This window comes from Grampus griseus (assembly GCF_964374135.1).
Source record: "Grampus griseus genome assembly, chromosome: 12".
Taxonomy (NCBI): Eukaryota; Metazoa; Chordata; class Mammalia; order Artiodactyla; family Delphinidae; genus Grampus; species Grampus griseus.
The window spans coordinates 6,503,012-6,565,485 of record NC_139006.1 but is presented as its reverse complement, the minus strand read 5'-3'; the positions used below and the strand labels follow the sequence as shown (position 1 = coordinate 6,565,485).

The 62,474-nt window shown below is 45.7% G+C and overlaps 3 protein-coding genes across 4 annotated transcripts in view; 1 reads left to right on the top strand and 2 right to left on the bottom strand.

Moving 5' to 3' along the window:
* The first annotated feature begins 2,055 nt into the window (after window positions 1-2,055).
* On the top strand, window positions 2,056-15,450 carry MTRFR (mitochondrial translation release factor in rescue). Of its 2 annotated transcripts, XM_082667766.1 has the most exons (4): window positions 2,056-2,142; window positions 4,660-4,858; window positions 11,093-11,400; window positions 12,966-15,450. In XM_082667766.1, exons 2-4 carry the CDS (start codon window positions 4,852-4,854, stop codon window positions 13,206-13,208), a joined length of 558 nt encoding a protein of 185 aa, XP_082523892.1. In that variant the 5' UTR covers window positions 2,056-2,142; window positions 4,660-4,851; the 3' UTR covers window positions 13,209-15,450. The 2 variants fall into 2 exon arrangements, with proteins under 2 accessions (XP_082523892.1, XP_082523893.1); XM_082667767.1 differs by lacking the exon at window positions 4,660-4,858 and having other exon boundaries at window positions 2,062-2,142.
* A 29-nt stretch (window positions 15,451-15,479) lies between these two features.
* On the bottom strand, window positions 15,480-25,239 carry CDK2AP1 (cyclin dependent kinase 2 associated protein 1). The gene is made up of 4 exons (XM_082667768.1): window positions 24,888-25,239; window positions 20,276-20,373; window positions 18,630-18,756; window positions 15,480-16,284 (listed from the first exon to the last, which is right to left on the bottom strand). The coding sequence occupies exons 1-4, from the start codon at window positions 24,940-24,942 to the stop codon at window positions 16,217-16,219; spliced, it is 348 nt and encodes a 115-aa protein (XP_082523894.1). The 5' UTR covers window positions 24,943-25,239; the 3' UTR covers window positions 15,480-16,216.
* An 11,702-nt stretch (window positions 25,240-36,941) lies between these two features.
* The window catches only part of SBNO1 (strawberry notch homolog 1), a 58,186-nt gene continuing 32,653 nt past the window's right edge, over window positions 36,942-62,474 (bottom strand). Inside the window, exons 16-31 of the mRNA XM_082667917.1 lie at window positions 62,413-62,474; window positions 61,609-61,776; window positions 61,335-61,510; window positions 60,734-60,865; window positions 59,243-59,378; window positions 58,402-58,514; window positions 58,240-58,311; window positions 57,670-57,769; window positions 55,284-55,358; window positions 54,458-54,604; window positions 53,925-54,019; window positions 53,732-53,824; window positions 46,965-47,102; window positions 46,227-46,303; window positions 45,022-45,215; window positions 36,942-43,468 (exon numbers count right to left, since the gene is read on the bottom strand). The exon at window positions 62,413-62,474 is cut by the window's right edge and continues 136 nt beyond it. Of these exons, the coding sequence (XP_082524043.1) occupies window positions 43,326-43,468; window positions 45,022-45,215; window positions 46,227-46,303; window positions 46,965-47,102; window positions 53,732-53,824; window positions 53,925-54,019; window positions 54,458-54,604; window positions 55,284-55,358; window positions 57,670-57,769; window positions 58,240-58,311; window positions 58,402-58,514; window positions 59,243-59,378; window positions 60,734-60,865; window positions 61,335-61,510; window positions 61,609-61,776; window positions 62,413-62,474 (1,921 nt within the window). The 3' untranslated portion in view covers window positions 36,942-43,325. The remainder of the gene's footprint in view (window positions 43,469-45,021; window positions 45,216-46,226; window positions 46,304-46,964; window positions 47,103-53,731; window positions 53,825-53,924; window positions 54,020-54,457; window positions 54,605-55,283; window positions 55,359-57,669; window positions 57,770-58,239; window positions 58,312-58,401; window positions 58,515-59,242; window positions 59,379-60,733; window positions 60,866-61,334; window positions 61,511-61,608; window positions 61,777-62,412) is intronic.

The following is a 62,474-nucleotide window of genomic DNA, read 5'->3' as shown; positions in this document are numbered from 1 at the left end:
CAAGGTTCCAGACACAATTCTACTGTGTAACAACTGGAATACTTATTGATATGTGCCTTGTTCATTCCTTTAATAAATTCTACCAAGTATCCATGCTTGTTGATTTATACAGTGAATAGATGAATGGGAACTACTTGGTATCTATATTGAATCTGGTACTGAAAACAGCCAATTAAACTGTTAACAGTGGTTGTTTCCCCACTGGCTGCAAGGTGGGAGTGGAAAGAGTGCACTATATACTGTATACGTAGAGTACTTTTGTACTCTGTGCATGTTATCACTTCTTAAAAAATAAACTATTTGCCAGGTCCACTAAAATTTAACTGAAGCTAGATGTACAGAGGTAAACTGGCTATAACAAGTCAAACAGCATGCCTGCTTCTTAAGGAATTCATGTCCTTAAAAAAAAGCCAGGAGTAAGTGGGTGGGGGAGGGGGAAGAATAGAGAAAACATATGCTGCTTACAAGATGGAAATTTCAGAGGGTGCAATAGAGGAAAATTACCTATTATTCTGGTTCCTCTAGGTTCCCACTTTCTAGGGCCTGGTTTTACAAAGCACAACCTTGAGAGCATCAGCTCACAAAGGAACCATTTCCTTCAGGGACAGGTGTGAAGGCCAAGGGTAACCGGACCTAGCTAAACGGATTTCTCCCCAGTGACTCAGCCCATCACCAACGACAAATGGGGTATTGAAAAAGTCAGGGGCTGCACCTTCCATCTGGCAACGAAAATACCTGGATTCAAATCACCTTGCTCTTCCAGCAGGAAAACACAAGCTCTCCAGGGACGCGGATCGGCCTGCAACCCCATCTATAATTTCCCCCGTTGAGTTAATCCGGATGCAGTAGATCCAGATGGATCTTGAAATGCGATGATGCTTTCCCAGCAAAGCGTGAGGGTGAGGAGGAATGGGTGGGAGAGTGGGGGATGAATTAAAATTTTAAAAGAAGATATACAATGCAAAATTTTAAGAACCTGATGGAGAATGCGTATAAGAACAGAGACTTTTATATCTCCCATCAACAAAATATGACGCTTTTGATGGCCCCAGCTCCTAGCAGAAAAAGGGAGTTAGGGGGTAGAGGAACGACTGATGGGGGTCTGCTGAGAATATAAAAGTTAACCAGGCGTTTTGCTTTGGTGGGAGCCTGAGAGGGGGAAAGAAGGCATGATTTCAGGTTTTGAGGCCAGATCCTGACGTTCTCGCGCTCACAGCCAGACCGCAGCTGCTGGCGGCGGCTCTCGGGTTAAAGTATGAAGGCGAGGAGAACCCACGCAGTTGCCTAAATTGTAGGCAGCAGGGAGGCTGTAGTTAAAACCACCGGTCCAACAACTACAATCGTGATTCTCAAAGTAAGCTCAGGAAGCTGGTCAAAAAAAAATAGAGACAGAAATCCCTCAAGCCCCCCGCCCCTCGGGAAGAGGCGCTCAGCGATTGGGCCGCGCGGGTGTCATTCAAGGGCAGAGTCTAGAAAAGGTGCACTGCCGCGAGCAAAGCCCCCACACGGCCGCGCGCTCCGCTGAGGTTGCGTCGAGGGAGTGTTGTCTTTCCCCCGCCCTAACACATCAGCACACTCAGGGGGCCGCTAACTTGGTGTCTTCGAGTCGCGTCCCCTGTTTCCCGCGACCGGCAGCTCCCCGCAGGCCGGCAGCTCCCCGCAGGCTGGCGGCCGCTTACCTGGCCGCCGTTCACACTGCCGATGTCAGTGTCGGGCGAGCGCCTCTCGCGACCGTTAAACTCGAGGGAGCGTGCGCGCGCCCGGCGTCTTGGTTGCGATTGGATGATCGGAAGGGGGCAGAGACGGCCGAGCCGCGGCGCGCGCGTCCACTTCCCCCGTCCTGCCCCCAGCTCTCACCAAAGAGGGAGGTGCGACGCCCGCGGAAGCTGGGGGGAGGGGGGCGGGGCTGCAGTCAAGTCCTCTCGTCTGATTGGCTCTCTGGGAACCCACGGCAGCTACGCGGGAAAGAAGCCTCAGCTTCCCGCATGCGCAGTTAGTAAGACGGGGGCTCGGGTTTGTGAGGGGGGGCTGCGGCAGGAGTACGGCGCGTGCGCAGGCGCGGGAGTGCGTTTGCGTTCCCGCTCCTGCGGCCATTCCGGTTCACCCAGAACGTTGGGGGCGGGAGCCCAGTCCTGAGGTCAGGTAAGTGTCTGCGGAGAAGCCCGACACCCACACGGTTGCCCACGATTGTTAGAGTCTCCGGAGAGAGGACTGGGAGCTGGGACCCGTGAATTTCCCCGTTTGCGACCCTGAGTCGCGCAGCCCATTGACCTGAGGCCCCGCTGGCGGTGAGGTGAAGCCGGCCCGGACACCCGAGCTAAGTTTACCCTGGAATGGGTTTACCCTAGGCTGGTGGGGGTCGGCACTGGGGCTCTTCAAGGACTTGGAGGGGCGGGCGAGGAGAACCCACCCTTGTGGAGAAAACAGTTCCACCGAGGCCCGAGGACAAATGGAACGATGCTCGTTGACTTGTTCGGCGGAGCCTTGGGGAGCTGTTAGCACGCAGCTGGGCCTGTTATAGGCATCGTGGGTGTTTTCCTCTTGCCCAGCCTTTCGAAGGACCAGAGAAAACCCTTTCCGTGGGCCCCCAGGCCATCTCACACGCACTGGTCAGTTCGCCTTTCTCAGACGAAAGGTTCTTACCCTTTAAGGTACTTCGAGCTCTTAGATTTTCCTCCGAGTGTCCGGAGCCCACGATAAAGGGACTTCGCCAGCCTTGTCCTTAGGTGTGCCGGAGAAGCCAGGACGGAGCAGATGTTATTTGCCCTTGGAAACACAAATCTGCCAAGAGGCATTCCATCTCATCTGAGGCTCCTAAGAATACCTGACAATTTTGTCTCAATAGTAGAAATTCAGTCTCTCCAAAACCCCATCCGTCTATGGGAGAGTTCAAGCTTAAGTAAATCGAACCCTCCTCCCAATTGTGTTAATCCACCCATCAGTATTGTGCTTGTGTTAAAACCCAACCAAAATCAAATCATTTTTAAGCACACGGCTCTGTTTTCAGCAACCATGTTTCTTTCAAGTCCACCCAAAAACAAAAAGAAAACAAAAAGCAGTTTTACCACTAATTTCAGTTGGCTGCAAAATCTGTTACTTGAGATCCTCACACTAGGATGGGAAAGTGGATTCCTGAGATGGCTCCAGGCAAAGGGAGGTGTGTTTCCTTGCAAGAAAAATGTTAACCCCAAAACCGAGAACTGGAGATTAGTTCCCAACCATGCAAGAGGCAGGAGATCATTGCTTTTTGCTACAAAATCTGATGGACTTTGTTTAGTTTGAGTGTTTTGTTTTTGGCAGTGTCATCTTTAGGTAACTTTCAAAAAAAAAATCTATTAATGTTTTAATAAGCCAACATGTTCAGAAGCTAGTATTCTAATTAACTGAGTTATCTTGTTAACCAACTGATACAAAATATTCTGGTAAGGTTATTCACACCTTACTTCTTAACTTAGGTTAAGCTCTTTGGTAGCGTCTTAATTTTTACAAATTCAGAATGGAAACTGCTTTTGACTAACTGGTCTAGAGAGAAGCTTTATAAAAAGAGGAGGTTTTTAAAGTCCATAGAAATTATTTCTGAATATAGAAAACAGAAGTAGAAGGTGTCAGAAATTCAAGTATATATTAAGTGTAGGAACTATTCATCTTAATTTAACCCCCCCCTCCTCATACTGGAGATTTTGCATTACTTGTATACAAGCTAACACCACTATTTTATGCCCTTATAAGGGTGCACAGCAAAGGAAACCATAAATAAGACAAAAAGACAACCCTCAGAATGGGAGAAAATATTTGCAAATGAAACAACAGACAAATGATTAATCTCCAAAATATACAAACAGCTCATGGAGCTCGGTATCAAAAAAAACTGTATGATTTTATTATAACATCTTTGTATTGCTCAAGTATTCCTCTTTTGCCACAATGAGCTTTTGAGTGGAGATCTTTCATTCTGATTGGGATAAGATTAGGCTGTTCAGTAGTAGTGGCCGCTAATGGCTTGAGGCATTTAATGTTTGTTAACCAGGGTGTTACTCTGTGTCATTTATTTTTATATACAAAACAGCTTGTCATTGGCGGGGGTTGGAGGAGGGACGTCCTCCACAGCAAAAATGAGGAACTCTAAAACTTTATAGTTTAACCATTGAAGATGAAAAGGAATAATCAGGTGTACATTTAAACGTGACTTTTTTCATCTTTTCTGTCCTTCATGATTTTTTTTACTATATCAGATAATTACTAAAGATCTCTATGTTTAAACCAGGACTTGCTGTGATGAAGGTAGTTTTTACCTTTCAATTTGAACCTTCTGGGAAGTCACACTATATTCTTGGCATCATAATTCTCTCTTTGGCACCTGATTTCATAGACCACAATTATGACCTCACCAAACAGCATATCTTCGGTAATTTCATGGTTTCCAAGTATTTCTTAAATTGGACCATGCCAAGTAAAATTGTCTGCAGGTCATTTTCTAGATACCTTTTCACTGAGCTTCGAAAACAAAAGTCCATGAAATAATCCGTTTGCAGAGTGGGCTTGTGGAGTGTTAGCCAGAGGTTCCTGAGCTTTGTGATGTAGGGATCCTAAGCACCTTACGTTTGTGGTGACGTGTACGATTTTTCTCTCTCCCTCGGTGGTATTACCTCTGTTTTACAGATGTGGAAACGTGGCCAGAGTTGCACAGTGAGTAAATCGTGGAGGCAAGGCATTGACGCAGGTCATGCTGACTACAAAGCAGTATGGCCTTTCAGGGACAAAAAAGTGAGAGGGGGAGTCAAGAAGAGACCGCTGAGGAAAATGAGCTAACGCTTTCTAAGGAGCTGGGGGAAGAACAAATCTGGAGATGTTATGAAAGGTAAAGAAACAAGCAGCAGGAAGGACAAATTCAGTTTAAAAAAATGGACTACCTAATGTTCTTCCAAAATAAGTCTTCCTGAAATATTCCACATAGTATACATCCGTTCTTTTCTTTATTTGTATGAAATATTCACTACGATAACATATTTGAACGTGCTTTGAAAACCTAAGTCCTAAACAAATACAAAGCATCATTAATGGTAACAGGGTCTTTGAGACTTTTAGAGGAAAATGTGGAGTGTAGTTATTGCTGCTAGTTATCGCTGCTTTTTTAATGTGTTTGTCCTATTTTAATAGTGTAGTTGATAAATTACGAAGTTCCTGTTAGGTGCCATAAATAGAAGAAGATGACAGTGGTGCACCCAAATAGGACAGGTGTAATTGTGGATTTGAAGTTTTCTGTGAAAAAAAAAAAACTGAACGGGATGTTGGTATTGTATGAATTGAAAGTTTTTCTTTTTATCTACTTCTTTAGTGTCTCTTGAGCTGTGCAGCAGTAAGCCTATTAAATTTGGACCAAACTCAGAGTAGTTTCCTTTTCCTCTTGTCCTCCCAAATCAAGGATAGCAGCTCTGTTGTCCTTTCCTGCTCAGTCCATTGTGATTTTCTTATTTGGGAAATAATTCTCTGGAAACACTTACTGTGGCTGAAAGGTGCTCTATCTTGAGTATAGAGCCCCCAGCCTAGGAAATGACAGGGTCTATTTCAAGCCTGAGCCAAAGTTCCCAGGGGTTCTGTTTGGGGAGGTGTTCAGCCCTCATAAGGATTTCAGGCAACTAGAACAGGAGGATGAGCTAGATGAGAAAAGGAGAGAAAGGCTGCTTTATCTTTACTCCCATTCGGCAGGGAGCACCAAAACACACTTCTGAAACATAGATTATCATTAAGCATTTCACAGAAAACCATCCTCTCACTTAGCTTCTGGAGCCATCAGCTGGCCATTTTGTCTTTTTAAAGCTCACTGTGTTTGTCCTTCACCGTTGATTAGGTCATTGTTTTTGAGACCTATTTTATCTCCTTATTCGGGAGGGGGAAGCAAGACCATGACTAAGCAGGTAATCAGCACTCCTGAATTCTGGTCTCAACTTTTTAAACATTATAAACATAAGAAACAATAGCTCTTAAAAGTGTCTGTCCTAGCAGTTGGAGGAACTTACTAATTCCTGTGTCCTTTGCTTCTCAAACTTCAGTGTGCCTCTGAATCACTTGAGGATCTTATTAAAACACAGGTTCTCTGGGACTTCCCTGGCAGTCCAGTGGTTAGGCCTCTGTGCTTTCACTGCTGTGGGCCCGGGTTCGATCCCTTGTTGGGGAACTGAGATCCAGCAAGCTGTGTGGCACAGCCAAAAAAAAAAGAAAAAAAACACACAGGTTCTCATTTAGAAGGTCCTGAGATTCTTCATTCCTAACAAGCTCCCGGGGGTGCTGTGGCTGCTGCTCTGTGGACCACACTCTGATAGCAAGATTCTAGAGCTACCGTGTCCACTACAGCAGCCGCGAGCACATGTGGCTAGTCCAGACTGACACGTGCTGTAAGCGTGGCCACACTTCAGATTTTGCAGACCTCATATAAAAAATCTAAATAATTTTTTATATTGATTATATGTTGAAGTAATAATATTTGGGATATATTGGATTAAATAAAGTATACTGAAATTCATCAGTTGCTTTTTACTATTTTTAATGTGACTATAAGAAAATTTAGAATTTCACATGTGGCTTGCACTATATTTCTGTTGGACAGTGCTGTTCTAGAACATTAATGCAGGGGACTTCCCTAGCGGTCCAGTGATTGAGACTTCACCTTCCAATGCAGGGGATGCGGGTTCAATCCCAGGTCAGGGAGCTAAGATCCCACATGCCTCCTGCTAAAAAAATAAAACATAAAACAAGCAGTATTGTAACAAATTCAATAAAGACTTAGAAAAAGGCAGCTTTAAAAAAAATAATAATGCAATAGAAGCAACGTTTTTGATGTTCTTTTTTCAGATGACCCAGCTTCTCAATCCCCTTGTGACCATTTCACCTGTTCTTTTCGCTCAATTCGATATTCATTTGTCTTCTCTTCCTCTCCCGCCTGTTCTCTCCTTTACACCTTCTCCATCTCCAGCGTTGCCATCATGATCGTGGGGCCTTCATCCAGCAGTCAGACGATCTTAAGGGCCAGGACTGCAGGCAGCAACCACCTCACCTGGGGGCTGGTTAGAAATGTGGAGTCTCAGGCCCCACCCCAGCCCTGATGAGCCGTAGCCTGTTTAACAGGATCCCTAGGGAAATGGTGCATCAAGGTTGGAGCCGCAAGAGCTTTAACAGTCTTTTTTCCTAAAGCACTCCATTTCAGCGCATCGCCACATCTGTTCTTTCGGTTAGTTTAGATGACATTTCTGCAAGGTTGGTACACCATGAAAGTTGTGGCTAAGAGACACTAGTACTCTGCCTTTCTAAAAAATACTTAAACAGTGAATTTTAGGCAAATGGTATCCAGAGGTGGGTCCAGAGTTGAAATCCTATGTCTTCCAGATTCAGATATCCTCTGTCTCAGAGACAAAAAGGCAGTAGCATCCCCTTACCGCTCTCCAGAGCATTTCAGCTGTTGGTGAAACAAGCCTCAGCTCACTGCATCTTGTTTAAATATGTGATTGTTTGCTCTGGTCACTGGCCACAATGCAGAGCTGAGCATGCCACCCATGAGCTAGGTGTCTGTGGGCTGACTGTGGAAGCCAGAGGAGGAACTGTGTACCAGCTGGATCCAGTCAGGAAGAAAGGTGCCTAATAGGATGCAGCTTCCAAGTCCCAATAACCAGCCTTCTGGTGACTTGGGAGCATAGTGAAGCCTGAGAACCACTGCTCTGTGGCGTGTCATCCATTCCACGCTCTGGCATGTTATCTTACTTACAGATGTCTTAATTTCTCTTTTATGCTACAGGCTCATTGGACCCATCGAGGCCCACTCATGGCACATAGTAGATGTGGAAAATATTCATTGAACAAATTAACATTGCCTGTTTTAAAGGCGTCAGCCCTGTTATCTCTTAACTTGACCAAGTGAGAGAGCGCGTGGCTTTAACCTAAATTGCAGCCAGCTGTTTAGTGCAGACGCCACCCTCCAAGGAAGAGCAGAGCCGAGGGGAGTTGGGGTGGAGAGCCGGCCGGGCCGACGCTCGCACTCATGGGAGGGAACAAGGGCGCGCTGTCGTGACCGCTGGTTTCCCCTTACGCACACCGCTTGTGACCATTTTTCTCTTTAATGTCACGATGAGCTCTAATTTGAGCTGCTTTTATTGTTCCCCGAAGACTTTGGGTTGCTCTGTGGGTATCACAAAAACTGAAATCCAATCCGTATTCTTCTCTGGGCTTTGGGGAAGTGGAACCATGGGTGTGTTTGTCATTTTTAGCCACCATTGGAGTAGAGCCAGAGCTCCAGGAGATACTAAAAGTATTTGGAATCGTCCTATTGGCTGTTGGAATTAGCTGTTAAACAAAGCAGCCAGTAACTGAACACTGGGGACCTTCTCGAACTCCAGTTGGGTGGGAGACCTTCCTGTGTGTGTCAGCTCTGAACTAGGACAGAAAGGTAGATTTGAAACACAGTGGGCTGGTGACAAAGCAGCTGAGAAAAGCGCTGTCCTCTCCGCCCTTTGTCTGGGAGTTTCACCCTGTCTCAGACCTGCTTCCTTTCTTTGTCGCTGCACTGTATTCCACTACCATCCTGCCTGGTCAGATTTACTAACGGAAGAGAAGCCCCAAGAGAGGTACTGGCCTCCTGTTCCATGAACCTAATACAGGGACTAGACACTGTCTGATACACAAAGGAATTCTGTTCTGTGGACTGAAAGCAGAAATAAGGGGAGGGAAATTTTGGACATCAACTTAGTCTCATTCATTTAATCATTATAGGGGAGTGGATTCTTTGCTGTAGAGATTTCAGAGAATGTGCCTGGGTTTATCCTTATCTTTTCCTGAGGATACTTCTGACATATTTCACACACAGTAAACAGAAGCCGTTTTCAAAGCACCACTTTCACTGGCATACTCTGTTTCAAAATATCTCCCTTGGTAGCCACAGAGCACATTACGAACTGACACCACCTTAATTATCATCCACCGGGACTGATAGGACCTGCTCAGAACATGCTGAATATCGTGCTTTTCACAAAGAAGATGTGTCAGTCATAGGATTGAGAACTAGCATGGCCTAAAGCTTGAAGAGTATATTTCATTATATTTATTTTCCATAGAAATAGTAGAGAGAGAGATGAAGAATACTGTATTCATTCTAAAAATGACCAGTGTCATCTGTACTGATAACTGAGAAAGGCACTTGGATTTCAAATAGCAAAATGCACATATTTACAAGGAAGCAATGCCTGCTAGCCTGTTTCTGCATTAAGCTCATCTAGCGATCAGCGTTGGGCCCAGTGGGTGTTAGCTGTCAGAACTGCTGGTGGGTGAAAGGTAAATGGGCCGAGAGAAACCTAGTGAAATAATTTGGTGGATGGTACGTTACTTTTGGCTGAGGAAGTTGCCTTAGGTACACTCCAGTTCCTACCTGTGTTAGAGCTAGAATTTACAAGGTTTCAAGTGGTGAAAGAAGCTGTTTAGAGCCTCACAGGAAGCACTTGTTAAAAAGAGCAATATATCTGTTTTTAGTGCCTACATAATCCTTGATCAAGAAGTATTATGCGAGTGGCACATTTGTAGTTCCCCAAATCTGCCTGGGTGACAGGGTTTTTTGGGTTTTTTTTTAAGGTTTTTTTTTTTTTAAATTCATTTTTGGCTGTGTTGGGTCTTCGTTGCTGCGCACAGGCTTTCTCTAGTTGTGGTGAGCGGAGGCTACTCTTCATTGCAGTGCGTGGGCTTCTCATTGCGATGGCTTCTCTTGTGGAGCACGGGCTCTAGGCGCGCAGGCTTCAGTAGTTGTGGTACACAGGCTCAGTAGTTGTGGTTCATGGGCTCTAGAGCGCAGGCTCAGTAGTTGTGGCGCACAGGCTTAGTTGCTCCGCGGCATGTGGGATCTTCCTGGACCAGGGCTCGAACCCATGTCCCCTGCACTGGCAGGCGAATTCCCAACCACTGTGCCACCAGGAAAGTCCTGGTGACAGGGATCTTGCTATAAACCAGTCTCATGCCTTCAGAGGTATCAGCAAAGCCCTTTCCAGAACACTGTTTTCTCTGACTTTAAGCCTGTGTGGGTTGCATGGAGAGGGCTTATTCCTCCCATTTTCCAGATGAGAAAATGGGCGAAGGTTGTGACTCCCCCGCCCCGACCCCATTCACATGGGGAATATGTAGATCTCTGAAAAGAGGTGATACCTTTCAGATCCTCTGCCCTCCTCCCCTCGAAAAAAAGCAAAGGCCTGTGATTCACCATACCCTCATGGCTATTATTCTCTATACTATTCGTCAACTAAGACGTTTCAGCCTTAGGCTCCTCTCGAGTAGTTATTGAAATCTCTTGTTCAGCGCCTCTGGCTTTCTTCTTGAATATCTTCTCCGACTAGACTGTGAGCTCCAGGAAGATAGCGTCTTGCCCTCTTTGACCTCACGTCACTCCCTGTACCTCACCTCATACTTTGAACGTAACAGGCACCTTAATAAAAATCAGTTGGCTTGGTGGTTCTAAGGATGAGTACCGGTTGGATCATGTGATTGGCAGTGCTTCTGAGGGAACAGATGTTCCTATTCAAATCCATGAAACTGGAAACATGAAAAAACAACAATCATGACATTGATTGATAGTGATATTTACTGTGTCAGACTGTTTAAGCTTAAGCTATAAAATAGACTATCACGTTCTGTCGTCTTTCCATTTTGATTTCAAAGGTTCTCACACACTTAAATAATGTCCCTTGACTCAGATCCTAATTCTTGTGTGATGTACTATGTAATATTTCCTTATCAAATTACAGCCCTGTTCTTTTGAATTTTACACTCAAAGCTTCCCCTTCCTGAGAAAACACCACTTCTGGGTGCTTTGAAGACATTTTTTGGTCTGTTATAAGAAAATATTTATCAGTTGGCAAGGCATGTAGTGCTGAGAACACGGTAGACAATGCAGGGCCGGAGCGAGGTGTGTGTTGCTGAGTATCCTGTCTGCACTAATTTCCTAAATCCCCTGCCTGCCAGATGGGTGGTCATCGTCTGAACTGGTTCATAAAAGGTGATTTTAGAACCTGCGGTATAATCTTGAGCACAAACAAGGCTGAAGGGCTGTCTTTTCTGTCTTATTCAGGTCCTGAGCAGGCAGAGCCACGCGCTATGAGCACCTCGGGTCTGTTCCGTTTTCCTACCCCACTGACCAGAGTGTGCATGGTGCCCTGGGGACTCCGGCTCTGCGAGAAGCCGGAACTCTTATCCCCTGGAACAGCGGTCACTCCAGTCCAGGCGGCAGGCAAGAAGGACCACCCTGCTCTGCTCTCCCTGGATGAGAGTGAACTTGAAGAGCAGTTTGTAAAAGGACACGGGCCAGGGGGCCAGGCAACCAACAAAACAAGCAACTGCGTGGTGCTCAGGCACGTCCCCTCAGGCATTGTGGTCAAGGTAGAGGAAGGAGGCCGTGGGGGTCCCCTGGTTTCTCCTGAGTGAAAACTTGTTCTCACCATGACCCCGGCAGTAGAGGGACTGCAGGTCTCGTGCCCAGTCCCGAGCGTTTCTCCCAGGCAGAACCTCTGCACAGCGTCAGGAGCCTCCTTCCAGGATCCTTTGCAGTTGCGCTTTTACTGCTGCTGTCCTTGAACTTGGCAGGCCACGGTTCTGGTCGAGCCACTGGGCTGCAGGGTGGCTGCAGAAAGCTCTGCGGCACTGCCGTGGGCTCCAGCCCCCAAGCAGCACGCGGGCCCAGGTTGTCCGCCAGTGGGCTCAGCCCTTAGCCTCCTGGCTGATCGCTCAGATGGTCACATTTTCCATGTCCCTCCGTCCCCTCTTTAGTAAATGTCAGTGACACCTACCCTTCTGGAGAAGAACTGAGTGAGGTAACGTTGGCAACCCAATTTCAGCCCTCAGAGGAAAAATGCCAGGTACAGCTGCCTGTAGGAGGCTTTCTTCTGAATATAAAAAACCAACCTCTGATCAAAATATCACCAGCTGTCAATACATTTTGAACCTCTAGGAAATGGTGCAGCGCTTTTCTCCTGTCTCCTGGTTTGGTAGCGGCCCACCACCTCTGTGGAACTGCCAGTCCATTCCGTATCCCCAGGGCCCTGAAGGCGGCACAAGCCTTGAGGCACAGCAGAGAGAGCAGAGGCGGGCTTTCGCACATCAGCGGTACCTTTCGCAAGTACTTGAATATCACGTGAGCTTGCGGCCGGCCCTGTTCTGAGCCACTTCACATTCGAGTTAACTCTTAATCGTCACAAGCCTACACTCATGATGTGGAATCTGAGGCACAGGGAGGCTCCTGCGCCTGCAGGAGAGTCAGCCCAGACCGAACCCAGAGTCTGTTCCTGACAGCTGTTCTTCGCTGCCACGTTTTTGAGCCAAGAGCGTATTAGTGAAAATCTCAATCATTTTTCTTTTCCTCCTTGAAAAAAGTGACATTCGTGAGCAACAAATAAAATTCTGAAACCTATTTTATATAGCTTACTCCACATTTGCTTTTGGTACTATTCTTTCATACTAATTTCACAGGATTTCTTTTATCAACTTGCTTTGCAAGGCACTCACCAGTGATAACAGAGATATTATGTAATGAATATTATGGCTGACGAATAATAAAGAGGCTATTTTCCTCCTTCAGAGAGAAGTTTACATTTATAAATGGGGCACACAAAGGGCTCGCTTAGACATACTGGTTGATGTTTTCAAAATTATTTGGGAACTTTATTTGAAGGCTACTGTTACTTCTAAACAAAACAACACTCCTAATATTGGAACAGTCACAGTGAAAGCCACATAATACAGCTGGGGTGTGGGACTGGGTGGGGGCCAAGCAGAGGCAGGAAAGGGTATGGCCTTCGTCCTGTCACTGACCTACTGGGACTCCTGACAAGTGGCTTTCCTTCTGCGGGCCTGACCCCTCTATAAAGGGACTAGGTTGAATTTAATGATTCCTGAGGTCCTGCCCAGAACACACTGGCTTTCACATTATGAAATATTATCTCTTACAGTGCCACCAGACTAGATCCGTCGATCAAAACAGAAAGCTAGCTCGGAGGATCCTGCAAGAGAAAGTGGATGTTTTCTACAACGGTGAAAACAGTCCTGTTTACAAAGAAAAACGAGAGGCAGAGAAGAGAAAGCAAGAAAGGAAAAAAAGAGCAAAGGAGACCCTAGAGAAAAAGAAACTCCTGAAAGAACAATGGGAATCAAGTAAAAATGTGCCCAGAGAAAGGACTGCAGATTCTGACTGAAAGAACCTGCCGGATGGGACTTCGCTGGTGGCGCACTGGTTAAGAATCTGCCTGCCGATGCAGGGGACACGGGTTCGAGCCCTGGTCTGGGAGGATCCCACATGCCACGGAGCAGCTAAGCCCGTGCACCACAACTACTGAGCCTGCGCTCTAGAGCCCGCGAGCCACAACTACTGAGCCCGCGTGCCACAACTACTGAAGCCTGCACACCTAGAGCCCGTGCTCTGCAACGAGAAGCCACCGCAATGAGAAGCCCGCGCACCGCAACAACGAGTAGCCTCCGCTCGCCACAACTAGAGAAAGTCCACGCGCAGCAACGAAGACCCAACGCAGCCAAAAATAAATAATTAATTTTTAAAAAAAGAACCTGCCGGATGCCTCCAGGGACGGCGTGAGCTCCACCACCAGCGCAGCTGTGACGGGCTCCAGAGACAGCAGAGTTTCTAAACAGCAGACAAACTGTAGTGAATAGCAGTGCATACTTTGAGAATAAAACTGTAAAAAGAAACACGAGGAAGTCATTACTGTAGAAGGACAAGGGCACTTTTTGGGGGAGGAAAGGCTGTCATTGTGACGCAGGGCTTGGAGGGGCTTCTGGGCAGCTGACAAGAGTTCTGTTTCTTGACCTGGACGGTAGTTAGAAGTATGTCACCTTTTAAGCTATACATTTGTGTGACTGTATCTGTATCTGCACCACGAGGCTTGTGAGAACTTAGTTCCCCGACCAGGGATTGAACCTGGGCCCCGGCAGTGAGAGCGCAGAGTCCTAACCACTGGACCGCCAGGGAATTCCCCAATGAAAATATTTTCTGAAAAAAAGCATTAATGTAAGTAATGGACTTTTTATGGAAAACTATAGAATTGAGTCAAACAATAGCATTTAGTGCCTCCTTGTCACCTGCTGGAAGGTCATTGCTCAGTGATACATGGATGTCATTAAGAGAACAAAAGAAAACAAGATGGCGAAAGATTTACAAGTTAGTGAGTTACTTGCCCATTTACCCCATTAGCTTAATAGACTGTGTTGACAAGTAACCTCTCTGATGTGGAAATACACATGTCATTCTCTGTATGCTGATTTATAAGTAGTAGGTTTATAAAAGATGAGGTTTCAGAAACTTGGGTTTGTGAATTTGCTTGATACCATCCTTCAAGCTGGATCTGACCGTACAAACTGTTTGGGGGTTTTCAGGCATGGTTTGTTAGCACACATCCGGAAGTTTATGCATAAAACTAGTAGGGAGACAAACCGTGCGGTGAGAAGGCCACTGTCAGACCCAGGGTCGGCCTCATCCGTGAAGACCAGACTGCGTGCACCCAAATAAAGTTCCCTGTGAAGAAGCCCGGGAAGGTCTTCCCACCTCCGAGTAGCCCGGTTCGGAAGTTTAGCTCTACGCAAGGCTCTCGACCTCTGGTCGCAGTGTGCGGGGCCCTTCCCAGGTCCAGCCTCCTTTTAGAAGGGAGCCAAGTGAAGCATCTGGAATGGTACACAGAAGACCGTAATAGTGGAAGGGAATTTGGGGAGCTTCAGACAAGGGGGACAGAAGCTTTAACTTTTGTCTCCTCCCTTCTTGAACCTTTTTGAATTTCCTGTCACGTCCACGAAGGAGATGCAGACAAGCCGACTGCCTAGTACCCGTTCCTCCAGCCTTTAGAGCTGTCATGGCTGGGACCTGGCCTTATGCCTGTGAAACTGACCAGGTCCCTCCTTTTGTCTTAGTCTACCCCTCACCACGGTAAATCCTCATTACATCGGGATCGGGGCCTAAGGAATATAGTAAGGATGACCTCCAAGTCCCTTTGGAAGGTCCCCACTGTTGGGGACCACCCCACGAATTCTCAGCACATCCGAGGCAACCCAGTTTTCCCAGCACCAGAGCAGGTAGTTCTTCCAGTGAGAACAGGATGAAGTAGCTAGCTTGAGTTTAAATGCTCACGGGTTAAGTTCCTAAAAACAGAATGGCCTAACTTGGGGGAGCACAGAAAGGGCGAAGTCAGTAACATCGCCTCTACTCTTGTTTTCCTTCCTGGCACACACTTAACATCTGCTGCAGTTAAGATGCATGCATGACGCAGCTCACCTGATCCCTGCCTTCTGACTTAACCGACACATCCTGTCCCTGGCCTGTTGTGCTACTGATATTGTCACGCAAGATGTTTCTGGACCAGGTGGGAAAATGCCCTTTGACAGGTCTCTCCCCACTCTCGCTGAGGAGCCGTTCTTTAAAATACCACCAAGAATTTGCGGAACCCACATCTTAATACAAGCTGTTAATGAAAATAAGCTTTATTACATCGAGTAATAAATACAAAGATGCAAACAGTCCCATTTTCTTCCAGATGTTTGGATCAACTTACAGGAAAGGCAGAACTGAAATCTACATACAGTCTCAGGAAAAATTTCGGGGATCCTTGTTGGGTTTGGTTTGGGAGGTTGCTCTTTCTTCTGTATGTATATAACTTGTGCATTTTAAAAGTCGACTTCAGAGCACTAATAGTCATGCAAATGCTTAAGCAAAAAAGAATTTACGTTAAGCAGAATCTATAGTGTATGGGAAACGAGGGGACCAGCTACTAGTTAAGTGTGCTGTCAAGTCCGCACTACAAAAAAAACCCTTCAAGTTGTATCAGCTTATGAAAAGGATCAAAGAACAATCCGGGTAACATAAATGTATTCAAAAGAGGAGAGCGAGACAGTGGTATCTTGGAGGCAAACTAGTTTGCTGTAAGATAGGTAATTTTTACGTGCATCTTTTGAATCAATGCTTTAAAAAACAACAACAAACACCTGGGTAGTTCCTAACTATTTAAAATGTAACTCCCAATCAACTGCAAAATCTTTCCTCAATCTTACAGACTGTAGATTCGGAGCCTAGTGAACCATGGGAGGGGCAGGGGGAGGAGAAACCAAACTGTTACCATTTTGAAAACAAAAGTTTCATCTGAACAGGGGAGATGAACTGTAACTTCTCTCCGAAGATGGAAAACCGTCCAGGCTCACAGGGCAGCTAAGACCTGGCATTCCGTTCCGTTTCAGCCAAGCACTCCCGCACCAACCCTCGAGCGTGGATGATGCCTGGAAGAGAAGCAGAGGCGGACGTCAGCCAGCAGCACCCATTCCAGAAGAGGAGGAGGGTCCTTCCAAACCAACCGCGAAACCCTCAGACTGGAGGAAACTCAGGACCTGCATCCAACACCCCAAACCCCATCCCACCCCTCAAAGCAAAAACCCCTCTGCACGTCTCCCTAAAAGTTTCTTCCCATGCTCAAGGTGACAGCCAGCAAGCTCTCTTTTTATGACGTGACTCTATTTGAACCCTGTTACCGTCCAGATGACAGGAGGCAGTGTGTCCCCACCCAAGTTCTTTAAGCAGGGACCCGCTTTGGAGATTCCACGCCTTCAAACCATTATTTCTCCTAAATTCTAGAAAGGGCTTGACAATGTCAGGCAGCCTGGCTGGTTCGGGTGCGAGACGAGTGCTCACTCAGGCCACCTTGGTCCACTGCTTTGTCCTTCCCCCCAGGGGACGGGTGCCACCTTCTGCACTATTATTCTCCCCTCATCTTTTATCTCTATGGTTTGGGAGTTATCTATTGCTTGGGTTTTGTGGGGTTTTTTTCTTTTTTTGGCTTTACTGAACTTCATGAAATATTGATTTCATTTTAATAGACACCAAGAATCTACTCCTTCCAAGAGCTGACCCCCCAGAGGGCACTGGGAATGACACCCCAAGTCACTCAGGTGTCCCCACCTCACAAATCTTACCCCCCAGAGCTTCCGAAGACTTTCTGGAAAGGGCTGTGTAGCCACTGTCGCAGCTACTCCACTCTGCCATTGTACGGTGACAGCAGCCGCAGACATTAATAAGCAATGGGTGTGGCCATGTTCCAACAAGTCTTTACTTACAACACTGAAGTCTGAATTTCACATAATTTTCACATGTCACAAAATCTTATTTTTTTCACCATTAAAAAACGCAAAAAACATTCTTGGCGCTTGACTCCCTTGTGCCCTTCTTACTTTGCTATGATGTAAACTTGGCCACCTTACTGGTCAGGGTGACTGTGGGGCCAGCTGCTCACCCAGGATGTGCCCTGAAGCAGTCACCAGGTGTATCCATGTGTTGACCTGAACTGCCAGCTTTGTTGGGAGGCTGCAGGTCGCCTGTCAGAAAGACTGCGGGGTCCAGCATCCTCCCAGGCATTTGCAATCAGGTAACCGGCACTCCCGTTACCAGCACTGTGGGCAGAGCAATGCCCACCTGACCCCCAGGGCTGGATTGGGGGTTAAGCTCCTCCTCTCCCCCGAGCCCTCTTCCGTTCCAGCCTCTAACTGCCAGCCCCCCTCCCCACACCTGTGCCTGTTATTCCCCAATCCAGCTCTGCAATCGGTCAGTCTCTTCACAAAGGTGTCATGAACCGGCCCACTGCTCTGGGTGGGAGCCTGTCCTCAGCCGGCCTTGCCATCACTGCAGCCCGCCTGTCACGCCCCAGATTTATAGCCACAGAACATTTCCCTCTCGATTTTCTCCAAATTTGCTTCTCTAACCTTAAAAAAAAAAAAAACTCCTAAAATTAAATTCACACATAAGCCACCGTGCTCTGAACTGCCACCTTCTAAAATAGAAATCCTTTTCTCCTCTCCACGCCGCTTTCACTTCGTGAAGCAGCAAAAAACAACCTATTTCTCTGCCTTCTGAAGTCAGCTGGCCAGTCACCTCTTCACGTGAGTCACTTTCTTCCTGTGGCACCATCCTCCCGCCCTTCCTCCCTCTTCAATCAGGAAAGAACTTCAAAGCATTCTCACTCTCCCGCCCCAGACTGGGACGGACCACACGCCCCCCTGGGCCCCGCTCCAAGGAGGACAGCAGAGGGCAACGCAGGCCCCCTTGGCCTCGTGTCACTGGCCTCACCCAAGTTGGGAGCCTACCTTATTGGGCCGCCCAGGGCTCCTAGGACCAGTGTCGGCCAACGGGAGCAGAGCGGGCGTGAGGCAGAGCTGCAGGATCTGGGTACAAAGACTTTTTTTTTTTTTTTTGGCCGCACCATGAAGCTTGCAGGATCTTAGTTCCCTGACCAGGAATCGAACCCGAGGCCGCTGCAGTGGACGCGTGGAGTCCTAACCACCGGACCACCAGGGGAGTCCTGGGGATTCCCTTCTTAGACGCTGCATCTGACAACTGGCCGCCAAGCCCCTTCCATCAGATGTTCATCCCACAGACCCGCTCACCCAGCCTGACACCTCCACAGCCAACGGTAATTCTGTAACAAAGCGGGAGCCCCTGTGCCGCGGGGGACTCTTCCATCTGCCACCCTCCATTTTCCCCAGAAAATCTTTCAAGACAGTTACTAGGCCAGTGCCGTGGGGTCCGCCAGCAGCGAGGCGTCACCTGTCACGGGAGTCCCGGGCCCACGATTTACCTCGTTTTAGTCTCTCCATCGCGCTCTTGCTGCCCGCGTAGGTGGGTCTGATCTCTTTCCCCAGCTCTTCGATGATGGCCAACAGCTCAGCGTATTTGCTCTGGGGCACCTGGCTGTTCCCAGTTCCCTAGAATCAGAAAGAAAAGGGTTCAGGAGGATTGAACCCAACCTGACCCCAATGCCGTGGTCAGGACCCCACAGCATGCCAGCTCCACGAGGGCAGGGCTGGGGAGAGGCCCGAGCCGGGGGCAGGTGGTGGAGGGAGGGCGGCCTGGCCCAGACTCCAGCGCAGCTGCGGCCAGGCACGGCCCACCTGGGCGACAAGCACAGAGCAGGGAGCCGGCCCTCTACTGTCCCCGCACACTCAAGGCAACCACCCAGCAGTCTGCAGAAAGCCCTTTTATCATCTCAAATGAAAAAAAAAAAAAAAGACTGGCTTGTCGATAGGAAAGTGTTCACTGAGAATCTCCTTGAAGGAGCCGATGGGCAGGCAAGTGATGGGGGGGGAGGGGGCGTGCTGAGGGTCCAGAGTGGGCGGAAGAGATGGAGGCCACACGTGGGGTCAGCAGGACCACAAAAACTGCCAGGGACCACCCAGACAGAGCCCAGAATGTATTTAAATTCATCCATCCTCCCCCGCAGGCAGGGCCCACCACACAGAAACCCCTTCTCTCCAGAACCCCACAAACAGCCCGAGCAAACACCCGGAGCAGGAAGGCTGGGTCCCGTCGGCCTGTGGGCCTCAGCCAGGCCTCCCTGGCCCCCCTCCCCCGCCCCCCCCCACAGCTGCATCAGGGCGGCCACCTCCCCCCCAGGCCCTCGCCTGCTCCCCGCTCCTCTGCCGCCTCCGCCTCCTGGCCTCCTGGTCCTTCCTCCTCTCCTCATCCAGCTCGGCAGCAGCCTCCCGCCGCCACCTCTTCAGGGGGTCCTCGCCCGTGCCCGCCTCCCCTCCGGGGGCAGGACGGCCTGGCGGGGCACGGCTCCCAGCCGCCGCCTCATCCGTGGGGCCGGCCTCCGTGGCGACCTCGGAACGCGAGTGGCAGCCACGGGAATCTCCCGGCTAGTGGCCCGGGTCCCCTCCCTGGCGGCCAGCGGCCACCTCCCCTGAGGGCCCGCCAACCCGGTGGGGAAAGCAAGTCTCCGCGAGGTTGGGGCAGGGGCGGTCCACAGTCCCGAAACTGGTGGAAGCAGGTGTAAAACTGAGGGGCCAGCAGCTCTCGGTGCAACGCACCTGGACTCCACTAGGATATGGGCCCGTCCTCCCTGCAGGGCCCATGACCTCGTGGGGAGTGAGTGGGAGCAGGGCCCCCCTCCTCTGTCCAAGCTCAGATACAGAGTCAAGGCCAGACCTCACTTCCCCAGGGACCAGGCACGAGGAGGCCCACCAGGGACACACGTGGGGTGGTGGCCCCATGGGGAACTGTGGCTCTCGGGGCTTCCAGCCTTCTTTGGGCTCTCCCACCCCTTCCTGTCACTCGGTGTCCCCCGTGAAACCCCCTGCCACTTCTCCATTCTGATGCCTTGAGCCCTGGGTTGAGGAAGCTCAGATGACAGCTCCATCATTTCTACTCCTTTCACCGCTTCCCCTCTGGCCCAGGCCGCCCCTAGGGCCCCTCCCACCGCACATCCCACCCCCGCTGCCATACCTGGGTGTAGCCTAGAGATGGCGGCCCGTAGTCACTCAGCAGCTGGCGGTACTGTGATGACGTCGCCATACTGGTGGAGGGCGGGTGGACACTCCCAGCTACAGGGGAGGAGACAGGAGTCAGTAATCAAGTAGCCTTGGCTAACTGTATCCAAGGTAAGGACTCTGAGTCCCCCTGCCCAGAACTCATGCCATCAACAGTGGTCTTTTGTCTCTGAGGATAAAGAACCCTATTCCTGTCCTCTAGTTTGGCCACGGCTGATACTCGGCGTAGATGACTGATGGTAAAATGTAGCTAACAGACCACTGCTCTTCACGCCCATCACCACAGCAGACATTGCTAATCAATCACAGAAATCCTTCCCACACATGCAGTCAAAACTGGTAGCAAAGACGAAAGCTGCTGCTATTCTCAGCCTAACCCTTGCAAGTCCCCTTTTCCTGGGTCCTGCTCCCCAGAGGTTGATATCCTAGAGACACATGGCTGCCACAAGAGCCCATCTGCTACTAAGGCTGGTCCACACCTGGGCTGAGACTTCCTGTGTGCCCAAAACTCTGCTGGAGTATATGGTGAGGAAGACAGGGGAAGATCTGGAGGTTGTTGAGACCCAACCCTGGCTGGGGACTGGGGTACTGGACACAAAGTCAGGAATCTGAAGCACATCACAGCCTGTCTGTGTGTCCTTGGACAAGCCCCTCAACCTCTCTGAGCTCCTGTCGCCCCTCCCCAAAGAGGGAACAAGACTCTCGGCAGTCTGAATCTATGCCCAGCTGGCTCCACCCCCATGGGGGAGGCGTAAGACCCCACTTATGGACTGTAACACTGGGAGACACTGTCCCTCAGCAGAGGGACCACGGGGGGCCAGGGCCCGGCTCAGAACGGAGTCTCCTGCATGGGGGGTGGGGAGGCCCTCAGCAGGGAATTTTCCAGCTCCAGCTCAGTAGCTGGAAGCATGCAGACCCATAATGGCGTCCAAGTGGTCATTAGCAAGTAAAGGATGTCCTGCAGAATTACGAACAGCGGTAACCATGGAGAATCTACCTAGCCCTCCTCAGCAGCTGCCCGCATGCCTCCACGCCCGGCCGGGGAGCAGCTTCCCTTCTGCCTGCCTTCCCCGGAGCCAAACTGTCTCTCTCTCATGCACACGGCGGGCTCTACAGACTTGGCCCCCGGGGATGGACAGCTGGTGCCAGGCCGGCCAAACCGACCAGCTGCTCATCTGGTGTGGGCAAGGGGAGGGGGCAGGGGAGGAAGGAAGTTCAGGAGCTCAGGCTGCTGGAGCTGGAAGGGGCCCTGGAGCCCCTCACTGCAGAGACAGAAACACAGACCAGAGAGGGCGGGCACTGCCCCAGGCCACACAGCACAGAAGAGACTAACACACCGCACCTATCCCTCTGTCCAGGAGCCGCAGACAGCTTGGTACCCGACGTGTCTTCCTCGGTCTCAGGCCTGCCTGGGTTTCTCTACTGGGACCCAGATTTATGCTCAAATACAGGCTGCCCAGTCAGGAAACGTGAATCCTGCCACGTCTAAGCTGGGACTGGGCACAGCACTGCGCTCCTCCGAGCCTCACCACCACGCCTCTACAGTGGGGTAGCTGAAACACCTGTGCTGCAGAACCACACCTCCGTCTGAAGCAGCTGCGGGTGTGCAGTGGCCAGAGCACAGGAGTGTGGCAGGGCGGGTGACCCCCAGCTCCCCTCGCCACATCAGCCAAGCCCCAATTTCCTGACCTTCTGATGTGGGCGGTGGGTGCGGTCTGGGCAGCTCAGGCTTTGCTGCCCCAGGCCAGGGTTCAAGTCCCGCCCACCACAACTTATCACGCCTCTCCGAAAGGCCAGGATGCTAAACGCTAGACTGTGTGGGGGGAGGGGTGTCTACTGCACCGCTCGGCACTTCAAGCCATCTAGAAGATTCCAGCTCCCTGGCAGGAGGTGAGCTGGACACCTCTGGTTCATTCTCTGCACCACCTCCTGCCCTCCTCTCGCTGCAAATCTGTATTTCTTGCCTCCCCGACCCACCTTCTCTCCCACAGCCAAGGGCTTGGACTAGGAGCCAGTCCAGCTGCGCCATACGCGGCTGTGTGACCTAAGACAAGGCCCTTCCCTCTCTGGGCCTCAGTTTTTCCATCTGTTTGAGGTGATGGTTCCCACGAGAATGCCTCAAGGCCCTAGATGCTGCTCCTCCAGGGTGCCGGGGTTAGGTCCCGGGGAGCTGAGCGGAGGAGGAGGAATGGGTTGGGGGCTTGGGGGATGGGAGTCAGGCAACAGCTCGGAGCTTGACTTTCCCACGGCCTGGGTGATGTGGTAGGTGACCCCGACTGTGTGCCAGCGCCAGTCCCTTACTCGGTGTTCAGAGGGGGGTGTCTGTGGCCCTGGAGAGAGCTGGCGGAAGGGCCCCGAGTCCCACTCATTCCCACACCTTCCTGCAGACACAGCGGCCGGCTGCCGGAGGCCTAGGAGAAAACCAGACCGGGCGTGAGCACAGCCGTCACGGAGCATCGCAGACAATACGTGTAGTGTGCGGGGACCAGGGAGGGCCCGGAGCCCAGGGAGGGACTGGCAGAGGCCAGCAGCTCCTGGGGCCAGGCGCGGCTCCCCGCCCCCAAGCCAGACAAAGAGCGCCCGGGCCTGGGGAGCTGGCGGCCTTCCCGCCACTTGGGGCGCCTGGGGGGGCTCTCCGGCGGGGAGGCGGGGGCTTTGTCTAACTCCGCCACTGCCACCGCCGGCCAGGCCGAGGCTTGGCAACTCTCGAGCAGGAGGCAGGGCTGGAGGGTGTGAGGGATGATGACAAGGAAGCCGGAGGAGCGGCAGCGGAGAGTCCATCTTGGATGCAAATGGCACGGGGAGATCCGGCCTTTCTAAAGGGGTCCACGGGGAGGGGGGCGGCCCCACCAAAACACCAGAGACCTGGGGACCTCAGCAGTCCTCCCGGAGTTCACCGCAGGAGAAAGAAGAAAATCTGTGTACAGGTGCTAGCCAGCCCAGAGGGCTTCGGGGTCCCCAGCGGGTGCCTCTGTCACCCTGTGACCCCAATCCCCGAAGGGCCCCATTCAGGGCGCCGGCCTCAACTGCACCAGGGCCGGCCTGAGACTTCCCGCCAGTCCGGGCTGGCAGCAAGACCCTCCACCCATCCCACCCCGGAGTCAGATGAGGGAGGCAGTGAGAAATACTGTGGCCACAAAGCCCGTCTTGGTAAGGTGTGCAGACCCCAGAAGAGGTGAGAACATCTGAGGAGAAAACAGGGGCTCTTGGGGCTTAGCGCCCACATTTGACCAACTCAACTATCCCCCACCCCGTCCTTCCACCCCCTTAATCTTAACCCTTTCCAATCCCCAAATTTGTGTCCAAGAAGTTAAATACACACACACACACACACACACACACACACACACACACACACACACACACACACACACACACACACCTATACACACATATGCATATACATATATTGCTTTCCTGGGGGCCTCTTCAAATTTTTGGAATTCTGGAGTCAACATTCGGAGACAAGGCCCAAAACTTTCGGCCAACTGCCGGCGTGGCATTTCTGACCAGCAAGGCCAATCCCCTCCCTCCCAAGCCCCCTCCATGCACCTCGCTTATTTGGAAGTTTGTTTCCCATCAAGAGTCTAAAGGAGAAGAACCTTGGTGAAGGGACAAAGCCGGTCCCCTCTGAACCCACAATTTCACCTATCGCCCTCGGTCCCTGGGGCAAGACCCTAGGCACAGCCTAAAGCTGCCTGACAACTTCTGCAGGAGTTTCCTGGGACCGCCCAGCTCCAGCCCCAGGGAAAGGAGAGGACGGCCCCTCCGGCTTCTGAAGGAGGGGGCCTTCTAAACCCAGACTTGGGGGCTCCGAGATGCGGGAGCCCCGCTGAAACAACGCCCCCAGCCGCCGCTTCCAGGATCTCCGAGGCCCCCGATCTCCTCCAACTTCTCTCCGCGCACGCCTGAAGGGACCTCCCGTGCGACCCATTTTGAGCGCCCCGTCCCACGCGCCAGGCCGGGCGGGCGCCCACCGACGATCTCCACTGCACCGCCGGTGACCCCAGCGGCCCCGCTCCCTCGGGGTCGGCTGCACCTGGCACGCTCGCCGCCCCGCAGCGCCGCCCGCGCGTGGCCCGGGCTTGCTCACGTGCACCCCTGCCGCCCAGGCCCCCTGCCCGGACCTACCCCCAGCTCCCTAAGGGCGGCCCGCGCCGGAGTCCCGGCGCCCCGCTCCCGGCGCGGCCCGGCCGCTCCCGACTCCCGCCGGCAGGGGCCCTCGCCGAGCCGCCCAAAAGCCAAGGAAAAAGGAGCCGAGAAAGCCTCCCCCGCCCTCGCTCGCCGCGCTCCCCACGAGCCCTCGGCCGCCGGCGTGGGGGGGACCGCGGCGGCCGCCCGTGCCCCGGGCCCCGGCCCGGCCCCGAGGCCCGGCGCGGGGCGCACCCGCGAACTTTGGCAGGGCGGGCACCGGAATCATGGCGGCGGCCGCCGCGCTGCCCCGGGCCGGGACCCGGTGCCCGCCGACCCCGGCCGCCGCGGGGCCCCGGGAGCCGGGGCCGGGCGCGCGGACCCCCAACTTGGCGGCACTTGGGGCGCGGCGCGCGCGGCCCGCGGGGCGCACTCACCGGCGTTGAGGGAGGCGGCGGGCATGTGCGCGGTCAAGTTCGGTTTGTAAGACATCCCCCCGAGCGGCGGGGCGCGCCGGGGCGCAGCGGGGCCCGGCCCGCGAGGGCGGCGGCGAAGGCGGCGAGGCCGGCCGGCAGCGAGGCGGCCCTAGCGTCCGTGCGCCCGTCCGTGCGCCCGCCGAGCTCCCGCGCACTTTTTGTTGTTGACGGCTCGGGCCGCACCGGCAAATATGGCCGTCCCTCACCCTGACACCCGCTGCAGTATATCACCCATACATCGGGCGGGCGCGCGGGCGCAAGGGCGGCCGCAAACTTTGAGCGGAGCCAGCGGGGCCGGCCCGGGCCGGGAGGGGGCGGCCCGGCGCGCCGCGGCCCGGCGTCAGGGGGCGGCTCCGCCCGCGGCCGCGCCCCGCGCCTCCGGGCGCGCTCGGCGCCCGCAACTTGGCAAAGTTTCGGGGGCTGGGGTCCCGGCGGCGCCCGAGGCCCGCGTGGGTCCCTTTCTTCTTCTGCGCTGGCGGCGCCTGGAGATTTGTGCTTGTACCGATTTTTTTTTTTTTTTTGGTAAGCTAGGTAGGATTGCAGAATTACTTTTTTCCCCCTTGACTGTGGGGGCAGGGATGGAAAATTACCTGGAGAAAATGGTGGCGAGTGGTATTTTTAAGCACGTAGATCATTCCAGACGCCGAGGTCTGGCTACTCCCCAGAATAAGAACAACCAATTCTTGACATTGATTTCAAATAAATTTCATGTCCCTCTCGGTATTAAGTGGTTTTTAACCCCTTGGCGGCCTAGACTCCTTTGAGACTGGGCAAAACCCAGAGGCCTCCTCCCCTGGGAAATACACCCTCACATCTACATAATTTTGCATCTTAACTCATTCAAATATCTAAGAAGCGCCTACTACGTGCCGGGCACTGTTCCCGGCGCTAAGGGTACCAGAATAAACTTGACAAAGTTTTCTCTCTCCTGGATTTTACATTGCAATTTTTGATCCTCCTCCGACGGACCCCAGTCGACTTCTGAGATCTGACTGATACGCAATCATCAAATGCATTTTGCATTAGATGATGAAGCTTTTGAAGGTGTTATTTCTTGGAGTTCTGCTTTATTATTACTTTTTAAAATTTTATTGATTTATTTACTTTGGCTGCGTTGGGTCTTCGTTGCTGTGCGCGGGCTTTCTCTAGTTGCGGTGAGCGGGGTCTACTCTTTGTTGCGGTGCACAGGCTTCTCATTGCGGTGGCTTCTCTTGTTGCCGAGCACGGGCTCTAGGCGCGCGGGCTTCAGTAGTTGTGGCACGTGGGCTCAGTAGTTGTGGCTAACAGGCTGTAGAGCGCAGGCTCAGCAGTTGTGGCGCACAGGCTTAGTTGCTCCCCGGCATGTGGGATCTTCCCCAACCAGGTCTCAAACCCATGTGTACCCTGCATTGGCAGGCGGATTCTTAACGACTGCGCCACTGGGGAAGTCCAGAGTTCTGCTTAAATAGTAAATCTTGTCAAAATACACAAGATGCCCACCCTTTTCTGCCTTTTTTAATCGCCATGCTTTGCAGATTTCGTGATTAACCATAGACATTCAGATACATCTGAATCTAGTGAGGAAGGCCTCAACCTCTTTGCCTGAGGGAAGGGATACCACCAATTCCTTCCCTCTGTCCCTTTAGGATTGAAGGTACAGGCGACACCCCTTTCCCAGGACCCCTTGTGGTCAGCTTTAGGCTGATTCAGCCAAGGATGCTCAATGAAATTTTATTTCACAGATAAATTAATATCACCCTTTCCTACCCTGCTCCCAGGGGACCAATAGTCTAGAGTAGCACTGTCCAATAGAAAAGTATTGCAAGCCACATATAATTTAAAAGTTTTAGTAGTCACATTTTAGAAAGTAAAAAGAACTGGTGAAATGAATCTTTATATTTTATTTAACACAATATATCGAGAAACAGTATGATTTCGATATATAATGAATATAAAGCAATTATTAAGATACTTTCTTTTTATAAGACTAAGTCTTCAAAACCCAGCGTGTATTTTACCTTTACAGCTCATCCTAACTCCAACTGGCCACATTTCAAGTGCTCGGTAACCACAATACCTAGTGGTTTTCCTACTGGACCAGTTCAGGGCTAGAAGCTATAAGCAGAGGGCTCCCAGGCTGACAGACCTTGGTATGTATTCTGCCTCCATCACCTGTTCGCTGTTGGACTAAGCCTCCATTTCCTTGGGGCAAGAATCCAGATCTCAGTGGCCTGCTTCAGTCCCTTCTACAGATGTGTGCGCTATTCTCTTTCCATATTATATTTTTACCACGATGCCCCCTCAATGATCATCATTGGAAAATATTTTTCCTTTTGTTTTTAATTGAGACCTAGTTCACTTAGTATAAAATTCACCCTTTAAAAATATACAATTCAGCGGGACTTACTATAAGCACAGAGTTGTGCAATCATCACAACTATCTAATTCTAGAACATTTCTGTCATCCCCAAAGGAAACCGAACAGCAGTCACTCCCCATTCTCCACTACCCATAGCTTTAGGCAACTGCTAATCTACTTTCTATGTCTAGGGACAGACCTATTCTGGACATTTCATATGCATGGAATCAGTTACAATACGTGTATGGCCTCTTTCACTTAGCATAATACTTTCAAGGTCAATCCATGTTGCAACATGTATCAGGACTTTGTTCCTTTTATGGCTGAATAATATTCCATTGTATAAATAGACCACATTTTGTTTATCCATTCATTAGCTGATGGACATTGTTTCCACTTTTTGACTATTATGAATAAAGCTGCTACGAACATTTATGTACAAGTTTTGTGAACATGTTTTCAATATGGGGGGTATATACCCAGGACTGGAATTGCTGGGTTACATAGTAACTCTATGTTTAACTTTTTGAGGAATTGCCACACTTCTTTCCATAGTGACTATATCATTTTATATTCCCAACAGCAATGTATAAATTTTCCAATTTCTCCATATCCTCACCAACACCTTTACTATCTGGCTTTTTTTTTTTTTTTTAATTTATTTTATTTTTGGCTGCATTGGGTCTTTGTTGCTGCACGCAGGCTTTCTCTAGTTGTGGCGAGCGGGGGCTACTCTTGGTTGCGGTGCACGGGGCTCTCATTGCAGTGGCTTCTCTTGTTGTGGAGCACGGGCTCTAGGTGTGTGGGCTTCAGTAGTTGTGGCACATGGGCTCAGTAGTTGTGGCACGTGGGCTCTAGAGCGCAGACTCAGTAGTTGTGGCCCACAGGCTTAGCTGCTCCGCGGCATGTAGGATCTTCCCGGACCAGGGCTTGAACCCGTGTCCCCTGCATTGGGAGGTGGATTCTAAACCACTGCGCCAGGGAAGCCCATATCTGGCTTTTTTATTTGAGGCATCCTAGTGGGTGTGAACTGGAATCTCATGGTTTTGATTTGCATTTCTTTTTTTTTTTTTTTGCGATACGCTGGCCTCTCACTGTTGTGGCCCCCCCGTTACGGAGCAACAAGCTCCAGACGCGCAGGCTCAGCGGCCATGGCTCACGGGCGCAGCCGATCCGCGGCATATGGGATCCTCCTGGACCGGGGCACGAACCCGTGTCCCCTGCATCAGCAGGCGGACTCTCAACCACTGCGCCACCAGGGAAGCCCTGCATTTCTTTAATGAATGATGTTGAGCTTCTTTTCATGTGCATACTGGCCATTTGTGTATCTTCTTTGGAGAAACATCTATTCCAATCCTTTACCCATTTTTTAACTTGAGTTTTTATGTTAAGTTGAAAGACTTCTTTATTCTGGATACTTGTCCCTTCTCAGATTTATAGTTTGCAAATATTTTCTCCCATTCTGTGGGCTATCTTTTCATCTTCTTGATAGTGTCCTTTGATACACAAATGTTTTTAATTTTTTTTTTTTTTTTTTTTTGGCCGCACTGCGCAGCTTGTGGGATTTTAGTTCCCCGACCAGGGATCAAACCCGGGCCCTTGGCAATGAGAGCGTGGAGTCCTAACCACTGGACCGCCAGGGAATTCCACAAAAGTTTTAAATTTTGATAAAGTCCAACGTATCTATTTTTAAATTTTTATTTGCTTGTGTTTTGGTACCATATCTTGTCCAAGGTCATAAAGTTTCACCTAAGTTTTCTTCAAATAGTTTTTATAGTTTTTGTTCTTACATTTAGGTCTTTGATCCATTTTTAGTTAATTTTTGTGTATGAAGTGTGTCCAGATTCATTCTTTCATGTGGATATCCAGTTGTCTCCGTACCATTTGTTGAAAAGTTTATTCTTTCCCCGTTGCATGGTCTTGACACCTTTGTTGAAAATCCACTGACGATGAATATGAGTTTATTTCTGGACTCTCAATTCTATTCCATCGATCTGTGGAATCTATCCTTGTGTCGGTACTCCACTGATTTGATTACTGTAGCTTTGGAGTAAGCTTTGAATTCAGGAAGTGCTGAGTGCTCCAACTTTATATTTCTTTGTCAAAATTATTTTAGCTATTCTGGGTCCTTTGCATTTCCCTATGAATTTTAGGATCAGCTTGTCCTTTTTCACAAAAAAAAAAAAAAACACCAAAAAAACCCAAAAAACAAAAAATACAGTTGGGGGCTTCCCTGGTGGCACAGTGGTTAAGAATCCACCGGCCAATGCAGGGGACACAGGTTCAAGCCCTGGTCCAGGAGGATCCCACATGCCGCGGAACAATTAAGCCCATGTGCCACAACTACTGAGCCTGTGCTCTAGAGCCTGCGAGCCACAGCTACTAAGCCCACATGCCACAACTACTGAAGCCCGCGCGCCTAGAGCCTGTGCTCCACAACAAAAGAAGCCACCACGGTGAGAAGCCCACTCACCGCAACAAAGAGTAGCCCCCGCTTGCCGCAGCTAGAGAAAGCCTGTGCACAGCAACGAAGACCCAACACAGCCAAATAAATTAATAATTAATTAAATGTATAAAAAATTAGTTGGAATTTTGATCGGGCTTGTATTAAATCTGTGTATAAAGTTAGGGAGTACTGCAATCTTAATTTCAATGTTAAGTCTTCCAATCCATGAATGCAGGATGTCTTTCCATTCATTTAGGTCTTCTTTTTTTTTTTTTTTTTTGTGGTACGAGGGCCTCTCACTGTTGTGGCCTCTCCCGCTGCGGAGCACAGGGTCCGGACGCGCAGGCTCAGCGGCCATGGCACACAGGCTTAGTTGCTCCGCGGCATGTGGGATCTTCCCGGACCAGGGCACGAACCCGTGTCCCCTGCATTGGCAGGCAGACTCTCAACCACTGTGCCACCAGGGAAGCCCCCAGGTCTTCTTTCTTTAATTTCAACAATTTTTCAGTTTTCAGTGTACAAGTCCTGTACTTCTTTGGTTTACTGCATTCCTAAGTATTTCATTATTTTTGATGCTATTGTAAATGGAATTTACTTAATTTTTGGATTATTTATCTCTAGTGTGTAGAAATACAACTGATTTTTCTATACTGTCTTGTATCCTGCCACTTTCCTGAACTCACTTTTTAGCTGTAATAGCTGTTTTGTGTCGGCATGGAGATTCTTTAGGGTCCTCGATATATAAGATCATGTCATCTGCAAATTAGAGAGTTTTAGTTCTCCCTTTCCAAATGGGATGCCTTTTCTTTTTCTTGCCAAACAGCCCTGACTAGAGCCTCCAGGACAGCACTGGATAGAAGTGGTAAGAGCAGACATCCTTGTCTCGTTCCTGATCTTAGGGGCAAAGATTTTAGTTTTTCACCATTCAGTGTGATGTTCACTGTGGGCTTTTCATAGATGCCTTTTATCAAGTTGAGGGTGGACCCTTCTCTTCCTAGTTTGTTGAGTGTTTTTATCATGAAAGAGTTGGATTTTGTCAAATGCTTTTTCTGCACCTATTGAGATCGTGTGGGGGTTTTTCCCCTTTATTCAACAAATAGTTATCAAGAGTCTGAGTGTCAGGCACTACTCTAGGGGCAGCAGAGGAAGACCATCCCCATGTCTTGATGAAGCTTATCATTCCAGGCATGGCAGCCCCATTTAGCTGTCCTCTCTTACCTCACCACACTGGAGCCTTGCCTTTCACTAGTTATTCTTCTTCAGGCCAGACTGGATTATGACCCTGGTGCTTGTTCATTCCCACGTCCGGGCCTTCGTTACACCACCGTGCCCTTGTGTTCCACTTGGCCAACTCCTGCTCACCTGTCAAAGCCCAGCTCAACTATCCCCACCTCTGAAAAGACTTCCCTGCCTGGCTGCCCCTCTGCTAATGCCCGCTATTGTATTTAACCTGGTCAGTTTCCTTCATGAGTCTGAGCCACTTGAAGGAAAGAACTGCATCCTCGAATGTCTAGTCAAGGCATACAGAACATTCCATAAAGGGCCTCACTGTGCTCCTAGAAATGAGCCAAAGCAAGATCAATTCTCATTTGCATGCGGGACTCCTGTTCTCAACCTTCCTGCTCACAATTCACTTTCCATAACAGATGTGTTAGCTTCCTGGGGTTGCCATAACTAATTACTACTAACTGGTGACTTAAAACAACAGAGACTTATTTGCTCTCAGTTCTGGAGGCCAGAAGTCTGAAATCAAGGTATGGGATGGGCCACATTCCCTCTGAAGGCTCTAAGGGACGATACTTTGCCTCTTCCAGCTTCTGGTGGCTCCATGCATTCTGTGGCTTGTGGCTGCATCCCTCCAGCTCTGCCTTCAGGTGGCCTTCTTCTCTGTCTTCTCCCCGTCTCTTTTAAGAACACTTGTCATTGGACTGAGGACCCACCTTAATCCAGGATGATGTCATCTCAAGATCCTTAAATTAATTACATCTGCAAAGACCTTTTATCCCCAAAAGGTCACATTTACAGATTCCAGGTGGACATATCTTAATTTTTTGGGGGGCGGGGTAGGGGAGCACTATTCAACCCACTACAACAGGCTTCAAAAAAGGATCCAGAGGCTTCCCTGGTGGCGCAGTGGTTGAGAGTCCACCTGCCGATGCAGGGGACACGGGTTTGTGCCCCGGTCCTGGAAGATCCCACATGCCGCGGAGCGGCTGGGCCCGTGAGCCACGGTCGCTGAGCCTGCGTGTCCGGAGCCTGTGCTCCGCAACGGGAGAGGCCACAACGAGAGGCCCACGTACCGCAGAAAAAAAAAGAAAAGGATCCGGATTTTTTTCCCTTTCTCCTCTGAGAGTTAAAACCCCTAAAAAGGGGAAAAAAACCATTCCTAGTGGCTCCACTAAAAACATCTGTGTGAAACTCCCTCAAATAGGTGCCTTTATTTTTATTTTTTTCAGCAAAGAAAGATTTATTGCAGTGTCAGGCAAAGAGAACGGGTGGCTTGGGCTCAAAAACCCTGAACTCCAAATAGGTCCCTTTAAATGAGCGGTTTTAGAAGGATCTAGAATGGTCCCTTATTAGTTTAATGGACATGTCACAGAGTGGCTTGCCAGGGATTAGAGCAGATGAAGGAGAAGGAGGAGCCTAGTGAAAGAGCTTGGCCTGCAAGAACCTCAGGAGATAAATTTTAGTTCTGGATCCACCATGAACCTCTCTTTAGGCCTCAAATAACTTGTTTAACCTACCCAGGCCTTAGTTTCATCTGTAAGACTACGGAGGTTGAACGGAATGAAGCTCTAAGAATTCTCAAAACGCCAACATCCTAAGAAGGCAGACAGACAACACACGTGCCATCTTCTCTAAGGAAAAACGTCAGCCCGGGAAGGCCTTGAAATCATTTTGACACTGTTTCCATCACCATTCTGGGGCAATCAGCTCCAAAGTGGGGTGCACCTGCCTCACATGGTAAGAAGGGTGATTCACAGGAGGGAATATTAGAATTCCTATTTATGTGGGATTTACCACATACATATTAGCACAGAAGTACACATAGGACTTATAAATAACTTAATAAACAATAGTGGAAGTATACTCAGAAACACTTATTAGAACATGTGACCAAAAAAGTTTGGAGACCACTGACTGAAGAAACTAGTTAAGTAAGGCAATCAGACCGAACAGTTTGACAACCAGACAAGCTGTGGGTGAAGTGTCATGATTAAATCAGCAGTTAGTGACTCCAGTGTGGTTTATATCCTCAGGACAGTAAAACCATACTTTATATCAAGTTGTTTTTTTTTAAATAAATTTATTTATTTTATTTGTTTATCTTTGGCTATGCTGGGTCTTCGCTGCTGCGCGCGGGCTTTCTCTAGTTGCGGCGAGCGGGGGCTACTCTTCGTTGAGGTGCTCAGGCTTCTCATTGCGGTGGCTTCTCTTGCTGCTGTGCACAGGCTCTAGGCACGTGGGCTTCAGTAGTTGTGCCACATGGGCTCAGTAGTTGTGGCTCGCGGGCTCTAGAGCACAGGCTCAGTAGTTGTGGCGCACAGGCTTAGTTGCTCCACAGCACGTGGGATCTTCCCAGACCAAGGATCGAACCTGTGGCGCCTGCAATGGCAGGCAGATTCTTAACCACTGCGCAACCAGGGAAGCCCAAAAGTTTGTTTCTTAAGTCTGATCTACGATAGAAAATCAAAAATGGGGCATGCAGGACTTCCCATGGTCCAGTGGTAAAGAATCCACCTTTCAAGGCAGGGAACGAGGGTTCAATCCCTGGTCCAGGAACTAAGATCCCACATTCCGCAGGGCAACTAAGCCTGTGCGCCACAACTACCAAGCTCACATGCCACAAAGTACAGAGCCTACATGCCCTGGAGCCTGCACACCACAGCTAGAGAGCCCACACACCCTGGAGCCTGCATGCCACAACTAGAGAAGAGAAAACCCACAGGCCACATCTAGAGAGAAGCCCGCGTGCTGCAACCAAGACCCGATGCAGCCAAATAAAGAAAGAAATGGGGCATGCAAACATTTGAGGACATGATAAACAGCTTTTCACGTCAATACCTCTGAACAGGAAACACACATGTAAAAACAAACTGGGGGAAAAGAAAGCTAAACAGAAAATCCAGTATTACTGCAGAAATTGAGAGCACTGTATTTTATCTTGATCTAGGCCTAAAGATGAAAAAGGGGATTCTAGAGACCTCTTATGGCTCTAAACAGTGGACATCTTCACAAAACACCTTTCTACTGAAGGTTCATGAATTTCTCAATATCCTACAATTAATAATTTATTCTAATTTGGATTTCTCCAGTAATTGCACATCAATCTTTGTGAAAATGAATCTTGCCTACAACCAAAGATAAACAACAGAAGCTCGAGCATTTATTGCGATACTCAGAAATTTACCCTCTAAAGTTCCCCAAGAAAGGATACTGAAGAAACTGGCGAGAATGGCTGCCTTGAAAAGAAGAACGGGGGCCAAGCGGGAGGAGCAGAGCGCGAACGTTCACTGTATGTTCTCATCTGCCTGTTGACTTGTGTCAGGTGTTGGTATTACTTATTCAAGCAAACTACCAATCAAAAACATAAAAATTAAGTATCCCAGACTAATGTGGTGTCCACCCAGCCATCCTACCTTTGCATGCTACCTGGTGGTAATTCTTAGGTGGATGGTGACTTGGAACCAGCAGTGTGGCACTCGCCTCTCCTAACCCAACGATGCACTTGACGCCCAGAGTGGGCAGCTTTCAGAGGACGAAGCCAACTTGCTGAGAGTTGGGCTCTAAAAATAAACATTTTGCACATTTCTTTTAGCCTCTTTTCTCTCCATAAAGGCCTCCACAGATGGCTTCTTTACATCATGCTCTCAAATGACTAGCTGATAAATATTCATACTTATGGAAATTGTATTGTACATACTCCAAACCCCCAGCCAGTTAAAGTTTGTATTTTCTGTTATCTCAAGGGTGGTGCCCCCTTGCTCATGGGTCTTGTCCTCTGTAAAACACACACAAATTTGTGCACGCACACACACAGATCAGACACCAGCTTTTGCCTCTGTATGATTAATTTGCTTAGAGGCGATTCTGATCCTCAGGAGGACATCAGGCCATGTCTGGAGACATTTTGGATTTCCATAACTGGGGGGTGCAGGGTACACTGTGTACTACTGGCACCTAGTGGGTGGAAGCAGGGATGCTGCTCTACACCCTACAATGCACAGGACGGTCCCCACATCACCCCACTCTCTGCAAAGAATGGCCCAGCCCAAATGTCAATGGTGCTGAGGCCCTGGGAGACACAACGTGAGGCTGAAAGCAGACTGGGTTACAGATTAAAACACTGAAGCGGAACAAGGTCAAAGCAAACTGCAACCGCAACAGAAAAACTCAGTGGGGACAGTGGAGGCTCTACATGAAGTCTAGCCTCTCGTTTCTTATTCAAATTAATACTCAATTTATTAAGGTTATATATTCAAGAAGAAGTTTCCTTTCAGTCTTCAAGCACGACTTAGAAATATTTTAGGAAAATTTTAGTTAAAATGTAAAACACTCTCCTTTCACTTGTTCTTCAATTAATGCTCAATTATCTCACGTATTTGGCAGACTAAATTTCCCTAAATGTAAACATCGTTTACAAATTTGATTAAATTCCTTTAAGCATTTCCAGCTACAAACTGAACACGACTTTCTCAAGCATTTCAAACCCCACAAAGAAAAGACTTGCAAACAAGCCAGACTCCAACCATTTACAAATGCCTCTGTCCGTGTCTAGAGGACAGCGGCATGGACTCCTGGTCCAGACCGCCCCTTGCTGCTTCCCTGACCTCTGTGCCCATCTCACCTGTAAAGTGAGGGCGCCAGCACTCATACGGCATAGGGGAGGGAGGTTTAAACACACACACACACACACACACACTCAGGGCAAAGGGATCTACTCACTGTTCTGGGTGTCCTGTGGTGTCTTCTCTCCTGTTCATTCCCAATTTCTCTAGCTTCCCAAGCCCAGTGCAAGGAGCTGACTGGATCTCTTGTCAGGTCATTACTTCTCCATCGATGAGCCCCAGGGCTCACCACACTCCCTTCTCTCCATCCACGGCAGCCTCCTCAAGGCAGGCTGGTGCCAGTGGACTGTCGGTCACCTCCTGGGCCCCCCATCAGGCACCCAGCATCCCTAATGTCTCCTTCTTAGCTCCCGCGACCACCGGAACCTTCACTTGCTCGCTCGTTTGCTATCTCTGACATGAGAATAACTACCCACGAGGAGTCTCTACTGAGGACTGCATGTGGCCCGACATAGACACACAGCAGTTGCTTATTAAACACTTAGTGAAGAAACATGAAATACAGGCACTTGGGCTTCCCTGGTGGCGCAGTGGTTAAGAATCCACCTGCCAATGCAGGGGACAGTGTTCGAACCCCAGTCCGGGAAGATCCCACATGCCGCAGAGCAACTAAGCCTGTGCACCACAACTACGGAGCCTGCGTTCTAGAGCCCACGTGCCACAACTACTGAAGCCCGCGCACCTAGAGCCTGTGCTCCACAGAAAGAGAAGCCACCACAATCAGAAGCCCGTGCACCACAATGAAGAGCAGCCCCTGCTTGCCGCAACTAGAGAAAGCCCGCGCACAGCAACGAAGACACAACACAGCCAAAAATAAATAGAAGAAATACAGGCATGAATTTCCACGAAAATTAGAAACTAAAAGGCTTTTCATCTGAAAACTAGAGGAGGACTGAGGACTACGGAAAGGACTACAGAAAGCACCCCACAGTGACTGGCACACGCTATGTTGTCTGCAGTAGTTTCCGTTTTGTTTTTTCTTAAGCAGAGCTCCAATCTTACGACTCACAGACTGGATGGCTGTGCACCATCAGGAACGAATTTTAAATAGGAAGCCTCATACCCCCAAGTCCTCCAACACTCTTGGCACCTTTCAGGGAGGACACCCCATGACCCAAGCCCCCCGGCCTGGGCACCCGGTGCTGACTCACTGAAGCTCTGCAGCAGCACGGACATTTCTGACTCTAACAAATGCTGGGTTGCATTTTCTCCACATCGTGAGAAGTCTTCTAGAATTCACTTAAAATAAAAAACCAACATAAAAGAAGTCCGAGCCCCCAGCGGAAAGAAGCTCTCTAGGTGAGCGTGGTTGCCCTGACACAGCTTAAACGGGTGCTCAGAACCCAGACAAAGAAAATACACAGAGAAAAGCAGCATATTAGCCAGTTTAATTTATTTAAGAATCTTACAAAAAAAGGAAAAAAAACCAGAAAAACAAAAATCAAAAGACACAACAAAAAACCTAAATACAGAATTCATTACGCTTCATGGTTGATCGTTTTTACTTGCAAGGGTATAAAACCTCGCTAAATGCAGCCAATACATTTTTATTGCATGAGACCCAATTTTTAAAGTTACAAATCAAAACGGTCAGAACAATCGTTTCTGGACACTCGGTACTGTATTACCACGGAAGGCTGAAGCAGTGCAGTATCATCAGAACAGTGCGTACCCTTCATACACTGACGGACATTCAAAACAGAGTAGCAATATAAAAAGAGAGATTTTAAAAAAGAGAACAGAACAGAAACAACCAGAAGAGTTTACATCCACCTTTGTTTCAAATTGTCTTTGGATTCCATCATATGTTGTCTCAAGATGCACCATGTCAGATCAGTAAAGGAAGATCTATGCCTACGTATAAAAGTATCCTTTGCTCAGCAGAGGTAGAACCTGGCAAAAGTTTTATTGCAGAGATACAGCGTACCTCTTCCCACCTCTCATGGTTGATGGTAGATACAAGTGGTTATTGAAAAATAATATCAGTAGTTTGCAAATTCAGTATAAACCATGAACAGGATGATTTTTTCTGATGGAGGTGAGACTGCAATGTGCTACGTAGAAAAAAAGCTCTCTGCCCCGTAAAGTGGAAGTCAGAAAGAAGGCTGAAGCTTCTTTATCCTCTTCAGTGCCACAAATACTGTCACAGCAAGAAAGGCCCTCAGGACAGGGTGGACGGAAAAGCCAGGGAGTTCTCACTAAGGGGCCGGCGGACTGACCCTCAGCCCCAAGGAGGCCTGACCTGCAAGTATCAAAGAGAACTGACGCTCCCAGGTGGCACCCCTTGCTCGACTCTGCACTACAAGGGTGTAGTCTAGCCTCATGGTGTCCTGACGGCTGCTGCTCCCCGGGCGCCAGAGGAGGAAAGCCGGGCAGGACGTGTTGGGGCAGGGATTCCCACTGGAGCTCTCCTCTGAAAGGCCCCGTTTCATGACAAATTAGGTGCCTAAGACTTACCTAAATGCAGACAACTTTTAAATTTCAGGAAGTCTACGAAGTTCAGTAGTAACGAGAGAAACATGTACACAAATGAAGGCCCAAGAAAGGCTCACGGCTATCTTTCCTGAAAGTTGAGGAGGAAGATTTTCTTAAAAGTGCGAAATCTGTAATTAAAAACGCAATGTTGGCCTCCCTGGTGATGATTACCACCACTTTTGTGAGCCATCCCTGGGTCTGCCCTACTGGCAACACTAATCCAATCATTAAGAATGCCCTGATCCAGCTCAGCTCCTAGCTTTACAGCCAATCTAGTCAAGATCAATTCACCAGCTCACTGGTGGCAGGACAGCCCAGCAGATCCTACCAGCCAGTCCCTCCACAGTTAACTGGCTGTTTTACCCTCAGCACAGAATCAACCCTTGAGCTGAAGGCTCATGGAAGCCTCCACAGCAGTTGTGCTGCTCGATTCCGGAGGAAAACTGTCCCTTAAAGGACATTCTCTAATGTCACCTGTCAGCATGGACACCAGCATGTACCAGGTCTGTCTCCACTCCTGCTATAAATATCCTTAACTGGTGGGAGCAGAAGCAGATTACCCATGCTCACTGGAAAGTAAGCTTCTGATTGTTACTTGCAGGCTAAAAGTACACGCTGGACTTCTTAAAGAAACAGAAAATCTGCAGCAGTAGCAGGTCATAAATCACTGTTCAGATCTGCAAGATTTTCCTCTCAGCTGGAAAGCCACAAGGATGAAGGATTTGGTGCAGGCCTGAAAAATTGCAAGGGTAGGAACAAGTCGGGTTTACTGAAGAGCAAGTTTGATCCCAAATGCACTGAAGAAGTTAGAGGAGCTTAAAGGAAGTCTTGGGAAGAAATTTTTTAGGTGAAAACATGAGGCTCACTATAGCTTCCAAAGAGCAACATAAATGAGCATAACTAGTCATATAATGACAGTATCAGAAATTGCACTCAAGTACATTCCCCCCAATACAATGCATTGCACACAGTAAAAATTTGTAATAAAAATGCAAAACACAATCAGGCATGTTGAAAAATATTAACACAAAACAGACATAGGAATTCTATGGTAAAGATGCAAAACCGAATTCTAAAATATATGAACAAATTCAACTAAGAAGTTTTTCATACGTTTCTACATCCAAAAAAAAAAACAAATTGTAAGAAGCCCCCTATGGGAAGTCAAGAAAAGAATAAATAGGATTGAAGGGAGGAGGGAAAAGAGAAAAACAAGCTGGTGGCGTCCCAATTTACAAGAAATATTTACATTCAGAATTCAAAAAGAACTCAACATTTCTATATATACACATTATGTACATATATATATATAAGTACAGCATAAAATCAGAAGGTGGGTTTTGGATTTCACCTCAAGTATGCAGAAAAAAAATTACTAGCTAGCTCGAGTTGCAGGTATCTATAGATGTGTTTCCTTCACTTATATGCCCTTAAAAGACACTGCCTTTGTACTAGACAACTGGCATCCAATGAGGACTTTTTACAAATGGCTTTTGCTCGCAGCTGTAGCCATGACATGGACTGCCTGCTGCATATTCCAGCAGCAAAGCGTGCACAGTGAGCGTGCGAGGTGTGGTGTTAGCCAAGGACTCCAGACATAGAGGAAGGATAGTCAACAAATGCCTACTGTCCCTGGGATGCCTGCACTAACCGAACATCTGTTAACTGCATACTGGTCTAACAGCGACTCTTATGTAGCACCATTCTTAGAAACTATCAAATATCATTCAGGTACATTTTTATTTTATTTTTTCAGGTACATTTTTAAAATGAGAGTATTTAGATAGGGACCTTCCTCTTAATATCTAATCAAGAAAAGGACCCAAGTGAAAAACACTTTTCCTCTGCTCCTACTTTCATAAACTGAAATGCATCAATCATTTCTAATCTATTGCTTTTCTTCCCCTCCTGCTAAACTGGAAAGTGGAGGGGACTGAGGAAAGGCTCCCATTATACAACGGTAAGTGTCTGGTACCCTTTCTCGTCACGCCTGTTAGAAGTTGCTCTAATAGCATCACATGGAGATTAGCAAATGAATGCCCCAGTGGCTACAGCGAGAAACTTATGCTTCTAGAATATTATATACCCCTGGAGCTTGGTAATCTAGAACTTTCACCATTACAGATGAAGCAGAATACAAGTAAAAGGTTTACTGTTGCAACTCAAAAAGGTTTCTGAAGTGCTAGTTGGATTGGAATAAATATATATATATACATACACACACCACTACATTGCTTTGGATGCAGGTTCTTGCTAACTTATATACAGATGCAAAGAAAAGATACTGAAGAGTGTATCGGCAATTTAGCAGCAAAAAGGGAAAATTGCTTAAGATATTTACTTTTTCATCAAGTGTGTTTAAAAATACCTTATTAATACTTTTAGGAATTCATATCGTTGATAAATATCTGGATTATCCCACTAAACTGCAGCTTGTGGTAGGGAGGGTGCTAAATTAGGGGAACACTACCCCCTCGCCAATACCATCTGAGCAGCTCTGGACTTGGAAAGTGGTTTTCAGTACAATCGGCACTGTAAACTCTGAAAACACTAACGTGACTTGTAATCAAAATCTTTGTGCTCAGAGCCATATTGCTAAAAAGGGAGAAAAGGCATTACAGAGGCCAAATGGACTCACATCGGGTTCAACAAGGTCCCTGGGTTCAGACGTGGCATTCAGATCCTGAAATACAAGGATCTGTTGTACAGAAGTTAGCTGTTGTTGAGACTTGATTTTTTGACAGAGGAGGACCTTGAATGCTGGCTTTTCCCATGTTGACCAACCTAAAACTTGCTGACTTGGGTAAGGGCACAGTGTTAAAGGTCATGTGTTCACCTCCAGAGAGGAGGATGGGAAGCAGACTGCCGGCGCTCACATGCACACCACACCACGATAAGCATGTGCACGTGGCACCTCGGCTCCCCATCCATTTACACGGCTGCCTTTCTGAGGTCTACTTTGAGAGTTTTCAGAGGCCTTATTTCTGGACTTTTTTTTAAAAAAGCAAAACGAAGCTGTTCTACAAAGAACAGAACATACATATATCCCCCTTTGTAACAAGATAGCTATTCCAAGAGCAAACATTACATCATAAATTGTGAGGGTCAACTAACTGCATGCTAAAGAATCCTCACACTGAAGCTGCTTGGAAAAAACCATAACCTGCTAAAAACGATACTCCCACACACAAAAAAGGGAAGTTGGGCCAAGCCTCCAAGAGGGAGTCTCTTTTCCCCAACCCTGCCATTTTGTCTCACTGGAGGTAACAGGCTTGTTATGCTTCCCCCTCCACAGCTCTATTTCACCTTGGGATGTTGATGGAAGCTGACTGGGCTCCTGATTTAAAAACAGAAGAACTAACTGGGAAGTTTTGGTGCAGGTGGACAATTCTGCTCTTGACTGCCAGCTGGGTCTAGTGGCCCTAACAAGGGACATTGGTTGATATTCCTATGGATCACTGCCTGAGATATAAGGACTAGACTGAGGATAAAAGTTGCATCCACTGGGCAAAATATGCCAAAGAACAGAAATTATTCTCAACTTGTCCCTGTAGGCGTCTAGGATAGATAATTCCAAAGAAAGAAAACTCACGGTAAACGTGACATAACCAAACGCAGCCTTGAAGAAACACAAGAGGATGATAGCCCTAGCTTTCCCATCACTTAACATATATCTCACCTAATTCTGCAATAAGTTTAGAAAGTTACAAAGGAGAACAGTTCAACTTGAGAAACTTTCAAAAGTACTATCATTTTACCCCTTCCTCAACACCATTTCAATTTTGAGGGGTAGGTTTTAAACCAAAATATAAGGCTACCTGGAATGTTGAGCAACACGCAAGTTCTGCAGCATCCCCATCACAGACTACTTTTGAAGGTGGTGAGGGCCTAAACAAGAGTCCACTTCTGCTTAGTATAATAACTTTTTATTTGACATCTACAAGATTGTGGTATCTTGCAGCTTTTGACCAGGTTTATACAATCTCAGTTTTTCAATAGTGCAACCTGTGCAAGCAAAAAAAAAAAGGAAAGGAAAAAAAAAGGAAACAAAAAGACCAATTGTCCCCTCACTTGTTTTTATAAACATCTATTATAGGCGAAACAAAACTTACCCATATTATAGATAAGTGTCTATTCACATTTGTACATTACCATTTTTAACAGCTTGAGATAAACTCTACAATGTCTTACAACACATTAAACAATATTCAAGTTACTGGGTAACAACAATAACAACAAGAAATAAACATACAGCAGAAGCCTCAAGTGTTTCCTCATTGTCTAGTTTACAACTCAAGTACGGTTTCCATTTTTAAGAGTGACAAAGCAAATTAAGATAACGAAGTAAAAAAAAAGGAAGATTGTTTGCAAGACGGAAGCCAATTTGTACTTCTTTCTAAAACTATCTTTAAGTTAAGAAAAATGTAATTTTAAGAAAAGCAGGCTTGTAGCCATTTTTGCAGCACACATTAGGAATACTATTAATACATTAAAATTAACTTTTAAGAGTTTTATCACCAAAAAATGTATGTACTCATTACCTTGACAAGAAACCTGGGGCAGGGAGAATGGGAGAAGGTGATTTCGCAGGGTTTGAAGCAATACCCAGGTATAAACACTATAAAAATGCAATAACCAATGCTGTACATCTACAAATGTTTCTCTCCGTTACTTGACTTCTGTGTTAATCTTGTTTACGCATGCTTTCAAAGACATGCACTGTCAGAACAAAAACTAGAAAAAGAACCTGAATGCATGATATGTAACCTTTCATTTCATGCTTTAATAAGCCTATTGTTTTAATAAGTTGGAAAAAGAAACCAATATATATTTTCTCTATTTATAGACTCAAAACACATGCATCCGGGGATAAGTCCCACAGCAATGGCATGGATGTACTGCGTTAACCCTGAGCACTGTATAACATAAAAGTAAAGCCAGTTTGGGAAGTTCCAAGCATTTTTAAACCAATTATGGTTCGTAGCTTTTCACAAACTCACAAACAAACAGACTGACACACACGCGCACATACCCCTCTGCTCACCCAAAGTAAAAGCATACGGTAAGTACCACGGGAAAAGCACGAGGAAAGACATATGTACCACCATCGGCACTGCTGATTTTCAGTTTTGCTATCTATTCCAGGTTTGTCCTTATTCCCAAAAAAATTAACTAGAGAGAGAGCACAACTGAAAAAAAATTATAATTCTTTGGAAACTGTCCCTGATTTTTATGCAAATGATATGCTTCAACAGCATTTCATATACATCCATGTTGAAACCTGTCTGTTCTTATGCGTTGCTCAAATTGGCGATGCTCTGGGGGTGACGCTGCTGCCAGAGCTGTTTCTGCTGGACCGCAAGCTGTTGAGACTGGTCTGAAGTTGACAGGAGATTTATAAGAGGAGACACACAATTTGCAGGAATGATCAAACCTGCAATTAGAAAACAAGAATTTATAAAGGTTGCTTCCAGGAGAAACCACACTGTTTTACAGCTTCATAGCAAATTCCAAATGAAGTATAATATTAAGTTTAATGAATAAGACTCCACAAAAAAACTAAATGAACACCTAATAACTGAACTGGCCCCTTCAGAAGTAGCCCGATTCCTCAGCAGCATCACCCACAAATACCTGAGCACATGCGTCTAGTGCAACACCATCTTCTTGCTGAAGCAACAGAAGGCCAAGTACAGTACCTTCCTATCTACTATCTTTGAAGCTCCACAAATGTATGCAAGCACCACCTTCTTTGGCATATACTAATGTACCAAAGAGACTACAAAATAGTGGCTGCAAATTCAAATGCGTACTGAAGCAGTAACTTCTAAGTGGCACAGTGTGGAAGTCAGCAAACTGGAGAGTATATATATCCTCTGTAAGGGAACTTTAACTCCTCCCATGTGGGAACAGGGGCTCAATGTTCCAAGCTTCTCTGTTGTTGCTGCTGCTGTTGTTGTTTTGAAGAAGATAGAAATCCAGTCTTCTGATTTTTTTTAAATAAATTTATTTATTTTATTTATTTATTTTTGGCTGCGTTGGGTCTTTGTTGTTGCACACAAGGTTTCTCTAGTGGCGGCGAGCGGGGGCTACTCTTCATTGTGGTGCGTGGGCTTCTCACTACAGTAGCTTCTCTTGTTGCGGAGCGTGGGCTCTAGGCACATGGGCTTCAGTAGTTGCAGCACGCGGGCTCAGCAGTTGTGGCTTGTGGGCTCTAGAGCGCAGGCTCAGTAGTTGTGGCGCATGGGCTTGGTTGCTCCGCGGCATGTGGGATCTTTTCGGACCAGGGCTCGAACCCGTGTCCCCTGCATTGACAGGCAGATTCTTAACCACTGCGCCACCAGGGAAGCCCACAATCTTTTGATTTTTAAAAGTTGGCAACTAACTCAATTGAAATCTTGCAACCAAAAATACTTGAGGATCAAAAAAATGTCCATGGACTGACTAGCCCACAGGCTACCAATGTGCAACCCAGGATACAGAGAAAGGTTGTTGCAAAAGAAACAAAGACAATGCGACAGGGAAAGTGCAATAACTGGGTGGATTTCCGTGAGGCCTGTCATTGAGGGAACAGTGGGAGCGGCTAGCCTGGTCTCCCTTGCTCCCTGCAGGACTCCAGTCCATCCCCTGTGCACAGTGGCTTTGACTTCCATAGTCTCAATGTGGCACAATGAACATAAAGACTTCAGAGAATCCTTAGTCTTCATACCAGGGAGCCCGCACAGATGTCGACAGTGAGGGAGGGGAGCAAGAGCACCGAGGGCAGCATAAAATCACAACCACATCAGGATTTCAGCCAGAGCCAACTACACCCATTCAAAAGCTTAACTACTGTTTATCCTTTTAAGAACATAATATAAAGCAAGCTCTACCCCACCACTGGAATAGACAGATGCTAAGATTCTAAGACGTTAGAAGCAAAATAAGAAAAACACAGGACCTGATTTTTCTTCTCAAGGCTCAAACCAAAAAAAAATTAAAACTCACCTACAATCCGCTGTCCATCCTCTGTTCTTAGCCGAACTATCTGCATTTTCACGTTTGTGCCACTGACAGATGCGAGAACACCCTCGACTTTTGTCCAGACACTCAGTACTGAGCCACATAATACATAGTATGTGCGGCAACGAAGACCTATTTCACAAACTAATCCCAAACTTGCTTTTTTGCAATTGCCACGCCTAGGATAGATAATAAGGAAAAAAATGTATATGTGCGTGCACACACGCGCACACGCACACGCGCACACACACACACACAAGGCCCACAAGGTCTACCCTAATTTCAAATGGAAAACGGCCTACCGTCATTTACCTTTACTGATAAAGTTTGTAGACTGCAGTCCTTCTGACATTGGATTATCCTGTCCAACTTAAGGTATCACTACTGATTTTAAAATTAGTTATTTCTTGGGCCTGACTCCCTTATAAAAGGGCTGATTTATTGGTCTTGATATCCATTTAAGCATTTGTCATTTTAATATCCATTAGTTTACTGTATTAATGTCAGTTTATAAAATAATCCTGCCAGTTATTTCCATAGTATTAAACTACCAATATACAGTTCTAAATCAGGTAAGTGGAAAAGCCCTCAGCAAATAAACAAAAGCAAATTTATCTACCTACATGTGTCTAAATAAAAACCTAGCTAAAATTCATCTATATCCTGTATCCCTTTTCAAAAAGTGGGCCAGATACTCCATTTTCAATGCCCTGAAATGAACATAATGACTTGAGAACACCTCTGGCTAGCCTAGTAGTACGCAGGATCAGCTCCAGGGCTCAACAACAAAGTTTCTAGTGCTGTTAACTATTTGAGGTACCTCTGTGGTTTCCTAGAAGTTCCCTAGCCTTAAAAATAAAACTGATTTGGGACACCAATAAAACTTTGGAGGAAGGAAAAAATAAAGGAAGGGAAGGAAGGAGAGGAGAAGGAAAAAGTCTCAACCCTAAGAATGATAGTTAAGTCCATGCTGGCAGACAACATTTGGTTGGAAGTAACAAAGCATCAGTGGGGAGACCTAAAACAGTGCATGGTCCAGAGGCTTCCAACAAGTACCTCTGCTTAAAGAAACAACACCGAGCAACTGATAATCTGCTTGTGTACTTATAGGGACAGATAGCTAAAGAATGAAGGGGTGTTTAAATCTTGATCATACTTTGGAATATATGGTGAGAAAAATGAAAACTAACCAATAAGCATGAGTACAAGTATCTGCAGATGAATTATACTGATCTAGCCAGTGGACCAGGGCATCGTCTGAGACTACCTGTGAAAATAAGACAAAAATTCCATTGAAAAGGTATTGTTTTAAACAAACTGGTTGCCTAATTTGGTCTCTAAAGCCAACTTAAAACCATCTTTATATAGAAAACATGGTCTTCACTACTGCTTGCATTTGAATTTTACCCATAAAGCTCTGCCATGAGGTTTTTCCCATGTAATGAATATTTCAAATAGTTAATTATAATTGTTTGCAAGTGAAAATGGCTAGGAATAATAGTAATATAAGGTAATACTAACAACAAAATAACATAGTAAAGTTAGGAAAAAGAGATATCACTGTTTTTCCAGAAATTATTGCAAAATATAAACACAGCAGTTCACAGTAAAACCAAGAGTTGGTGGGAAGGAATTTCAGTCTTGTACATCTTCCCTTTATTTAAAAAATTCTAATTTTTGTAGTTAGCACTATAGAAACTTCCTTTTCTGATAACATAAGCTGTTTCAAATAATCACCTTTAAGTTTCCTAACAGTTGATAACATTAAGACTGGGATATTAATTTAACAAGAGTTGATAAAACTTTTTCTGAAACAATTTTCCAGTAATCAAATAGGAAAAATTGACAATTTACATATAAACATAGTTGCAATATATTATTATAAAACAAGTATTTATACATAACATCATGTACAAATGGAAAAATACCTTCTTATATTTCTTTTTTAGATCAGCATAAATTTCTAATTTGAGCTGTTTCCCAGTATTTGGTCTATAAACTAAGAAAAGCTTCTTTTTAGGATTCACTTCTTTAACTAAGATGGCAGTTTTCTTGTTGTTTCTTATCTATTAAAAATAAATAAATAGGTGAGAAAATATAAAGATTCAATACTGCACACTTTAAGACATGCTTGCTTTTTGCACCATCACATCACGATCAAAGCCAAATGAGTTTGTAAATACAAAACTGTGTGAAAGGAATAACACCTGCTGTGTAACCGACTTGAACAAGGCCTCACCAAAGTGAAGGCTAATGGACCTTATCTCTGAGGCAAGACAATCTTTAGAAAATTGTGTTGAGTAATAAGATTTAAAGCACGATGTCCAGTGGAGACAATTTTGCTTCCTCTAGTCCAGGAAACTGGACTCGCAGCCTCAACAGGGTCAGAGGTATGTGAGGTAAGAATCTAGGTAGTGGGCAGGAAGGGTCTTCACAGGAAATAATTTTACCTCTACTGTATGTTACTCTCCTTCAAGTTACGATGAAATATATAACCTTCAAGATAATGCCTTTTGATCACCCCCAGTCCTCTGAATTCATCTACTCCATCAGTGCTACAACCTATTCCTATGGTTGTGTGACGGTAAAATATCACATGAAATATCACAAATTCATCTGTAAACAGTAACACTGTAACAGGAGAAAGCCAAATGCTGAACAAATAATACATAAATATGATGCAGAAGTGGAAGAAAACGATGCATTAGACAAACGATGGAACTTGTTTTATTTTAAAAATTTTTTAAAAGTTGGACTTTATGAGAGGAACCCTGAGATTTGTAAAAAGCCCCATTTAACGCAAGGAAAAATAAGATTGGGAAAATTAGTATTTCTTTTGAAGAATGGTGAACAATTTCAAAGCAACAGTCTCCGGAGCAAAACTGAAGGAAAAAGAAAAGTTTCAAAGGTATTTTCCCAGCTCCTCTACAAAATAAATCATTTGCTAAGCTACTACCTTTTTTAAATTTTATTTTATTTTTGCGGTACGTGGGCCTCTCACTGACGTGCCCTCTCCCGTTGCGGAGCACAGGCTCCGGACGTGCAGGCTCAGTGGCCATGGCTCACGGGTCCAGCTGCTCCGCAGCATGTGGGATCTTCCCGGACCGGGGCACCAACCCGTGTCCCCTGCATCGGCAGGCGGACTCTCAACCACTGCGCCACCAGGGAAGCCCTACTACCTTTTTATATTAAGATAATTCTTACGCTGATAAAAGGACCTAATACTTTACTTTTCTCTTCATTGATACTAAAGATCCTTCGTCTTTTACTTGTTCAAATGATTTGAAACATTGTTTATATAATTACTGCAAAGTCTATGAAACAAAAGTTAAGTGAAAAATACATATAAAATTTTGTACCAGCTGATGTGAAATTCTCTAGCTAACTATACTTTAAGGCAGTGTTTAAAGCACATAGCAGTGTGATCTATCTTGACAGTGTCAGGTTAATTCACTGTAACTATAAAATAAATCATCACACTACAGTGGAATTAAAAGTGATTCTGACATGGCTTTCCTAATGTCAACACACGGTAAACACACTGCAAGTTGAAACTGCTTGCTGCTGAGGCGGCTCAATGAAGGAGCCTACAGCTTCTTGGAAGGATGTCTCTTCCAAGGTCCTCACTCTTCACAACCAGCTGCCTGTGGCCGTGCAGCAGAGAGTAACAAAGGACAACGCTACCACATCCTTTCACGCAAGGGAAACTGGTGGGGATCAGCATTTTCATCAAAACCTACCAGTGCCTCAATTTGGCAATAATTTCAAGTGAAAAAAATATAACCAGGCTTCCCTGGTGGCGCAGTGGTTGAGGGTCCGCCTGCCGATGCAGGGGACACGGGTTCATGACCCGGTCCGGGAAGATCCCACATGCCGCGGAGCGGCTGCGCCCATAAGCCATGGCCACTGGGCCTGTGCGTCCAGAGCCTGTGCTCCGCAACGGGAGAGCCCACGGCGGTGGGAGGCCCACGTACCACAAAAATAAATAAATAAAATAACCAATATCCTATAGTGACCAATCAAAATCCCATCCAAGGTCTCGAGAGAAATCTGAATAAAATCTAGTGAACTGTATCAGTATCTTGGTTGTGATATTATACTATAGGTTTGTAAAATGTTACCATTGGGAAAACTGGTGTAAAAGGAATTTCTCTGTATTATTTCTTATAACCTCATGAGAATCTACAATAATCTCAATAAGATTTTCAAACACACATACACACACATACATGCACAACTAGGAGCCAGATCCAGTTTGAGAGCTTTGCTATTGAATCAGAGACCAGTAAACCAGGTTTATGGACCAAATGGCTTGAGGCTCCTAAGCTTAAGAATAGTTTAAGGAAGGAACGGAGAAAGTTTCTTAGGAAGGAAAAAAATCCATGCTGTTGAACCTAGGGTCAGGACAGGAATAAAGACCCAGACGTAGAGAATAGACTTGAGGACACAGGGATGGGATACGGTAAGCCAGGACCAAGTGAGAGAGTAGCACTGACATATATACATTACCAAATGTAAAATACATAGCTAGTGGGAAGCAGCTGCATAGCACAGGGAGATCAGCTCGGTGCTTTGTGAGCACCTAGAGGGGTGGGATAGGGAGGGTGGGAGGGAGGCACAAGAGGGAGGGGATGTGGGGATATACGTATACATATAGCTGATTCATCTTGTTATACAGCAGAAACTAAACAACATTGTAAAGCAATGTTGTAAAGCATTGTATACTCCAATAAAGATGTTTAAAAAAAAAAAAAGGAGAAGGCAGCAACTTAAACTCAGCCAAATCTGCTTGTTATCTTTCCCCTCAATCCTGATATGTCCTTTTACTTGTTCAGTTTTACCCATCCCACCCTAGCTAGAAACCTCAAGATAATACTAGAAGCCAAGAACAAAGCTGGGGGGAAAATCATTTTTCAGACTTTTAAGAACTAAACTTTTTCTCCTCCAGGATCTTCAAAAGAGTTTATCCTCTCATTCACACATAGAAAGAAGTAAGTGATCTTAAGATCCAGTGATGCCATTTCTCTGAATCTACTCTAGAGATACACTCACACAGGTACATAAAGAAGCATGTCCTTTGTAAGAGAAAAAATGGAAACAACCTAAAAGTCAATTAATACGACACAGGCTAAATAAACCATGGTATATTCATAACACAGAATACCATGCAACAGCCACAATGAATGAAGTAGTCCTATAAGTATCAATACAGAAAGCACTCCAAGACTGATTGTTTAGTGAGAAAGGCAATTTAAAGAATGATCGATACTGTATCATAGAATTGGTGTAAAAAAAATAACCAACAACAAATCAACCATCTAAAACAGTAAATTGTTTCCTATGGCTATGATACATATGCATTAAATGCACAGAAAATGGTCTGGGAGAATAGACACAAAACTGGTAACGGTGGCTACCTCTGGGAAGGTGGGAAGGGACCGTGGCTGGGAATGATGGTCAAAAAATTTAGTGCTATCTGTATTTAAATTTTTTCACAAGTGTAATAATGCATTCATGGGTACATAATTCAATTAAAGAATTTAAGAAAAAAAAATCCACAAAGAATAGTCAGCAGAGACCACATATTCTCTGCAAAACCTAAAATACTACCTGACCCCTGACATAAAAAATTTAGGGATTCCTGCTCTAGAGAGCTTATTTATGGTTTCACTCTGCCTGTGGCATCATCATATTTGGTCTCCTTTACGCAGTTCTTGAACCAGGTCTTCATTTACAGTTGGTCACTCCATAAAGGGCTTGGCCAAAAAGTTCGTTCGGGTTTTTGGTACCATCTTACTGAAAAACCCCAACGAACTTTTTGGCCAACCCAATATTTGCAAATAAAAAGTAAAATGTGCTACACACATACAAAGCAATATTAGTCACAAAAAGAAAGGAAGTTATGACACATTCTACAACATGGACGAACCTTGAAAACATTATGCCGAGTGAAAGAAGCCAGACACAACTGTCACATACTGCACGATTCCACTTATATGAGGTACCAAGATACGCAAACTCATAGACAAAAAATAGATCAAAGGTTATCAGGCCAGGGGAAAGCTACTGTTTAATGGTGATGTTGGCACAACATTGTGAATATAATTAATGACACTAAATCATACACTTTAAAATGGATAAAATGGCAAACTTTGTTATATATTTTACCATAATTTTAAAAAGTTAACAAAACGTAGAGAACTTCCCTGGTGGCGCAGTGGTTAAGAATCTGCCTGCCAATGCAGGGACACAGGTTCAAGCCCTGGTCTGGGAAGATCCCACATGCCGCAGAGCAACTAAGCCCGTGCGCCACAACTACTGAGCCTGCACTCTAGAGCCCGTGAGCCACAACAACTGAAGCCTACATGCTGCAACTACTGAAGCCCACGCGCCTAGCGCCCGTGCTGTGCAACAAGAGAAGCCACCGCAATGAGAAGCCCGCGCACCGCAACAAAGAGTAGCCCCTGCTCGCCTCAACTAAAGAAAGCCCACGCCCAGCAATGAAGCCCCAACGCAGCCCAAAATAAAAATAATTAAAAAAAAATTTTTTTGACAGCAACTCTATCTCAAAAGAATAAGTAGCAGCATCTTTAAGATATCCAAGAAAAGAAAACGTGAACTAAAGATTTCATGTCTGGGCTTCCCTGGTGGCGCAGTGGTTGGGAGTCTGCCTGCCGATGCAGGGGGGACGTGGGTTCGTGCCCCGGTCCAGGAGGATCCCGCATGCCGCGGGGCGGCTGTGCCCGTGAGCCATGGCCGCTGAGCCTGCGCGTCTGGAGCCTGTGCTCCGCAACAGGAGAGGCCACAACAGTGAGAGGCCCGCGTACCGCAAAAAAAAAAAGCTTTCATGTCTGGTAAAATTTGTCTTTCAAGTACAAAGGCACAAACTTACCAGCACGTAAGAATTCAGGGAGTAATGTTTCCATAAGCCCTTCCTGAATCTACTACATAATGGGCTTCAGACAAAATAACTAGAGAGATATTAACCTAAGGACTAGTGAGTGAGTGGTGAGCTTTAATTATAAATTAATTACCTGTAGAACTAAGATTAATTAAGGGTTAAAAGAAGAGTATAGGGCTTCCCTGGTGGTGCAGTGGTTGAGAGTCCGCCTGCTGATGCAGGGGACACGGGTTCGTGCCCCGGTCCAGGAAGATCCCACATGCCGCAGAGCGGCTAGGCCCGTGAGCCATGGCCCCTGAGCCTGTGCGTCCGGAACCTGTGCTCCGCAACGGGAGAGGCCACAACAGTGAGATGCCCGCGTACCAAAAAAAAAAAAAGAAGAAGAGTATACTATATAATTGCCATATGTTGACGTGCAGAAACAGTATAACTATTTTTTAAATAGCATAAAGTAAGCTTATGCAAAAAAAGTTATTACAACAAAAATATTTTCAAAATACTGGGGCATAGTATCCATGATATTTTATCATCCTGTGTGCCCTGAAGAACAGGGATTATTAGTGTGGAAGAAAGAAGACCAAAATTTCAGAGAAAGGTCTTCCCTGGTGGCGCAGTGGTTAAGAATCCATCTGCCAATGCAGAGGACGCAGGTTCAGCCCTGGTCTGGAAAGATCCCACATGTGGCGGAGCAATTAAGCCCGTCTGCCACAACTACTGAGCCTGTGCTCTAGAGCCCGCGTGCCACAACTACTGAGACCACGTGCCACAACTACTGAAGCCCGCGCACCTAGAGCTCATGCCTCTCAACAAGAGAAGCCACCACAACGAGAAGCCCGCGCACCACAGAGTAGGCCCCAGTCGCTGCAACTAAAGAAAGCCCGCGCACAGCAATGAAGACCTAACACAGCCAAAAATAAAATAAATTAAAAAAAAAAATCAGAGAAGAGATAAGATTAAAATTCCACATTTTTTGTTTGTTTGTTTTTTGTGGTACGTGGGCCTCTCACTGTTGTGGCCTCTCCCGTTGCGGAGCACAGGCTCCAGAAGCACAGGCTCAGCGGCCATGGCTCACGGGCCCAGCTGCTCCGCGGCATATGGGATCTTCCCGGACCGGGGCACGAACCCGTGTCCCCTGCATGAGCAGGCGGACTCTCAACCACTGCGCCACCAGGGAAGCCCCAAAATTCCATAGTTTTGATCAGGACAAATAAATATGCATTCATTTGTGTGTATATATGTATATGTCTAAATGTAAACACGTACACACACGTGCACACACACACATACACACTCACACATCCTCTCTCCTTAGCTCTGTCCACAGGCAAATACTAAACCAATGAATGTAGTTACACTAATAACTGAAAACTGAATCTTGAAGACATAAAGCATTATTATGACTAAAGAAGGTCACTCACTAAATTATGGAAAAAAAGGGTTCAATTTACTAATAATATGTAAACATTTTTTTTTTTGCCCACACCACGCAGTATGCAGGATCTTAATTCCCTGACCAGGGATCAAACCTGTGCCCCCTGCAGTGGAAGTGTGGAATAGTAACCACTGGACCACCAGGGAATTCCCCAATAAGTAATAATTTAAAACTAGCATTTAATAATACTCCTCAAAACGTATTAAATAAAAATATATCACAATTACAGTGATAAATTATCAAAACACAGAAAGCTAAATACAATTGGAAAATCAGCACAAAGCGAACAGGTAATTACAATGCTGGCAATGAAAACACATTACACATCTTAACAACTAACATTTAAGGGAAACAAGCCTTACTTGCAATGACAAATAAAAGCCATCATCTGGTCCTGTCAACTCAGCCCAAATCTTGGTAGCTTCCTCCCAGGACATTCCCCTCTCTACACTTATCTGTAAAAAAAATAATAATAAAATTTAAATTAAACTCACTTCGGAGAATGCTTACCAGAAAATGATATTATACTTGAATGTGCACGTTTTCTAAACTTACCGTGTATAATTCTACATGGCCAGAGGTTGAATATCCTGGAGTCAGAAACTTCTTAACATCACTTTTCCTCACTTTTTCATCTCCAGAACCAAGATCTTGAACAAGAAAAAGCAACATATAAGTATAAAAAAAATTTTTCATCAATAATACATATGACAGGCTTCCCTGGTGGCGCAGTGGTTAAGAATCCGCCTGCCAATGCAGGGGACACGGGTTCGAGCCCTGGTCGGGGAAGATCCCACATGCCGCAAAGCAACTAGGCCCATGCGCCACAACTACTGAGCCTGTGCTCTAGAGCTCGCGTGCCACAACTACTGAAGCCCGTGCACCTAGAGCTCATGCTCTGCAACAAGAGAAGCCACGGCAACAAGAAGCCCAGGCACCACAACGAAGAGTATCTCCCGCTTACTGCAACTACAGAAACCCCATGTGCAGCAAAGAAAACCCAATGCAGCCAAAAATAAAATTAATTAATTAATTAAAAAGAAAGAAAAAAAGAATACATAAGATGTTTTAAAAATTTCCCAACTTACCTAAGATTCCCATATCATATCTTCCATTTTTTTTGGCATTTTGAACAACTGCAGTAAGTGTGTCTGCAAAATACTGAAATAACGCATTCTGCTGATGCACCTCCATGCCCAAAATTCTATTTAAGAATTTTCCTATGTTGTTATAATCTGCAATGACAAGATTGTATGAAAGATTTAATGCATTCAAATGGCAATTTAAAAAATTTATTCATCTCAGCCTAGTAAGAGTCTCACTTTCTTCTCTAAGACTTCCCTCACAACTCCTGTACCGTTCCCAGAACAGGGCTATACTTCGACCGCTTCTACCTCTAGCAATTAGCACGACTATACTACATGCTCAGAAGATGTTTGCCAAATTGAATTTTTGCATCTTCAGCTTCGCTTACTGAAGGTATGAATATAATTTAGCACAACAGAATGTTAGTTTTCCAACATTAAGTCTTAACCCATAAAGTTTAAGTGCTGTTAAGTCAGTGAAGCTCAACTTTGGCTGCACAAGTAAGAATGCCCAGGAGCTTCTGGAAAATTACCGACGTCTGAGCTCCTGCCCTGGCTTCAGTACTTTTTTAAAAACTCAACAGCTGATCATATACGCAACCTGGTTTGAGAACTGCTGCTATGTAGAGAATAGAGATTTAATTTCTTGAATAACCATAGTTATTCATAGCAAAAACCACCCAGAATGCTCTGTGAGCACTCAGTAATGAGGGATTGAGACCTAGAGACTTGAAGCTTCCCCTTCAACTTGACGAAAGCATAAACAACAAAATGGGCTATAATGATACAGCAACAGTTATGAACATACATACAAAAGTCATACCATTACCTTTATCTAGAGTAAGAATTCCTGAACGATCTTCTACATTTATCAGGCCAACTCCTATCAGTCCTTGTCGAACATCTGTAATAAAACAAATTTATAAAAAACCTTATAGCCCAGGGCTTCCCTGGTGGCGCAGTGGTTAAGAATCCGCCTGCCAATGCAGGGGACACGGGTTAGAGCCCTGGTCCGGGAAGATCCCACATGCCGTGGAACAACTAGGCTCGTGCGCCACAACTACTGAGCCTGTGCTCTAGAGCCCGCGAACCACAACTACTGGAGCCCGCACGCCTAGAGCCCATGCTCCACAACAAGAGAAGCCACTGCACCACTGCAGTGAGAAACCCACTCGCCACAACTAGAGAAAGCCTGCAAACAGCAACGAAGACCCAATACAGCCAAAAATAAAAATAAATTAAAACAAACAAAAAATAAACCTTATAGCCCAAATAACTCAATGAGCTGTTAACTGACTAATCAAATTAGATCAAGCTCTAGCATATAAGACACAGTCTATGTATCTTCCATAGTTCCTATTAGCTGAATTAAATGGAACCCACAGCCCCTAAAGATCTTTAAAATCCTAGAATACTCAAACCTCACATTATATTTTATTATTTCACTAAAATGTCGTATCTTTTCAACAACAACCCTTGGCAGTGGAGATCCTTGGCTACAAAGCTGTCACCCACAGAATCTAAACAACTTCGAACATACAGCAGGATACTGATTAAATAATTTATATAAGGAAATAATCATGCTTCCTTTCCAAACGTTACCTATCAGTACTGACAAGGCGATGCAGAAGATAAGCAACGTGTATAACTGTCAACATGTTCTGAATTACGTTACTAAGAGGACAGTTTATAAAACTTTTAAAAAGTATTTGTGTCCAGGATCTAACCCAGACTTACAGTAAAAAGGGTTTAAGAAAGAGAAAAGGATCAACAGGAAGCATAATTATATCCTATTTACACATTTATTTAATCAGCTAGACTGCTACATGCTCAAAATGTGTAGATTCTGCAGAAGATGACAACTCTGTAGCCAAAGAGCTCCAATGCAAAAAATCCTCATTTTGGGAATCCATCCTATGGGAGGAAATTCCTGAATAGAAGGATAGCTGCTATAATTCCAGCACTGTTTGTGATGCAAAAAAATGAAAGCCACTTGAACATCAACAAGGGAAAAACTGTTACATAAGCTAGATGTAGAATATTACACAACTGTTAAAATACGTGTTAGTACTATAGCTATTGATTTGTAAGGGATGCCTGTGATGTACCAAGTGAGAAAAGTACGTTGCAAGTAATATTAACATGTTTTTTTTTTAAAAAGCTCTGTGTTTAGACAAATGGATAAAGGTGTGTTAAGGCTGCCCCTGTTCAGACTGTCAACATTTGTTAACCTCAGCAGGTGAGACTGGTAGGTAGCAGGTAGTTAAGGAGAGGGTATGGGCTCCTCATTATTCACTTTTAGATTGTTTTCATCACTTATAATGAATAAAAAACATGTAATTTTTTAGAATTAGAAATAAATTGGGGAGTTGTTTTTGACAATCCCTCCAATGACCAAACAAAAAGAAAATAAGAGGGAATGAAAGGGAAAGGGAGAAAAAGAACAGGGCCAAGACTTTATTGGTTTTTTGTTTTGTTAAATGCCATCAGTGATTATAAGCACCCCTGCCAGCTATGTCAATATGGACTGTTACCAACACTAAACATGGGTTCAATTGGAAAGGACTTCCTAGTAAAAAATGCTAACTCTATAAGGATAATATTTCAAATACCTTACATCTGTTTATTTTCCAAAATATTTTCAGTTTGCTGAACTACTGAAATCACCCAGACTACTAATATTAATGGGGTAAAATCTATTCAGATTTGCAAGATACATCTAAGAATTTCTATAGCACTACTTAGGACTTTTTTTTAAATATAAAAATTTCTAAATACACACAAATGTAAAGAGAATATTCTACGGACCACAGGTACCCAGCACCCAGTTTTAACAACAGTTAATACACGGCCAGTTTTATCTGTACCTCCACTAGCCCCCACAGATTATTTACCTAGGTACTTTAAATTTTAAAAGCTATTTGGCATAGTCATGTTCAAATTAATCTAACAAAACCATTTTTCCTCTAGTAATCTAGTATTAAACAACATGCAACGAACTCTATCAACAGTAAAAACACGTCACCTGAATGAAAATTTAATAAATCTACTGCTTATTATAAGACATCAATTTAGGTGTCTGTTAACTATCAATTTCTAAATTTTATACATTTTATGTCCAAAGAAAACTAAAAACAACAGCACATGTTAGAATGAGTTTTGTACCTTCTTGTCAGTACTCATTTTCCTTTGTTATGATTATTTTTAAAAGTTACCTTTAAAGAATTCTCCAGGATAGTCTGGAGGTGGTGATACCATAGGAGAATCTAGGTTTACAATGGATTTCATGACAATTTCTAAAGCATTTCTTCCATACTGCAATAAAAACCAAATAAATTTAACAAGTTTCAGCATTTGGATACTCTTCAACCACATGACCAAGTGAATGCTATAAAAACTATTATTGTACCAAAGAGTCAAAAATAGCAGGACTCAATTATTTTTATATATATTTTACACTGCCTAGTGCCTCATTCACACCTTTGTACACAGCAGGCATTCCACAAATAAACAACTTTCTTTACTTCTGGGAACTCACACTTCATTCATCCACAAGTATTTATTATAATCTTATTTTCCAATAGGAATGAGAAGATGATTATATTGCACAGTTGATCACCAAAGATCTAACTGCCACGTGTCTTATAGGACTAGCCATGACTTTATAGCAAAACCATAAGAGGAGACAGCTTTAAGTTTTAAACAGCAACCACTTTCCCTTTCTGTTCCTTACAGACACCATACACTGCAATCATTTTTCACAGATAGTGAAAGCTGAAATGTACCTTATTATCAAAGTTGAACCTACTCAGATCTCTGGATTCTGTTGCTCTTCTGTCTCCATGTGTAAGCGCACCCTATCCAAACATAAAATCTCCAATCAAGGCACAGAAGACAGGTTAACATATATCATCTTTTACACACATCTATATAACTCAAAAACTTACCAAACTCTCAAGTCTTTTAGCAACAATAGATGCAAATCTTTGTTCTCCTGCCAATTCAGAAATCAGAAAGACGTATTCCGGAGCAGTAACTTGGTTTGATCTATGAGTTCGTCCTGTAATGACAAAAAAAAAAAAAAAAAAATTCGCTGATTGTGCTCTCTAGATACTAATATTCTGAGACCTATTCCCAGCACTTAACAGTAAGCTGGTATCCAGAAATCTTTAAATCAGAAGAAAAATTAAAGAATGTAACAATTACCCTAACTCCCCAAAAGGCACAAAATCAAAAACGCCAACTTGAACAACATCTGTATTCAGAACCTTACTCCCACTTATGGGGGAGCAGAAACTCCATAAAATTATGAAATGATAAACACATTACTGGTGCTACCCCAGTTTAGTTGACCACAATGTTGCTGATGCACAGCTGCTCTGGATTCTCCCAAAATTGTTGTTGTTGTTGTTTTAAAATCACCAGGTCACAGGGACATGAAGATGGAAGGGAAGGGAGGAGCAATGTGCCCTCAATGAAGCTACTGGGGGTTGAAAAAGACATCAAGTGGCAGCTGCTCTGACATGGATAACACCCTTGGAGATCTACAATGAAGATACTCCTGAGGAGCCCCATTCTTGAATATAATGCCAGAAAGCCCTACCATAGGTCTTTTACAGCTTTTAAAACAGCCAAGAAATAAATTCATGATGCCCTCTATATTTTAAGGTATATGCAATACACAAACATCTCCAAAACCTACATATGTGTCAAGTTTAGTATATCTAGCATTAAAATATTTCCCCAGTAATTCCTGGCTATGAAGTGAAACTCAGTGTAGGAGCTTACCAAACTGCTGAATTGCTCTATCAGCACTCCATGGTAATTCCAGGGTCATATGAACTCTTCGCCTTTGATTTTTAGCTCTCCTATCTGCTTGTAATGAAATACCTGAGCTGGCAGCTTCTGAGATGATAGCAATATTCTGTATCAAATGTAAGGAAAAAAGAACAAAAGATCACTTCTGCACAAAGAGAGGTGGGGAAACATCCACCAATACGTATTCTCCTTTACTTCCTAACTCTCAGTTTTAGCTGTACATGGTTACAAGGACACCCAGAATCAAGATTACATTTCCCAGTCTCCCTTACAGCTAAGTGTGGGCACACTCCAGCCAGTAGGTCACCTGAACAACGTCCAGGAAATGTCCCTAATCAAAGATATGCCCTTCCCCTCCTCTTTTTTTCTCTCTGCTGGCTGAAATGTAGAGGTGTGATGACTGAACCTGAAATATGGAGGTAACTAGGAAATGGAAGGCTGCATATTAAAGGAACAAGACAGAAGAGACCTAGACTTCAAGGGGTCATACCAGTCCTGGTCCACCTACTCAAACTTGTACATGAGAGAAATGAACTTCCACTTTAAGCGAATATGATTTTGGATTTTCTGTCACTTAACAGCCAAATCTGATCCCAACTAATACAATTTCTAACGCACACGGGCCTAAATTACTAACGAAACAAGTACTTAAAATAACTGATAATACCTCTACCTATAATCTTTAAAATATGTAACATGAGCTTTTAAATACATTTAAAAGACAACTTTGATAATGGTAATAGCTACTGTCTATTTTCTAGTTGCAGAGGCAAAAAAATTTTGAAATACAAAGCAAAATGTGGATGAAGAGATAAGATTTTATTCTACCCCCTTTAGATTAAGGAAGGAGGTTGAAGTGGTGCTCCTATTTTTTAGCAAAACGCTTATAGCAATTCCGACTAGATGGAGGAAGAACTGATCTGAGAATCTGAAAATTGATGAAGTTTACTTAACAATAAGAGCATACAGAAAGGGCCTCTGAAGGTGACCACGACCTCTGCAGTGGTCAGTTACGCAAGTGTAATCTACAACCATTCAGAGTAAATCGTCTCAATAGGACATGGCAGAGCAAGACAATAAACAGCAAGATCAAAGGATCCCAGTAACCGGGGCATGTGCTTAAATATATTTCTAGACTCAAGATTACACTGACACTAGGGTGTAGCATTAGGTGTAGTGCCACTAAGATGACCTGAGAGAACACAATATTCTGATTAAAGACTTCAAAGGCCTCCAAAGATATCAAGAGCTACATCTAATTCTATGCACAAAACACCACATTCGATTTATAAGAAAATAATGAAAACGTGTAAAATGTTCAGTGATTATGTGTACTTACTTAAAAAAATAGAGTAAGAACATTCAAAAGACATGATTTATATTAAAAGAAAAAAACCTAAAGATTAATCCAAATGTATGGGCATTATTCTTTTCGCCAAAAAGCATCCCAGAAAAACATACCTTATCTCCATCCATAAATCTTTGTTTTTCCGTGATATTTAGTATTTCCACAGGGACATCAAGTTCAGATCTTGACTCATAAGATATACTTCCATCATCATTGCTTACAACCCTCCCCTTGCGGCCAGTCATCTGCAAAGCCAAACAGCGTCACTTACAATTAATGTAGCTGACTACGGTGCATGAAGCTCAGGGCTCCCAACATAGAAACTCGGTGGGAGGTGAAAGGGATAATGAAACCAGCATGTACTGTGCAACCTGTCCTGCATCAGGCACTGGGGGAGAGAGAACATTGCAACACAGTGCCTGGTTCTGAAAAGTTCAAATTCCAGGGGAGAAAACAGACATGCGGCAATGATAACAAAGACTGCATGACAGGTGCAATAACAGAGATCCGTGTCTTGGGGCAGATACTCAAGATAATAGGGGCAGGAATTTACTTGCTCTAGGATGACAACTAGAGTAGAGCAAGGGTTCTAAGATCTAATAGAGGATATTAGATAATTATATGATGATACCAAATATATCACTTATTCTAAAGGGTTTGGAAGTGGCAAAAAATTACCTAGAAGAGACACAGCCCTGATCAAGTCATATTTACCTCAGCAACATTCTCAGGGCCACCAAGTTCATCAATAAGTTCATCCAGGGTATTAGGAGGGAGGTCTTCAGCTAATTTTTCTAGTTTATCAAGTAGGTCTTTCTTCATCTGCTGGGCCCTTTCCACGGCATCCTGACTTGTTATAAGGCTATTGCTGCTGTTGGTGTTACTGTTAGCTAGATGAAGTACATTTGTTAAAAATCAGTACAAAGTTTAAATATTTGTTTTGTTTAAAAGTACATTTCACAGACAAAGCAAGCTTCCACATGGATACCTGGTGCACTGTTAGGAGCAGGTGAAATTACTGGTGTAGAAGAAAAACTAGGTCGTTTTGATCCAAGACCTGATGCTAATAAGGCACTTTGAATAGAATCTGGATCTATACTTCTCTTTTTTTTTTTATCTTTGTTTTTCTTGTGGTCCTTTCTGATTAACCAGGGATCTGAAAATTAAGGAAAGACACGTATCAAATCATTTGTTAACACAAGTACAGAATTTCCAAAGGAAACAACCGTTGAGTTTTTTTGTATTGTTGAGCGACAACTTGTAAACCACCACCAACTTCAGAGGTCCAGTACACCCATACACCATGAGGTAAATTCCATGGTTTGAGGTTATACTTAAGTGCACAAAATTGAGGTCATGATCTCACATAAATATGCTGACCCTCCAGAAGACAGACAAGCTTGGAGCTGCCACCAAGCAAAGATTAGAATCTGTGTGATGATTTCTATAGGAAAAAAAAGGTTTTAGTACAATACCCCATTTCAAATACACAGAAATAGGGACGTCCCTAGTGGTCCAGCGATTAAGAATCTGCCTTCCAATTACAGAGGATGCAGGTTTGATCCCTGGTCAGGGAACTAAGATCCCACATACCACAGGGCAACTAAGCTCGTGTGCCGCAACTAGAGCCCATGTGCTCTGCAGCCTGCGTGCCACAACTAGAGAGAAGCCCGCACGCCGCGACAAAAGATCCCGCCTGTCGCAACTAAGACCCAACGCAGCCAAAAATAAATAAACAAATACACAGAAATAACTATCCTTTAGCTTACATTTAATAGATTCATGAACTCACCATCTTCATCATCCTCACTAGACTCATCTCTAAATGGGTTGAAATCATCGTCATCTCCAGAA

Bases quoted from the DNA above. Each gene is read 5' to 3' on its own strand.
- MTRFR (XM_082667766.1), top strand. The intron at 11,401-12,965 runs GTAGAGGAAGGA...TATCTCTTACAG, and splicing joins CCTCAGGCATTGTGGTCAAG to TGCCACCAGACTAGATCCGT.
- CDK2AP1 (XM_082667768.1), bottom strand. From the start codon at position 24,942: ATGTCTTACAAACCGAACTTGACCGCGCACATGCCCGCCGCCTCCCTC. The intron at 20,374-24,887 runs GTGAGTGCGCCC...CCTCCCCTGTAG, and splicing joins CGCCGCCTCCCTCAACGCCG to CTGGGAGTGTCCACCCGCCC. The intron at 16,285-18,629 runs GTAAATCGTGGG...CTTCTCTTCCAG, and splicing joins GATGGAGAGACTAAAACGAG to GCATCATCCACGCTCGAGGG.